The sequence below is a fragment of the Crotalus tigris genome, unplaced genomic scaffold (genome assembly GCF_016545835.1).
Source record: "Crotalus tigris isolate CLP2741 ecotype Arizona unplaced genomic scaffold, ASM1654583v1 scf7180000024298.760630, whole genome shotgun sequence".
NCBI lineage: Eukaryota > Metazoa > Chordata > Lepidosauria > Squamata > Viperidae > Crotalus > Crotalus tigris.
In genome coordinates, this window is record NW_024100471.1 from 226,798 (window position 1) to 294,372 (window position 67,575).

The following is a 67,575-nucleotide window of genomic DNA, read 5'->3' on the forward strand; positions in this document are numbered from 1 at the left end:
CGACTGGTTGGGGGTCGCGGCATTAAAAGGGTTGAGAACCACTGTTCTAGACAATGTACATAAATCTTTAAACAAAAATATATAAAAAAACCCTTAACATCAACCACTAAAGCCAACTAAAACAACAGCACTAAATAACATTAGGCCTAAAAGAGGTTTTTCAGCCCTGGGGAAGGCTGCCCTCCCTGACGCAAAGGCCGGGGAAGCAGCCCCGCCTAGACTGCCTCTCTAAAGGCCAGTGGCATCAGGGCCAGCCGCGACAAGGGGGGAGGCTGTTTCGAAGGGCAGGGGCCACCACCGGGACGGCAGCCTTCCAGGGTCCCGAAGGAGGAGGAGCCAGAGTAGCTGGGAAGAGGAGGAGACCGGAAGCCAACGCAGTTCCGGCATACGATTCTTTGGAGAGCTGAGTTCTGGCTGCGGAAAGCCTTTTTTACGCATTGCTTAAAGACGCTGAGAGCCTGGAAAGAGCGCAGAGAAGAGCAACAAAGATGATCAGGGGACTGGAGGCTAAAACATATAAGGAACGGTTGCTGGAATTGGGTATGTCTAGTTTAACGAAGAGAAGGACAAGGGGGGACAGGATAGCCGTGTTCCAATATCTCAGGGGCTGCCACAAAGAAGAAGGAGTCAAGCTATTCTCCAGAGCACCTGAAGGCAGGACAAGAAGCAACGGATGGAAACCAATCAAGGAGAGAAGCAACCTGGAACTAGGGAGAAATTTCATGACCTATTAAAACAATTAACCAGTGGAACAACCTGCCTCCAGAAGTTGTGGGTGCTTCATCATCGAGACTGGACAGCCCTTTTTCTGAAATGGTGTAGCGTTTTCTACCTGGGCAGGGGTTGGACTAGCCCAGTGGTTCTTAACCTTTTTGAACAATCGCCCCCTTGAGCCAATGAGGAAGTTGTCATCGCCCCCCTCCCACAACATCACCTCTCAATCACACCATAGGAAATAATTCTTCAATTTATGCAAACCCTTTTTTGGTTTTCTTTAAAATTGTCATCAGGACACATCGATGCAAATAGTTCATTTCCAGTCTTTTCCCCCTATCTCAACTGTCTGAGAAATTTTATTCCCAAACTTCGTGCTACATGCATTTCATGATGATCTTCTTTATTCAAGACCCTTCAATGTAATGACCTCTTTGAAAACAACATTCAATGGGAAGAAAGGGAAATGCCCGAAAAGAAAAACAGTAACATTTCATGATTGAACTACAAGTCAAATTTAAGACGCAAAAAAGAAATATAAAAAGGGTGTAAGAACAAACCGCAATGCAGGAGCTAAGAATGTCAAGACGCAAACTCTGAAACTCAATGAAGATTCGAGGAAAGTATATATAGTCACGCACACTGTGAAAAGGATTAAAAAGACACAAAGAAAATATAATATGGAACTGGAGTGCACGCTAAAAAAAAAATACAATACAAAATGTTTTACAGAGCCACTCAGCCTGCGATGTTTTGAAAGAAGCGCTCCCCCCTCTGTCAGATATACAGCGATTCACCGTACGAAAAAGTCTCAAAAGTGTCCCCAAAACCTCTCGCTCCATCGCCCCCATATCTCCCCCTTTTCGTTCCTTCGCCCCCCTGAAAAACAAAATCGCCCCTGGGGGGCGATATCGCCCAGGTTAAGAACCACTGGACTAGAAGACCTCCAAGGTCCCTTCCAACTCTGCTGTTCTGCTTTCCAGATTTCCAGGCTCTGGAGCACTTCTCCTCTGCCCCTTCCTCTTGTGCCGGGGGGGGGGGGCTTCAGGTGGCCTCCGCCGGGCTTACCGGTGCTCCCCACATCCCAATGGAGTCGGGCGCAGCCTTCCTAACTCAAGAGAGGGAATTAAAAGGCAGCAGCTTTGATTCACCTCCCTGCCTTGGAACAGGTGCCTCCAGACGCTGGTTCAGGGATCTCGTAGACAGCGGTCTCCCAAACTTGACAATTTTAAGGCATGTGGACTTCAACTCCCAGAATTCCACAGCCAGCAATGCTGGCTGTGGAATTCTGGGAGTTGAAGTCCACATGCCTTAAAATTGTCAAGTTTGGGAAACACTGTCGTAGACAGGGGTTTCCCAAATTGACTTCAATTCCCAGAATCCCCCATGGGGAAGTCCAAATCTCTTAAAGAGGCTAAGTTAAACCGAGGATCGGGGCCCAGGTGCCTCATCCCAGCTGCCCATCCATCATCCGTGATGTCCGAGGGGCCCAAATCTTGGGTCCTGCCTGGGTTCCTCCAGAGCTGTCCAGCCAGGCTAGATTCTGCTTCAAGGGTCCATGTTGTGTCCTTAGCAACACAATACAACAGAAGTGAGGGGGCTGTCTGGCTTCTGAGCTTGGGCTCCATCCTTGGGATTACCTGGTGGTGCCCCACCCGGCCTTCCATTTTTCTAAGGGCGGGTGGATTTTCCTTGCCCAGACGGTGGCTCTGACCAAAGGCAACACACCTGGGGGGCCCCCTGGAGGGCAGGGGCAGGTTTGGGGTTCAGGTGACTTTCCAGGCGCCGCCTCTGAGCCCCAGCAAGAGGCCAGGCCCTCCTTCTGCCCCAGATCCATGTTCCCCAGCCGTTTTCCAGGCTCCAGGGGGTCCCCTGCGGGCGGCCAAGGGGGTCTTCCCCAGCCAGGCTGCCTGTCCCTTCTTACAACCCTTTCCCCAGACTCTTCCAGTCCTAGCCTTCTATGGACTTCGGCTCCCAGAATTCCCCAGCCAACAAGAATGCTGGGAGTTGAAGTCCAGGCATCTCCCAGGGGCTGCCTGAGCCACAAGATTCAGGATTCCTGTGGGTGTCCCAGGCACCAGGTCACACACACACAAACACACACACACACACAAACACACACCTCTTTCGCCTTTTCTTTTCCTTTATGTCTAATCTCTGCTTGGAGATAGCCTGCTCCTGGACCTGGAGGCATCATTAATATTTATTATTGTTGTTGTTGTTGTTTCCTTTATGGTGTTTTATATCTGTGTAAGCCGCCTTGAGTCGCCATGTGCAAGCAGGCGGCAATGTCAATGTTCTAAAATAAATGGAAAATAACAAACAAACAAACAAATAAGGCCAGCATTAGAAGAGTTGGAAAAAACCTCATATAAGCTGAATAATAAGGACTCGTTGAGAAATGCACATTCTTAACACAGATGCAGAAGAATTTTTTTTTTTTTTTTAAAGACTTCATTTGAAAGGGGTCCTTCCTGGGAATGTGCCCTGGGAATGTGCCCTCCCCAGGGGGAGGAGGACTTTGGTTGGGAACTCGGCAAGGGCCAGGCTTCACAGCACATCCAGCTCCCCACCTCTGCTCTCCTCTTCCCCCCCCCCCAGCTCCATCCATTATCTACTGCAACTGCCCCCTCCCCTTATTCCTTTTTCCACCGCTGTCAGCAAGATCAAAGGTGAAGGCCAGAGGTTTGATAAATATTCCTCCTGGGCAACAGAGCCCTGGCCCCACGGAGAGGGGCAGTCTTGAACACCTGACCGCTGGGTCCCCATCAACCCAGAAGGTGGGAGTACTTGTGGGGTCTCTGCACCCCCTCGCTGGGCTCCCAAGTTTTTTGGGTTGTTGTTTTTTTTTTTTTGCAAAAGTTTTATTAGTTTCTAACATACGATGCAATGAAAATACAAAAGTAAATAGTGGAAAAGATAGGGAAGGAAAAAGGGAGTAGGCAGGGGTTCTCAACCTTGGCAACTTTAAGACTCGTGGACTTCAACTCCCAGAATTCCTCAGCCAGCTTTGCTGGCTAAGGAATTCTGGGAGTTGAAGTCCACAAGTCTTAAAGTTGCCAAGGTTGAGAACCCCTGTGTAAGGGAGGGGAAAAAAAAAAGGCATTGACTTCCAATTTCCTTTGGTGCAGTAAAAGAATATCAACACCAAACCTCAACTTTTTTACTTTTACAAAATAATATCAACTAGCCATTTCGATAACATCAAGTCTTATCTAATTGGTAAAACCCAAAATCAAAATTTCATTTTTTTTCCCACCTCCAGCACAAAATCCAGAAGCAGTTTCTACATAACAATAAAAGTAGTTGTGTCCTTTTTTTTTAATCAGTACGGTTCAACCAACTGGGCTCCCAAGTTGATTGATTTTTGCCTTAATGAAAGCAGCCCATCTGCACTCTAACCCCCCCCCCAAATGGAGGCTGCCTACCCTAGTCCAGGGGGCTGGCAGAGAAAGGGGGCTTTGCAGAGGACAGAAAGCTGCAAGGAGATTCAGCAAGAGGCAGGCCTAGAAAGGGGTTGCCTTGTTTTCCGAAATAAAATCATCCCGACAACTCAGTTGCATCACAACTCTGAAACTCGGCTTTTGCAACCTCTGTCTGTTGAGAAAGGCACGCAGTCTGTCCTCACTGGTGCCGGCTGCCGTTTATTTATTTATTTCTTAAAAAGAAAAATTAATGGAGGGCAGGTATGTACCTGGAGACTGAAGGAAGATGTTGCAAGACAAGGTTGCCGAGACTGGAAATAAAATGGTTTAAAGGGCCAGAGACACAACCTCTGTTGCATCAGACTAGACAAGTTGCCATCCAGCTGAAAATTACGATAGGCTCACCAATGATGGGGGTCCTTTTCATCTCCTGATCTGCACCTGAAAAGCTCAAGGCCGCCCCCCCTTCCTAGAATTAAAAATTAACAGAACAATAGGAAGGGACCTTGGTGGTCTTCTAGTCCAACCCCCTGCTCAGGCAGGAAATAGTCCATTTCAGAAGAATGGCTGTCCAATCTCTTCTTGAAAATCTCCAGTGTTGGAGCGCCCACAACTTCTGAAGGCAAAGTAGTTCCACTGGTTAATTGTCCTCACTGCTAGGAAGTTCCTCCTTAGTTCCAGGTTGCTTCTCTCCTTGATTGGTTTCCATCGGTTGCTTCTTGTCCTGCCCTCTGGGCCTTTGGAGAATAGCTTGACCCCCTCCTCTTTTTTGTAGCAGCCCCTCAAATGCTGGAAGGCTGCTTTCATGTCCCCCCTCATCCTTCTCTTCATTAAACTAGACTTAACGCAATTCCAGCAACCATTTTTAAACACGTTTTAGCCTCCGGATTCCTGATCCTCTTTGTTGCTCTTCTCTGTACTCTTTCCAGACTCTCGACATCTTTTTTGCATCGTGGCGACCAAAACTGGACGCTGTGTTCTAAGAGTGGCCTCACCAAGGCCTTGTAAAGCAGTATTAACACTTCACGGGATATCTTGATTCTCTGTTAACGCAGACTAGCCCCAGACTAGAAAAAGTGTTGGCTTTTTCTTACCTGGGTTTTTAAATGTCATCATCATCATCATCATAAAGTTGGAAGGGACCTTGGAGGTCATCTAGTCCAACCCCCTGCTCAGGCAGGAAACCCTACACCATTTCGGACAAATGGCTGTCCAGTCTATTCTTAAAAACTTCCAGTGTTGGAGCATTTACTGCTTCTGGAGGCAGGCTGTTCCACTGATTAATTGTTCTCACTGTCAGGAAGTTTCTCCTTAGTTCTAGGTTGCTTCTCTCCTTGATTAGTTTCCACCCGTTGCTTCTTGTCCTGCCTTCAGGCGCTTTGGAGAATAGCTTGACTCCCTCTTCTTTGGGGCAGCCCCTGAGATACTGGAACACTGCTATCCTGACCCCCCTCGTCCTTCTCTTGGTTAAACTAGACCTACCCAATTCTAGCAACCGTTCCTTGTATGTCTTAATCTCCCCTTGGGACGAGCTTTCTTCTTATGCCCTCGACAATACAATTTTATTATGTATTTTATTTCTATCCCGCCTTGGTTAAGTTTTATAAACAACTCGAGGCGCCAAACATTCCTAATGTGCCTTCCTCCTCCTATTTTTCCCACAACCACCCTGTGAGGTGGGTTGGGCTGAGAGAAAGGGACTGGCCCAAAGCCAGCCAGCCGGCTTTCCTGCCTAAGGTGGGACTAGAACTCCCAGTCTCCTGGTGATTGGCCCAAAGTCATCCAGACGGTTTTTGTGCCTAAGGCGGGACTAGAACTCCCAGTCTCCTGGTGATTGGCCCAAAGTCATCCAGACGGTTTTTGTGCCTAAGGCGGGACTAGAACTCCCAGTCTCCTGGTGATTGGCCCAAAGTCATCCAGACGGTTTTTCTGCCTAAGGCGGGACTAGAACTCCCAGTCTCCTGGTGATTGGCCCAAAGTCACCAAGCCAGCTTTCCTGTCTAAGGCAGGACTAGGACTCACTGTCTCCTGGTTTGTGGCTGGGTGCCATAAATAAACAAACAAACACTCCCTTTTGACCAGGCGCTGTAAAATGTGCTTCCCTTGTGGCTGGCAGCCCATAGAGGTGGGGTGGAGCCCCCCCCCCCGCCAGCCTCAGGACCAGGCCCGCCGGTGCTTGTGGCGAGGCTCATGGGCTGAGCAAGGGATCCTGGCTGGTCCCCACACAGGATCGCCTCTGGATGGCATCCAGGAAGGGGGAGTCCCTCTGCTTTCCTCCGGCCCTGGGTTCAAAAGGAGAACAGCCAGCCAGGACTACAAAGCCCTCCATTCCATGGCCAGGAAGATGTCAAGCCCCCAGGAAGGCTCGACCTGCCCCCTCCGCCCCCAAGCAGCACCCCACTTTTAAGAGAGCACCCCTATCCGAAATCTCCAGGGCTCCCTCAATGGCATCATTTTTATACCCCGTCTTTGCCTCCGTCCAGCAAATACGAAGCCGGGATCTGTGTTTTAATGGGCTCCTCTTAAGTCCTTGGAGGTCAGTAAGACAAAGCTGAGTCTAATAATTAGAGCGCTTTAATAGTAATTGGAGTAATTAGAATATTACCCACATAATTATTTCTCAAAAACAGCCTTAACAGGCCATGCTGGAGGGAGGTTTTGCTAACCAGGCCTGGTAAGATGCGTTTGGAATTGTACGTATTAAAGGAGCCCTGAAGAAGCATCTTGGCTGTGGCCAAATCTCACGAATAAAATGGGAAGCTTCAAAAAACGTCTCCCCAGGAGTAAAATTTAGGTTGTGGTTTAAAATTTAGGTTGTGCTGACGGATAGTCACTTTCTGGGAAGTGAATGTGACTGACTGAATTTCTCGGTGGAATGTGCTTATTCTGCGGGTATATTTTTGCTTTTTAAATATTATGTTTTTTTAAAAAAAATCATCAGCCTTCCAAACAACGGAAAACGCAGAACAGGGATGTGTGTGAAGGGCAAGCAGAGGAAACTGACCTGAGAGCTGACTCACACAAACACAGCCAAACAACAGCAGGAAAATAGGGGGTCCTTCCTATACATGTGCAAGCTCACACACACACTGCCAGGGACAGCCCTCTTTCACAAGGGTGCCTTTTCTGCTCCAGCTATAGAAACCAGCCTTCCTTCCTTCCGACAGCAACTGACCCACAACAAGAGGCTGTTAATTTTCCTCCCCCCCCCCACAAACACACTTTGAAGCCTTTCACGGTCAGCCAGCCCAGCCCTGGGTGTCAAAGGGCAACTGACCCAGCGCTTTCAGATGCAAATGTGGGCAAGGAAGCGTGCGCGCTGGGCAGGGCATGTGTGGAGGCATACAGAGACACATACCTGCTTGTGTGCAAGCTCTGCGCTCTCTCCCCCCACCCCGGGGACTAAAATCTTCTTGTCCACAAAGAAGAGACTCTTTGCAGGGTCTGCAGGAGAGGAGGGGGGAAAGGGAGCCTCCCCCCCACATTGCTTTGTCTTGCCATGCCTGGAGGGAGGGATGGAGGGAGGGGCACCAGGGAGCCAGAGACCCCCACCCCCAAGGACTTGTTTCACCATTTCAAATGGCTGTCCAGTCTCTTCTTTAAAACTTCCAGTGTTGGAGCATTCACCACTTCTGGAGGCAGGTTGTTCCACTGGTTAATTGTCCTCACTGTCAGGAAGTTTCTCCTTACTTCCAGGTTGCTTCTCTCCTTGGTTAGTTTCCATCCATTGCTTCTTCTCCTGCCTTCAGGGGCTTTGGAAAATAGCTTGACACCCTCTTCTTTGGGGCAGCCCCTGAGATACTGGAAGGCTGCTATCATGTCCCCCCTCGTCCTTCTCTTCATTAAACTAGATATCCCCAATTCCTGCAACCTTCATTGTACATTTTATCCTCCAGACCTCTAAATCACATATGTTGCTCTTCTGTGGACTCTTTCCAGAGTTGGAATGTCTTTTTTTTTTTTTTTTGTATCTTTTGGGGGCACCCTGGATATTTGACAGATTGAGCGTGCCGTGTATTCCAGGGCAGCCCCCTGTAAAGCACTAGTCCAGCTACACGGTAAGCAAAGCACGAGGTCTTCACAAACCCTCCTGATCCAGGAAAGGCTGCAGTTGGCACCCCAGACAAGGGAGTGGGGGCTCCAGGAAGACCCCCAACTGTGAGCCAGGCCCATCCAGAAGGGACCCCCCTCCCCTCTTTGAACCCAGAGCCAGTTAACACACTACTATGGGTTCCACCTTGAAGATGGAGGGCAAAGTCCCCCCCCCCAGGCTTAAGACCCTGCCAAATAGCTGGTGGAATTGAGACCTGCAGGGAGGGCCCCTTCCCCAATCTGCCCCCCCCCAGCACATCTGTATGGAGTCACACACACCCCATGCACAGCTTGCACTCTGCATCCAGCTGTGGAGCTCTGGTTTGGTACTGCCTTTTGGCCGGCCCACCTCGCAGGGTGGCTGTGCGACTAAGAGGAAGGGAGAGAAGGCAGGAGCAGGGCCGGGTGAGGACGAACCCCCCCCCTGAAGATGGAGACCCTGCCAGGGGCCCCCTGCTAATATCTGAGGCTTCTTTGTGGTTCCCCCCAGCTTTGCCTCCACCCCCCCTCCTTCCCAGACAGCTCATTTGCATAAATCTGGAGGGGGGCTTTTTGCTCTGCAAACACACCAGCCAGGCTTCCCCCCCCAGGTTTCCCAGGGGAAGGGGCCTCCCCCCTCCCCCCCCAGTGGCAGCCCGGCTAGAAGAGTTGACCCCCAGGTTGAAGGTCAGGGCCTCTGCCCCCTCCCCCTTTCAGATGCAAATGGGGGGCAGGGCTCTTTGTGCCAAGAGGTCAAGCTTGGGGGGAGAGGGGGAGGGGGCTGCCTCTCTTTCAGAGCCAGGCCAGGGAGGAGGGGGTCCCCCAGGGGGGGAACCAGGGAAAAAAAGAGCCCCCTCTTGGCGTGGTGCTTTCCCCCCCCAAGACCCCCCACCCAAATAGCTAGCTAGCGATTGGTTTTTGGTGTGGGTTTGTGTGTCTGTGTGTGCACACCCACACAGGCACACAAAATAATTCCTCTGGGCTGAAACTAGTTAAGAAGATTTGACTTATATCTCCCATTATTAATTGATTGATTGACTGACTGACTGAAGGTCAGTTAGCCAGGTTCAATAGCACACACACACACACACACACACACACCCCCAGAAGGCCCTGGCTGGATTCCCACAGGACTCTGTGCCTCATCCTTCCTGCTTTAGGGTCTTCTTTTGTTATTCCGTTTCCAACCCAGACTGCCTCAGCAAAAAGGAGGGGTAGACTGCCTCCAGAAAGGGAGGCTCCATCAGCCATCCGTCTCCTGGCTTACAGGTAGTCCCCGTCTTATGACCACAGTTGAGCCCAAAGTTTCTGTTGCTAAGTGAGACATTTTGTTAGGTGAGTTTTGCCCCATTTTGCAATCTTTTTTTTGCCACGCTTGTTAAACGAATCATTCTAGTGATTAGTTAGTGGCACGGTTGTTAAGTGGACCCAGCTTCCCCATTGACTTTGCATGTCAGATGAAGGGGATCACCTGACCCCGGAACATTTAATCGTCGTAAATATGAGTCAGTAGTCAAGTGTCCGAATTTTGATCACGTGACCCTGGGGAGGCTGCAGAAAAATCAGCTTTTTCAGGGCCATTGTAACTTTGAACAGTCACTAAACAATGGTTGTAAGTTGAGGATGGCTTCTATTTATTATTACTGGTAGTTATAGGTCACTTTAACAGAATAACAGAGCAGGAAGGCCCCTTAGAGGTCTTCTAGTCCAGGCGTAGGCCGCCTTGGCTCTTTTATGACTGGTGGACTTCAACTCCCAGAATTCCTGAGCCAGCCATGCTGAGGGGAAAGGGAGAGGTTTCCAACCTGAGCCATGCTGACTCAGGAATTCTGGGAGTTGAAGTCCACGAGTCATGAGGGGGCCGTAGTTCCCCCATGCTGGCTCAGGAATTCTGGGAGTTGAAGTCCACGAGTCATGAAAGGGACCATAGTTCCCCCATGCTGGCTCAGGAATTCTGGGAGTTGAAGTCCACGAGTCATGAAAGGGACCATAGTTCCCCCATGCTGGCTCAGGAATTCTAGGAGTTGAAGTCCACGAGTCATGAAGGGACCATAGTTCCCCCATGCTGGCTCAGGAATTCTAGGAGTTGAAGTCCACGAGTCATGAAGGGACCATAGTTCCCCCATGCTGGCTCAGGAATTCTGGGAGTTGAAGTCCACGAGTCATAAAAGAGCCAAGGTTGCCTACCCCTGCCCTATGCCATTTTAGACAAATGGTTGACCAGCCCCTTCTTAAAAGCCTTCATCACTGTTCACTGCCATTGTAACCTCGAACAGTGGCTCAATCTGCAGTTGTGAGTCGAGGACTTATAGTAGCACCACACTGGGCCTGGGTGATGAGTGTGGGGGTGAGCACTGACTAAAAGGCTTAGCACCGTTTCATCACACAAGCTGATTTCGCTGCCCTCCTGTTTGCAGCTACCCAGGAGAGAGTCATCCTTAAAGGCAGGGAAACTGAGGCAGGAGCACAGCAGACGTGGCTTCCAGCAGCCCCGTTCCCATGAGGGGGGGGGTCATTATGCAAAGCAAGCACATAAAAACGTCCTGGAAAACCTGAATGAGTTGTTTGCTCATCGATCTGCCTGGCTGATGATGGGCAACCCCTCCAGAGGATTGCAGAGACTGGCGTCCATTAGTCCAGAAGGGGGTGGGGGGGCTGGCAGTGGGGCAGGAGGGTGTTAAGGAGAAACTTCCTATCAGGGAGGACAGTTAACCCGTGGAGCAGAAGTCGTTGTGGGGGCTCCCATCACTGGAGGTTTATAAGAAGAGACTGGACGGTCACTGGTCTGAAATGGGTATAGGCTAGGGCAGGGGTCTTCCAACTTGGCCCTTTAATGACTTGTGGACTTCAGCTCCCAGAATTCCTCAGCCAGGCACGCCTGCCTGGCTGAGGAATTCTGGGAGTTGAAGTCCACAAGTCATCAAAGGGCCGAGTTTGAAGACCCCTGGAATAGGGTCTCCTTCTTCAGCAGTGGGTTGGACTAGATGACCTCCACGGACACTTCCAGCTCTATTCTGATTGATTAATTTGAATCCAAGGATCAGTTCCCAAGTGGCAGTCAGGTATTCACGCCCAGGCTTCCTCTACCTGGTGTCCAGTCTCTCCTGCAGCCCAAGCTAACATGGCCACGGAGGGCAGCGTCCAGAGGGAGGGGCCTGGCCCAGCACAGCCTCAGGGGGTCAACAGGAACTGGCAGATGCCCACCTCACTTCGGAGATCATTTGTAGCAGAGAAAGGGGCAGAATTCTCTCTAGAAACTGGAGCAAGCAGCTAAAGTGGTCTCCGTGGGGAGGGATGGGGGGCTTGAAAAGAGAGCCAGAGGGCTTTAAGAAAAGCCCCTGCACCATTTCATGCTAGGGTGAGCCCTCTGACCCCCCCCATCTCCTTCTTCCTCCCAGGAGGGGTCCAGCCCCCCTGCCCCTTACATTCAGCCTGTTTCTTGCATTGGGGGTCTTTGAAGAATTAGACAGAAGAGGGAGTGGATTAAGGCTTGTGAACACAGCCATCCCCCAGCCCTTCTGTCTAAATTTCCTCCCAGGCACATTTTAAAGAACGGTAAGGTTAAAGGGGCCTCTGAGGTCATCCAGTCTAGCCTGCCCTCTCCAAATTTAGCTGGGAGTCCCTGAGGGGTGGGGTTCTGCCTCTTTTGGGTGAAGGGTCTCCTCCGAGAAAACGTGTCCCATGTTCTCCTGGGTGGGGCAGTTTTGTCAGCCGATTTTCAGTCTGGCCGTGTTTCCTATAATAAACCGCTAAATCAATTTATCAAGTTTTATGCTTACTATTTCTTTGACTGGCCTGGAAGATAAAATACATAATTAGATCAGGGGGGAAAGGGGGGGGGGAAGGCTGTATTTTAACCAGTGACGGGATTGTTTTAAATGTTACCATGAAAATTTAAAAATTTCCTATCCGTCTCCTGGAGCAGCCCAGCTAAATTTCTCCTCTGTCCAATTGTTTGTCTTTTCCATGATTTAATTTCTAATCTGCTCTTCGCCTGCTCTTTAATACTTCTGAATTATTCAGAATTTTATCTGTATTGACGTCCTACTGCTAACTTTCCCAGTCTCCGCCAAGCCTATTGCTCTCCTTTTTACTAATACTGTGGCTCTCATCTTGGTCCTATCTAAGTCTGGGGCTCTTATTTGGAGACACCCAGACACACCCAGACACACACACACACACACCCAAGACAAATCTCTTCTGATGCTCTCCAGAAGGTTAGATCACAGATCCCATCTTCTCCAGCTGGTGGATGATGGTACAAATGGCAATTCAGAACATCTGAAGGCCTCAGAAAGGCTGACCGGGATTCTCCACTTTATTTTCCACTTGCCTTGGAAAAGTCTCTGCTAGCTGCAGTTAGATCGACAAAGCAAGTTATTGCCCCGTTTATTTATTAATATTATGAATATTTGATACTGCCTACCAACAGATCCACCAAGCTGATATACAGCAGTTGCACTGACAAAAACATAACCATCAATAAAAGCCTCCTGGAAGATTTAGAAGAAGAATAAACTCAAGTCAAAACCGTTTTCAAAGGCCAAGTTGTTATTTATTTATTTGTGTTTAAAATGGCCTTTATTTCTAAAAACAAATTGAAGCGTTTTGTTCTTTGATGGCGGGTGGTTACGTGACATCCTGAATCCTTCTGTGTGATGTTGGTTTCTCCTTCCTGCCAACGTCTGCTCTGACAATGGTGGCTGGGGAGAAGGTGTGGCCCTTGGCCCTCCCAGGGCCCCACAGGAGTCTTACCTGTGGATCTGGTCTCAGGTGGGGGGGTATTTTTCTCAGGGACTTTCAGAAAGGCTCTTGGGAGGAGGATGGTCAGCAGTTGACACGGTCAGCTGTGGAGAATGGGTCTCCCATAGCCTCCTTCCTGATGCAGTGGAAAAATGTGGTGTGGATGGTCCCACCACCAGATGGACTCACAGTAGCCAATACGTGGCCCTTAGTGGGTTCTGTCCACCTGGCATGTAGTGAGGTGAAGCACCTGCAGGACAGGAGGCAACGGATGGAAACTCATCAAGGAGAGAAGCAACCTGGAATTAAGGAGAAATAATAATAATAATAACAATAATAATAATAATAAAAATAAAAGTTGGAAGGGACCTTGGAGGTCATCAAGTCCAATCCCCTGCTCAGGCAGGAACCCTACACCATTTTGGACAGATGGCTGTCCAGTCTCTTCTTAAAAACTTCCAGTGTTGGAGCATTCACTGCTTCTGGAGGCAAGTTGTTCCACTGCTAATTGTTCTAACTGTCAGGAAGTTTCTCCTTAGTTCCAGGTTGCTTCTCTCCTTGATTAGTTTCCATCCATTGCTACTTTGCCCTCAGGGGCTTTGGAGAATAGCTTGACTCCCTCTTCTTTGGGGCAGCCCCTGAGATACTGGAAGACTGCTATCATGTCCCCCCTCGTCCTTCTCTTCCTTAAACTAGACCAGAGGTAGGCCACCTTGGCTCTTTTATGACTCGTGGACTTCAACTCCCAGAATTCCTGAGCCAGCATGGCTGGTTCATGAATTCTGGGAGTTGAAGTCCACGAGTCATAAAAGAGCCAAGGTTCCTACCCCTGAACTAGACCTACCCAATTCCAGCAGCCGTTCCTTATATGTTTTAGCCTCCAGTCCCCTAATCATCTTTGTTGCTCTTCTCTGTTCTCTTTCTAGAGTCTCAGCACCTTTTTTACATGGTGGTGACCAAATGGCCCAGACATTTCCCTAATCTGCAGATGTCGTGGAAAAACCCACTGAAAAAAAAAACGAAACAAGAGACAGGAACACAAAACAATACTTCTTACTTTAAGATTCAGAGGTTTATTTCAGCAATGTGGCTAGCACAATCCGACTGGCAAGATTCTGTTATTAGAGTAGAAAGAGTTTCGCTCTTCCTGTGGAGTTGATTCCCGGTTTGGCCTGCCTGGTAGGGCTGATGTTGACTCAACAGTCTGACTCCTTGTCAGAAGGATCTGGGTGTCCATGGGGGGGGGGGAGGAGGGCAGAAAGTCGGTGGGAACCAGCAACGGCTGCCATAAGAAGCCCCTGCAGTGTTGGGCTGCGTCAACAGAGTTTAACACTAAGGACACAAAAAGTAAGGATGCCACTCAAGCCAGCCCTGGACAACCGGAAAACATGCAGGGGGGTGAAGGGGCTCCTGCAGGCAGGCTCCCCGGAGGAGAAATTAAAGGAGGCATAATGAAGACTTCCAAAGGTAGTCAGAGTAGCTGGGAGGGACTTCGGAGGTCTTCTAGTCCAGCTCAAGCAGGAGACTCCTCCACCATCTCAGACAAGTGACCGCCCAGTCTCTGCTCCCATGATTAGCACCCACAACGTCTGAAGGCCACCAGCCGTTCCATTTTGGGCATGGCCCAGTCAGCCTCCTGCCGTCCACGGGCTCCATCTCTGGAGGTGCTCAGGCCATGGCTGGGCAGCCTTTGGTCTGGGATGGCCAGAGGATCCTGGCCTTGGTGGGGGGGAGAGAGGGTGGCCAGAGGGTCTGCAAGACCCCTTCCAAGTCACGGGGGGGGGGGTCTGTTCTATCTTTCCTGCCAGCAGTGGGCACGCCCCCCTTTTCAGGTTTTAAGGCTGGAGCCCAGGAGATTGGGTGCCCAGGGCAGGGCCTCCTCTGACGGGGGGGGGGGCAGGGTAGGGGGCTGCAGGCGGGGCTCCTTTCCAGCCAAGGCAGGTCCCAAGGGTCACACACACACACACACACCCGTGACACCCACACCTGCCCTTCCTCGGCCTCCTGCGATGCCTTTCTGCAACCTTATTTTTCTAACCCCGCCCCCCCGGGCCCCAGCCGCCCCCCCCTCTGCCCTCCCCCCCCAGACGCCCCCTCTTCGGGACGAGGACTCCGGGCCAGAGGCAAGTCCGGGCAGCCGCTTCCGCCTCCTCCCCCCCCCAGGGCGGGCGAAGGAATGCGCGCAGCTCGCGGGCGGAGGGGGGGGCAGGGAGGGGGGGAGGGGGCGGCTTCTCCCGCTCGGCCCCCTTTTGTGTCCCCGACCAGCCGAGCGTCTCCGGAGCGGCCCCGCACTTCAAACGCGCCGCGCCAGCTGGACGGGGCTCTGCAAAGCGCGGCGGGCCGGGCCGGGCCGGGCCGGGGTCGGCGGCGGATCCGATTTCGCCCTTTGTGTCCCGCGTCCTGCAGGGGGGGGAAGCCGAGGCGGGGGCTGCGGGGGGGGGCAGAGGGCAGGTTTGGGCCGCCCGGGAGCCCCCGCTGAGCCCCCCCGGGCAGAACGTTCCAGAAAGGCTGCCCCCCCCCCGGCCAAAGGGGCCTCCCCCTCCCCTTGGGGAAGGGCAGGGCGGCCTCGGAGCTCAGGGGCAGCCTCGCTTGGCCGGAGCCCCGTCCCGCCTGGCCTTTGCCCCGGAGCGGCCCCTCCTGGCCGGCCCTTTCCGGTCAGCTGGGCCGCTGCCCTCCTGGGACGGCCAGGCCGGAGGCTGCGGCGGCGGCGGCTTTCAGCTGCAGCAGCCCGGAAGCCCCGCAAATAAAAGGATGCCTAGTTGAATTAACTCTCGCAAACTTTCTGCTCGGGATGAGCTCGACTAGGTTTGCCCAGTGGGGGGGGGTTGGGGGGCAGCCCCATGTAAGACTTGACTCTGCTTTGGAGGAAAGATCCGGTGTCTCCAGCTGGCTTTTATTTTGGGCAGGGATCTGCCCAGTGTTGGTTATGAGTGCCGAATCAGCTGTTTTAGGTAGAAAGACAGAAAGATGACAGATACAGATAGCTAGGTAGGTGGGTAGATGATGGATAGAGATATAAATAGACAAAAGATAGATATGAGAGAGAGAGATCATAATATAAAAAGACGTTGAGATTTTGGGAAAAGGGCAGAGAAGAGCAACAAAGGTGATTAAACGCCTGGAGCAGTGGTTCTCAACCTTTCTAATGCCACGACCCCATAATACAGTTCCCCATGTTGTGGTGACCCCCAACCACTTAGACATCACCGGGTGCCAGGAGCGTGGCCAAAGAAAAGGGGGAAAAAATGGCGGACAGTCTTGTTTGGCGACCCCCGTGAAATGGTCGTTTGACCCCAAATGGGGTCCCGACCCACAGGTTGAGAACCACTGGCCTGGAGGCTAAAGCACGTGAAGGAGATGGGTCTGGCCAGTCTAGAGAAAAGAAGGACCAGGGGGGACATGACAGCAGTCTTCCAGGATCTGGGGGGCTGCCACAGAGAAGAAGGGGGTCAATTTATTTTCCAAAGCACCTGAAGGCAGGACAAGAAGCAACGGATGGAAACTGACGAAAGAGAGGAGCAACCTGGAACTAAGGAGGAACTTCCTAACAGTGAGAACAATTAACCAGTGGAACTCCTTGCCACCAGAAGTTGTGGGTGCTCCATCACTGGAGGCATTATAAAAGAGCCAAGGTTGCCTACTCCTGGACTAGACAGTCACTTGTCTGAAATTGTATAGGGCAGGGGTAGGCAACCTTGATTCTTTTATGACTCGTGGACTTCAACTCCCAGAATTCCTGAGCCAGCATAGTCTCCCTTTCCTCTCAGTATAGCTAGCTCAGGAATTCTGGGAGTTGAAGTCCATGAGTCATAAAAGAGCCAAGGTGGCCTACTCTTGCTATAGGGCCTAACTGCCTTCCAGTTCTGTCAAGGTGGACACATGAGAGGTGATATAGAGAGGTAGGCAGGTAGATGTAGATAGGCAGGTAGGTGATACGTAGAGATATAAATAGACAAAAGATAGATGACAGATGATGGACAGACATAGATGACCGATACAACAGAGGGTGGAGAGAGATGGACAGAGAAGACAAATAGGTGGACCCTTTTTTCTGGCAAAAAAAAAAAAAATCCAACAGAGTCTTTTTCTGAGTCCCACCCTGAATTTAAACTGGGCTGCAGTTCCCTTCTTTGGAGGCCGGAGGTGGCTGGACTGAGGCAGGATTTAACTTGGGGGGCAGGGGGGGAAGGGGGAGGACAAGTTGCCTGTGGGTTACATATATAACCTGCCTGTGCACCAGCAGCCCCCTCCCCTCCCTCCCCTTCCCCTCACCCCAATTTCAGTCCTTTCTCAGCCCAGCTGGGCATCTGGGGAAAAGATCTGAAGCTTTTAATAATATTTATGAGTCATTAAAGATACCTCCAAATCTTTGGCTACCACAGTCAGTCCTTGACTTACGACCACAATGGAGCCCAAATTTTCTATTGCTAAGCGAGACGGCTGCTAAGTGAGCTTTGGTCCATTTCACGATCTTTCTTGCCGCAGTTGTTAAAGTGAATCGGCTTCCCCGTTGGCTTTGCTCGTCAGGTCACCAGAGGGGGTCCCGTGATCCCCCTGGAAGCTGCGACCATCGTAAATATGAACCAGGTGCCAGGCGTCTGGACTCTGATCACGTGACCCCAGGGAGGCTGCAGCGGTCCTAAGTGTGAAAAACGATCCTGAGTCTCTTTTTTCCAACACTGTTGTAATTCTGAACAGTCAAGTCAATGAACTGTGGTTGAGGATTGCCTGTAGTAGTAACTCCTCTCTCTTCCTACAACACTGTTTCCAACCTTGGTGGCTTTAAAATGGGTGGATTTCAATTCCCAGAATTCCCCCGTCTGCCTTGCAGGGAAGGGAGGGAGGGAGGGAGGGAGGAAGGAAGGAAGGAAGGAAGGAAGGAAGGAAGGAAGGAAGGAAGGAAGGAAAAAGTGATGGGTGAGGAGGCAAGGGAAAAGAAGAGAGGAGGGAAGGAGAGGGAAGAAAGGAAAGAAAGAAAGAGGAAGGAAGGAAGGAAGGAAGGAAGGAAGGAAGGAAGGAAGGAAGGAAGGAAGGAAGGAAGGAAGGAAGGAAGGAAGGAAGGAAGAGAAAGGAAGGAAGGAAGGAAGGAAAGGAAGGAAGGAAGGAAGGAAGGAAGGAAAAAGTGATGGGTGAGGAGGCAAGGGAAAAGAAGAGAGGAGGGAAGGGGAAGGAAGGAAGGAAAGAAAAAGAAAGAAAGGGGAAGGAAGGAAGGAAGGAAGGAAGGAAGGAAGGAAGGAAGGACTGACTTCTGGCTGTGGGTCACTGCCTTACAACCTGGCGTAAGGCCAGAGAGGGCAGTAGGAGCTGAGGGTCCGAGCCCCTTCCCAGCTGGGTCTGGTGCACCTTCTTAGGTGGACTCAAATGTGTGAACAGGCCCAAGACAAAATCAGCAGAAGTTCCCAGAAATGGGTGGGTTTGGGGGATGAGCCTGTGGCTCAGTCCCATAGCGGCAGTGGTGGGATTCAAATAGGTGAACAACCGGTTCTCTGTGTGGATGCCGCTTCCGAACGTCTGTTCTGGGCCCGGGCAACAAGAAATTAGCTACCGGTTTTGCCAAAGTGGTACGAACGGGCTGAATCCCACCACTGCATAGCAGTAAATCTTGTTTCTGTGGCTACATTCAGACAACCCACCAGCCCCTCTTCCTGTTGCAACAGCTGTACTCCCATGACGTGGGGGGGGGGCCAACAAGGCCCCTGTGGTCAACTTCTGGCCCAGCCTGCTTGGCCCAGAGCTGGGGATCCCCAGTGCTCCCCCCCCCCAAGCTGCAGCAGGCCCTGGCTGGGGACCAGTCACAAGTGGGGCTGCCCCAGGCAGACATGAGGGTGGCTCAAGGGAGCCTGGGGGCCTGGGAGGGGGGAGGGGGCCTCCCCTTGGCCGGACTGTCTGAAGTACTGGGGGGAGGGGGGGTGTCGATTCCAGGCCCTGGGCTCTGACCGGAAAGGGCCAGAGACCCTTTGGCTGGACCCCTCCCTTTCCTCCCCCTGGACTCTGCCCTCCAGAGACCTCCTGGGTGGACTATGCAAGGAGTGATGTCTCTGGACGAGGCCACGGGTTCAGGTTTACCTCCCCCAGATGCGCTGGGCTTTCCCCTTTTCCCAGATGGGCCTCTTTCCCACAGGAATTATGGCTCCCCCAGAAAAGCAGTCCATAGAGCTGGTCCAGAAACACTATGTGAGCTGCAGTTCAGGCCCAGCAGGCACTAACCTTAAGATAGACCTTGCTGGATTGTGGAAGCTCCACTGAGTGTAATGATGGCTCCTGCAACGGCCCATCTGTGAACGGGCTTCCTCTCTTGCGAGCCAAGCAGGTGGGTGGCCCATGTCACACAGTCGGCCAGAAACGGGCCCCGGATTGGGGGAAGGATCTGGGGCAAAGCTTCCCCACCCACCCAGGCGGCTTCTCCAGAGCTTTTCTCCTCCAGACCCCCAGGAATTGGATCCTGCAAAACCGGGACAGGCAAAACACGGGGCGGTTGTGGGGATGGAGGGCTCTTAGCCTTGATGGGCTTCCTCGGGAAGCTGGGGGACCAAGGAGAAGGCAGGCTGGCGGGCAAGGTGGTCCAGGGCTCCCCCCCCCCAGAGCCTGGCCTCTGCCCCAGAGCTGCTTTTCCAAAAGGCAGCTGGACTTTTTGTTGTTCCTTGAAGACGTTTCACTTCTCATCCAAGAAGCTTCTTCAGTTCTAGACAAATGAAAAGAGGTGAGCAGAACTGAAGAAGCTTCTTGGATGAGAAGTGAAACGTCTTCAACAACAAAAAAAAGTCCAGGTGTGTTTGGAAAAGTCACTTTGGGGACCACCCTGACCCTGATGACTCTTCTTGTCTTCCTCCCAAACAGCCTTGCAAAGGTTTTCAATGCCCAGAAGCTGAAGGGGGTGTCAGGGTACTTCTCAAAGGGGGGGGGGAATATTCCCCGAAAGGCCAGAGGCCATATTCCCCTATGACCCACTCAGCGTCGGTTTCACACAGCCAGCTCCCAGGGCTGAGCCTGGAAAGATCCCACAATCCCCTTGCCCGGCTCTAGTGGTCGTCTCCAAGTGGGGGGGGGGGAAACTGTCCTGGCTTCCTCCTGCCCCGGAGCAACGGGGAAGGGCAGACAAGCTCCGGGGCTTTGACACAGCTTCCCTCGGGCACCGGCCGGGCCCCCCAGCCTCCTTCGGCTGCAGGACCCCCGCGAAGGGGAAGCCGCCACGGTGTGAAAAATCAGCGCGCACCTTCCTCCCCCCGCGGAATTCCTGCGGCGGGGCCTCCGGGGTCCCTCGCGCGCCGGGGGGGGGCAAGAGCCGAGGGGGCTTCGGGGGCAGATCGGAGGGCGGCGGCGGGGCGGCCGGGGAAGGGTCTCCGCTCGCCAAGCACTTCCCCGGGCGGCAGCGGGGGAGGGCGCGGGAGGGTCCCCGCGGAGCCTCTCGGCTCAGAAGGGGGCGGAGGGGCTCCGCAGCCCCGTTCCCCACGCAGCCCCCTTCCGGGGCTCCATCGTCCCCAGCCGGGGGGGGCCGCCGCGAGTGCCTGGAGCGGCGCGCCAGGGGGAGGGGGGAGGCGGGCGGCGGCGGGCGCTCTGCACGCGCTCAGAGGCCGCCTCCGGCCAGGGCAGCGGCGCCGGGCGCAGGCAGGAAGCGGCGGCCGGAGCGGGAGGCGGCCTCGGCGAGCGGGCTGGCGGGCAGGCGGAAGGGGAGGGCCGGCGAGGGAGGAGCGAGCGAGCAGCCAGGCAAGCAGGCAGGCGAGGACTGGTGCGCGGCGGGGCTGCAGCCGGAGCCCGCGCGGCCCTGAACTTTGCGCCGCCGCCGCGATGCGCTGAGAGCGGCCGGCCGGGACCCCGATCGCCGCCCGTCCCGCCATGGCCGCCCGGGACCAGCCGCCGCCGCCTCCCCGCCCGGCGCCCCCGGAGCCGCCGCGCTGCTGCTAGGAGGCGCCCCGCTCGGCCGGCCGTCGGCGGGGGAAGCGGCGGGGGCGGCGCCGGGGCTCGCCCGCCGCCCGGCCGACCCCAGGAGGGGCCTCGCCCGCCCGCCCGCCGCCCCGAGCCAGCCCGGCGGAACTTTGGCTCGCCGCCCCGGCCGGGGCCCCCTCGCCCTCGCCCGCGGGAGCCCGCCCGGCGCCGGAGGAGGGCCAGGCCGGCCGGGGGGTCCCGCGCCCCCGCCCGGCCCCGCTCCGCCGGCCCCGCCCGCGCCCCGGCCGCTATGGCCATGGTGACCGGCGGCTGGGGCGAGGCGGCGGGCGGCGGCGGCGGCGGGGAGAGCAACGGCCTGGCCAAGGGCTACGCGCGGCCCTCCGAGGACGGCTCGGCCTCCCCGCCCGGCGACCCGGAGCGCGGCGGCGGGGGCGGCGAGGAGGAGAAGGCGGGGGCGGCGCCCGTGGACTGCGTGGTCTGCGGGGACAAGTCCAGCGGGAAGCACTACGGCGTGGCCACCTGCGAGGGCTGCAAGAGCTTCTTCAAGCGCAGCATCCGCCGCAACCTCAGCTACACCTGCAGGTGCGCGGGGGGGGAGGAGGGGGCGGGGGGCGGGGTCCCCGGCCTTCCCCCCCCCGCCCGCCCGCCCCCCTCGGTCAGGCCGCCGGGCGGACGCGGGAGGGCGGCCTCTGCCACGGCCGCGGGGCCAGGAAAAGCCCCCCTCCCCGCCCGGGCGGTCTGGCGAGGGGCGGCGGAGGGCCGGGCCCGGGGCCCGGGGGGGGGCGTGGAGGGAGGGACGGCCGCTCCGTTTGCTGGGCTGCTGCGGGAGTTGCGCCGTGGGGGCAGCCCCTCCCTCCCCGGGGGGCGGCGGGGGGGCCTCCGAGGGACGCCCGGGGCTCAACGGAGGATGCCCGGAGGGCTTCGCGGACGGCTGCGGCAATTGCTCCGGCGCAAACGGGCCCCACGATGCCCCCTCCGCCCCCCTGGCGCTGGGTCGGCTCTGCCCGGAGCTGCAGGTGCTTCGTCCGCCCGCCCGCACCTGCCGCCCGGCTGGGCCACGTGGAGGTGCGGGGGCCGGGGGGCTGCTGGTGCCGCAGGCTGCACGGGGGGGGGCTGCCTCCCTCCCGGCCTCGGGGGCCGTGCCCACCTGGTGCCCCGCGCGGCTGGACGCGCGTGTGGATGGGGCTGGCTTGCCCACGGCGGGGGCTCCCCTGGTCTCGGTGCCTTCTGTGGGGGGAGCAAAGGGATGAGCGCCCGGCTGTGGGGCAGGCGAGCCCAGAGGCGCAGGGCACCAGCCCAGCTGTGGGGCTTTGACTGGGGCAGGGCCTCTGGCTGGCAAACAGGACCTGCGGTTTTGGGGAGCAGCCAGTGGGGCAATTCAGGAGCTTCTGCCTTAGATGGTCAAAATTGGGCCACGTTGGTCTCCCAGCCCCCTCCCCAAGTATTCCTGGGGAGGTGGGAGGATTCTCAGTTGGGATCTCCCCCCCCCTCATCTACTCCTGACCCCCCCCCCGGAAAATGTTTTGTCTCAGAGGCAAGATGGAGAGACAAGTGGGGTTCCCTTCTGATGCTGGGGTTCTGCATTTATGGGGCCAGGTAGAGACATAACCCCCCCCCCACGCGCCTGGCTTGCTCTCCTGCCCAGGATCACCGAAAAGAGACCCCTTCCCCAAAGCCGTGGTCCTTAGAGGTTTCTGAGACCCTTTCCCACGGTGTAATTGCGGCTCAAACTCTTCTGGTGAAGCTAAGGCGCTAGTTCTCATTATGCAAGGGGACCTGTTTTCTTCTTTTCTTCCCCAATGGCTTTTCCATGCTCCCTAACTAAGGAGGTGGGGGGAGTTGGCATGGCCAAGACCAGGTAGATTTCTGGGAGCCGATTGCCACTGGATTGGCAATGACTATCTCCTAGCAAGTTTCCAGACCTCATGGTGTGAGTCTCAAGGGAGAAGCAGCCTCAAAAGTAGTTGTATAAAAACTCTGCACCAAGAAGGATGGGACTTTCCCTACTTGGAGATGGTGGGGGCCAAACTCGGATGCCCCAGTGGTCAGCAGGGAGCCCCCCCCCACACACACTTCTGCCCAGGCCTGTGATATGTTGGACCTTTGTGTGAACCAGCAGGAGACCCATCCCTGGAAGGGCCCCTCTCGGCGTCAGGGCCAGGGGGCCCGGCCTGCCCTCCCCTCTCTGCCTCGGCTGTTACATCTTGCCACAGGGAGGGGCCCCTGACCCACCTGGTCAAATTAGTGTCCCCCCTTGAGTGGGTTATGTGACAGTGAGTTCGGAATTTGGTCTGCCCTCCCGTGCCTCCACCTTGCCCCTCCCCCTCGAGAGCCCCTCTTGCCTCCTAAGATGCTAGTCCTCATGAGGTGGGGATCAGCCTGAATGGTTGGTCTGTCTGCCTGGACTTCCTAAGGGTGCTGCTGCTTTGCCCTGCTCTTGGCTGCCCCCCCTACTTTCTGGCCACTGGAGGGTCCTCTGCTGAGGCCCAGTCAGTCTCCTGGGTGCTGGAGGGGGGGCAGATCAGGGCCCCAGGAAGGAGGGGGAACAAGAATGGCCTTGGGGTCAAGGTTCCCCAGAGGCCTCTCAGTTTGGCAGCTTTGCTCATGGACGCTTATGTCCCCCCCCCAACAGAAGGCCATTGGCACATTTCTCCACCCGGGCTGTTTTTAGTGCAGGGACGGCCCTGGCCTGCTAGGGACCCCCACCTCTCTCTCACACCTGCTTGGTCAGAGGGACAGGCTTGGCCCACCCAAAATCTGCCAGCCGTCTCTGCCTCCTTCTGCCCAGTCTGGGGGGGGGGGGTCACCAGCGGGCAACATCCAGGCCGATTCCCGGGCTGCCATCCCAAAAAGCAAAGCGTCCCTCTGGCCGAAGCCGTGCCTGGGGAAGGCAGGGCGCGTTTGAAGAAAAAGGGATGCAGAAGAACAGCTTCCCTCCCCCATACGCTTTTGGGGGGGCATTGCAGAAGGACGAGACTTCCAAGAACTGGGGGGGGGGCATCTCTGTACTTATCTGGTATCCTATCTGAGCGCCATCCTGGCTGAGCTTCCCAAGCAAGCCAGCATCTTGTGCATCTCATTTTCAGGAAAAAAAAATCACCCCTCCAGCTGGAAATGGGGAGGGGGGATGCTTAGGTGGGAAAGGGGGGTCCTGGGGGGCGGGCTTCGGGCTTCTTCCCTACCCAAAGGTTGTAAATGAGAATCAGCCAAAGTCCCAAACGTTGGGTTCGTTTTCTTTTGCCAGATCCATCCAGGCCTGGGTCTTTTGGGGGGGGGGGCTTTCTCCATCCCTTTGGAGATTCTTGCAGCCAAGTGGGGCTTTTAGCCATCCTCCCAACCTGCCGAGGAATCACAAGGTGTGTATGTGTGAAGTTACATGGTGTGTTGTTAGTTTCTTAAAATAGAGGTGTTTCCGGTTCCCACTTTGCGAATGACTGATGTATCTTAGTGGGGTGTTTGGGCGTCTCGGCCTGGTTTGGGCATTTTGCCCAGTCAGGAAAGGGGGCAGGGGGGGGTCCCTAACCATATGGTCAATAGAAGCTCAGCCAGAGGTGCCCTTTGGAGACCCCCTCCCACTCCCCAGTAGTCACTTTTCCCGTGAATGTAGGTTTAGGGCAGGGGTAGGCAACCTTGGCCCTTTTATGACTCGTGGACTTCAACTCCCAGAATTCCTGAGCCAGCAAAGCTGGCTCAGGAATTCTGGGAGTTGAAGTCCACGACTCATAAAAGGGCCAAGGTTGCCTACCCCTGGTTTAGGGGAGGGTTTTTTTTTTTTTACTGGACAAAGAAGATTTAATGGGTTTGATTTGCTATTCAAATCTTTTCTGGGGAGGAAAGAAGAATACAGGCCGTCCTCAACTTACGACCACAATTTCTGTCGTTAAGGGAGCAATTTGTCAAGTGACTCTTGCCCCATTTTACCACGACTTTTCAGGCCACCCTTGATAAGCGAATCGCTGCAGTTGTAAAATGAGTCACACGGTTGTTAAGTGAGTCTGCCTTCCCCCACGGACTTTGCTTATATGAGGGGATTCCACGACCCCAGGATGCTGCGACCGTCGTAAATACGAGTCAGTTGCCAAGCGTCTGGATTTTGATCACGTGAGGCTGCAACGGTCGTTAAGTGTGAATTACGGTCGCAAGTCTCTTTTTTTCAGTGCCGTTGTAACTTTGAACGATCACTGAGTGAAGAGTTGTAAGCTGTGTACATGCGACGTGGGTTATACTTGGGGATGTTCGTTCCGTTGAATAAGACACGCCTGGGAACATACGTGATCTCGGAGGAAGCGTGCCTGGCTCAGAAAAATGAGCTGTCCATTAAACAGGCTGGACTCGGTCCTGAGGGCCGCCCGCAAAGGATGGCGGTGGGTTGAGGGGTCTGGAGACGGTGCCAGCCTGGCTTTGCTGCTCCTGAGAGGGCACGGAAGCCAATCTGGGTCAGGGTCACAGCGCCCCCCCCTCCTGTCCTTCCTGCCAGGATGGGCTCTGCATATCCAGCCCCCCTGTGAGTCAAGGGGAGGGCAGCCCTGTCTGGAGGAGCCTCTGAGCGTTCCTGGGCCAGGTTGGCACTTGGGTGCCAGCACAGAGAAGGGCTTGCAGGGCACCAATGAGTGCCACCCCCTGGGGTTTTCTCTTTTGGGGAGGGGGTCTCTGGGCAGTGCAGGGATCTGCTGAGTTCAGGAGTGGGCAGGGGAGATGATACTGTGTCACTTTGTCCCTCCACCCGGCCACTGAAACGAGACGTTTTAGCACCCAGGGGATTAGCTTGCCCTGCCCTCCGTGATGGGCACGGTCCCCAAATCAGGCAGCCGTTGGCCCAAAGCCCCGTGGGAGAGTCCCCAGTTTAAGGGCACGAGGCAGGCAGGCCTGGCCGGAGAGCAGGAAGGGCTGCAATGGCTCCAAAACGCCATTTTTCCTGCTGGACCCAAAGTTGCTTCTCTCCTCTCTATCCTTAATTTAGCAAAAGCATCTCTCTCTCTCTCTCTCTCTCTCTCTTTCTCTCTCTCTCTCTCTCTCCCTCCCTCCCTCCCTCCCTCTCCCCCTCCTCCCCCTCCCTCTTTCCCTCCCTCTCCCCCTCTCCCTCCCTCCCTCTCCCTTTTTCCCTCTCCTTCTGTCTCCCTCTCGCCCTCTCCCTTTGTCCTTCCCTCCCTCTCCCGCTCTCTCCCTCTCTCCCTCTCCCTCTGTCTTCCTCTCTCTGTCTCTCTCTCTCCCTCTCTTTCCCTCTCCCTCCCTCTCCCTTTTTCCCTCTCCTTCTGTCTCCCTCCCTTTGTCTCTCCCTCCTTTCTCCCTCTCTCTCTCCCTCTCTCCCTCACTGTCTTTCTCTCTCTTTCTCTGTCTCCCTTTCTCTCTCTCTCTCTCCCCCTCCCTCTCCCTTTCTCCCTCCCATTCTCTCTCTCTCCCTCTCCCTTCCTTTTTCTCTCCCTCTCTCTCTCCGTCTCCCTCCTTGCTTTAAATTTTATGACTTTCACACATGCTTAACCAGCAAAGCCGGTCACCCCCACCAACTGCGGGCCGCCTTCCTTCTTCTCCTTTGCCCGCATGCGCCTCCCTTTGCCGGGTGGCTCATTCCAAGCAAAGCGGCCCTCGCCCTCCCTCCGTGCCCCCAGCCCACCCACCCCCCAAAAAGAAAACCGGGGGGGGGGGAGGGACCTTGTTACCTTTTCCAGCCCAAGGAGGCGTAGAAGCTTTTCTCCTGCACAGCGGGAGCCCGCCTGGCGTGGAGGGTCTGGGCTGGGCTGCTTTGCCTATTTAAAAGCCGTTTTGGCTGGCCGGTTGGGCCTTTAATTGGCTGCCCTAATGAGCTCATTAGCCCCACGCGGAGGAAGGAGGGGCACTGGGGAGCTCCCCCCTCCCCAGCAGCCCCCCTCTCGGGCCTGCTCAGCTCATTGGCACCCCAGTCCGGTTCTCTGAGCCTCCTTTATTTTGCCTTCCACAGAGGGGAACCTGCAGGGGGGGTCTTTGAAGGGGACAGACCCCCACGTGGTTTGGCCAAGGCCCACCCCCCCCCCGCACCCGATTCCCAACGGAGGGAACTGGGTGGCGAGGCCTGGGAAGACAGGAAGTCCTCCGCTTACAGCCACAGCTGAGCCCCAGACTTATGTGAGTTTTGCCCCATTTTTGCTCCCGTTATTAAGTGAATCACTGGTTAAGTTAGGAACATGGTGAATCTGGCTTTACCCAATGACTTTGCTCGCCGGAAAGTCTCAAAAGAGGGGATCATGTGATCCCAGGGTGCTGCGACGGGGCGTAAAGACGGGGCGTAAATGTGAATCGGTCAGTCTCTCTCTCTCTCTCTTTCTCTCTCCCTCCCTCCCTCTCTGGATTCAGTGACTACTCTTCCCTTGGACCCGGGTTCAAGGTTCTCCTTTTTAGAATGAGGATGTGAGAACTGAACGGGACGACCCCGGCTGGTTCTTGCCTTTGTCTGCTGCAAATCCCTCTTGGGGGGCTCACTGTGGAATTATCCCAGAGGCAGAGATGCCTGGGGGGGGGCTGGATCTCCCCACCCCCTCCTCTCTTGCAGCTGGACCCACACAGGTCCTCCCGCCCCGCTTTCCAAAGCTCCTGGAGTTATCCAGATGTGGGGGGAGGAGGGAGCCACGTGTAGGGTCAGCATCCTGAAACTCCAAAGCCCCTGGTGCTCTGCCCGCCCAGGCCTTGCCAGACCTTCCAGTGTGCAAGGAGGGGCAGGAAAGGTGCCTTCTGGGGGGGGGGGCAGTTGTGATACATAAATGCCAGGCAGGGGATTAGCTGTAAGGGGGGGCTGGGGGTCTCCTTCTTTGCTTGCCAGAGTTGGCTGCAGGCTGGGGAGTGGGTGCTAAGGGCTCAGATGGGGCTGGAGCCGGCCATGTGATGTGCAGCCTCACCCCCCCACACACACACTGGGCTTTCTTTTAGGGACCCCCTCCCCTGCCTTTTGGTCTTGGGCCTCCCTTGGGGGTGGGGGGGTTTCTTCTGGTGCCGGTCTTGCCCCCCAGCTAGCACCTCCCCTGGGGGTCAGCATTACAGCCCCCACCAGGAGACCCTCCCTCACTGCCATGAGTGACAGAGGGAGGGGTGGGTTCCTGGGGTCCCTCAGGGGAAGGGAAGGGAGGGGGCAAAGGCCCGCTTTGCATGGGGGGGTCCTGATGAGGGGCGGCTGAAGGGAATATGGGGAGAAGGCCTTGGTGGGGATCGAACCGGTGTCTCTCCCTGCCTGCCAGCCCAGACTTTGCACAGAGGGGAAGGATGCCTGTCCTCGGTTGCCCCTCTTGAGGGGGGGGCAGGGGGGTCTGCCTGCGGTCAGCAGGGGCAGCAATCGCACAGCCTGGTCCTCAAACAAAGTTTGCATGTGGAGGGGGAGGTGTGGAGTAGAGGCCGAGTCTAGCCTGGCTGCAGAGCCCTCCCCGCCCAGGATGGACACACACACACACACACACACACACACAAACAGTGGCTGGAGGAGGCCCCTTCCCCGCCCAGCTCCTCCTGCCCCACAGCCCTTCCCCCACTGCTCCTGCCGGGTCAAAGGGAGGAAATTGCTGGAATTCCTCTTTGCTCATGCGGGCCTTGGGGGGGGGGGCTTTGCTCCTGGCCTGGAGCAGGGGGGTCACCGGTTGGGGAGGGGCATCTCAGGGCAGATCCCAACCCCCCTGGCATCCCCCTTCCCTCCCCCCCCAGCAGTCACGGCCTCCTCTTGATTGCAAACAGGAGGGACTGCCCGGCTTTGTTCATCTTGGGCCGCCCTTCGCACTTTGGCCCCCTCTGCCTGCCCCCCAAGCAGAGGGGTCAGCTGGCCAGGCCCCTTCCCACCCCTGGGAGCCGGGCAGAGGAGGGGTGGAGCCCCTGGCTGCTCTCCCTTCCCCGTGCCCACTCCAGACAGGCTTCCTTAGATGGGAGCATGCCTTTCCCTCCCTCCCTCCCAGCGATGGGCCTTGTAGTCCTTCAGCTGACCACCAAGCATCACCAGCACTGGCATTGGAGGGGAGCGCCGGGCTGGAGCTGCTCCCGGCCTTTCCCGGCATTGACTTGCCGAAGGTCCATCCAGCTGGATGCTCTCTAGGTGTCCCCTACGGCCTGGGTCAGTGGCCTGGCCTGCTCCCAGCCAGCCCTTTGGGGTCCCCGGCAGGAGATCGGGGGTCTTTCGGCAAAAAGGCCCCTTTTGAGGACTTTGGGGGAGAAGCAGGATTGACAGGTCCAGCTGCCCTTCCCCCCCAGGCCTGGCCAGCAGGGGGAGAAAGGGGGGGCAGAGGAAGCCAGATGCTGACTGGGGAATTCTGGGAGTTGAAGTCCACAAGTCTTAAAGTTGCCACAGTTGGACAGCTCTGGTCTAAGCAGCTCCCGGGAGGAAATGTGAGTGTTTAGGGGGGGGGCTCCGTCCCTTCCTCCTCCCTCCCTTCCTTCCCCTCCCCTCCCCTCCCTCCCTTTCTTTCTTCCTCCCTCCCTTCTTTCCTTCCTTTCTTCCTTCCTCCCTCCCATCCTTCCATTCCTGCCCTCCCTACGCTCAAAGATTCTGCTGTGTTTGGGTATTAACAGAATTACAGAGCTGGAAGGGGCCTTGGAGGTCCTCTAGTCCAGCCCCCTGCTCAAGCAGGAGACCTTACACCATTTCAGACAGGCGGCTGTCCAGTCTCTCCTTAAAAGCCTCCAGTGATGGAGCGCCCACAACTTCTGGTGGCAGGCTGTTCCCCTGGTTGATTGCCCTCACTGACACTCAACTCCCCGAGTCCCCGGGGGCTCCTCCTCCTTGGGGGGCTCCCACCATGATTTCTGGGGGACCTTCGCTCCTTATCCGGGTGTGCTGAAGCCGCTTTCCTTCTGTCCCCCCCCCTCCCAGGTCCAACCGGGACTGCCAGATCGACCAGCATCACCGCAACCAATGCCAGTACTGCCGGTTGAAGAAGTGCTTCCGTGTTGGCATGAGGAAGGAAGGTGAGGCCAGTCAGTGGGGGGGGGGCTCTGAGGGACTCAGAGGCAGGCATAGGGGGGGGGACTGGCTGCTCCCGAGACAACCCAAGCCCCAGAGGGCGGATCCTGGAGGGGGATGGGGGCCAAAGGCCGTCTGGGGCCAGGCAGAGCCATGCTGGGTGCTGGAGAGCCCCCCCTCTGCTCTGTCCCCTCCCCCGCGAGGACTCCCAATTGAAATAACCCCCCCCAGGAGGGGTTCTCTGGTGAGGCTGAAGTTCCAGTCTCTGCCTCTGGCGGGAGCTCCCCTGGGTCTCTGCGGAGTTGCCCTAAAGCGGGGAGGGGGTCCCGGGCACTGATTGGGCTTCCAACCATGCCCAGGGAGGAATCTGTCTGTGTGTGTGTGTGTGTGTGTGTGTGTGTGTGTGTGTGTGTGTGTAGAGGTCCATCCTTGGCTCCCTGCCCAGCTGAACACCCCCCCCCATAACATCCCCCCACCCCAATATCGTATAGGAGCACCTGGCCGCGGAGTGGGCGCCAACTGGGCAGGGCCCTCCGGCCTTCGCTCCCGGGACAAGCCGGGGCAGGCCTCCCTCCCTCCCTCTCTCAGCTGCCCCTCCCGCCCCCCTCCCCAGGAATGAAGTCAGACTGGCTGAGAGGTTCCCAGCCAGCCTCTCCTGGGGGGTGGAGTAGAGGAGCCTCCCCCCTTGCTGGAAGGGAACAGTTGCCGGGCCAGCTGTCCCACGCCAAGGGTGCGCTGGGGCCTGGTCCTCAAACAAAGTTTGCATGTGCCCCCCTCCCTGGGCCCTCCCCCACTCTCCCCTGGCACCACACCCAAATTGCAGGGCCCTCCACGCCAGGTCTTGAGGGGCAGGAGGGGGGGCAGCTGCCCTCTGCCTGAAATTTGGCATTCCCCCCCCCCCAGTTTTGGACTGGAGGATGCAGGAAAAGACATCCTGCACTGGGCTTTGGTGTGTATCCAAACGAAAAACAAAAGCCCCCCCCCACATGAGATGCCAGGCTTTAGCCTCCCCCCCCCAGTATATGGCTATATAAATGATCTAAAATAAATACATTTGCAAAGCTGTGGAAGCGCCATGCTGCTCCCCATGGTGGTGATGGCAAAAAGGGGGGGGGGAGATGTGTACAGGCTGACCCCTCCCCTCCCACCACTGCTAGGGAGGGACCCCTTCATGAGTGATTGGATGGGGCTCAGGATGGGGGGGCCGTAGGAAAGTGTGCCCCCCTCAAGAGATGCTTTGGGGCCCTGGATTTGGCCCCCAGCATGGAATTGAACTAGGAGGTGCAAGTGGTGGAAGCCCAATGGGTGCCTGGGTCGGACCGTCCGTTGCTTCCTCGGAGTTTGCCCCCAGCCCTCCCACCCTGGGGGCGCCCAGTTGCAGAAGGCCAGACAGGAAGGGGAGTTTCTCCCCCCTCGTAGAGCCCCCTTGCTCAGGAGCACTTTACCTGGGAGGACCAGCTGCTAAGGAGACGCTGAGGGACGGGAGGGGGGTAGCGTGGCACCCGGGGCCTGGTTGAGAGGGAGGCTCTGCCAGGGACCAGGGACCGGTTGAGCAGGCCTGCCGTGAGGGCCCGGCCCCTGCAGGGCTGGGGCGGGGCTCACGTGACCCAGCTGGGCCAGAGGTCACAGCTGGGAAACAAGGCCAGAGGTGGGGAAGAGTGCCAACTGGCGCCTTGCCTGGGCAGGCGGGCACAGGCCCTCTGCACGGCGGGCCAAATTGGGGCCAAAAGGCACGTTCCCAGCCTGCCAAGGGGTGTGTGTGTAGGGGTGTGTGTGTGTGTAGGGGTGTGTGTGTGTAGGGGTGTGTGTGTGTAGGGGGTGTGTGTGTGTAGGGGGTGTGTGGTGGTGGGGGTGTGTGTGTAGGGGCTGTGTGTGTAGGGCTGTGTGTGTGTAGGGGTGTGTGTATGTAGGGGGTGTGTGTGTGGGTAGGCGTGTGTGTAGGGGGTGTGTGTAGGGGGTGTGTGTGTGTAAGGGGTGTGTGTGTAGGGGTGTGTGTGTGTAGGGGTGTGTGTGTGTAGGGATGCGTGTGTGTAGGGGTGTGTGTGTAGGATTGTGTGTGTGTATAGGGGTGTGTGTGTGTATAGGGGTGTGTGTGTGTAAGGGTGTGTGTGTAGGGGTGTGTGTGTAGGGGTGTGTGTGTAGGGGTGTGTGTGTGTGTAGGGGGTGTGTGTGTAGGGGGTGTGTGTGTAGGGGGTGTGTGTGGTGTGTGTGTGTAGGGGGTGTGTGTAGGGGGTGTGTGTGTGTAGGGGGTGTGTGTAGCGGTGTGTGTGTGTGTGTAGGGTGTGTGTGTGTAGGGGTGTGTGTGTAGGGGTGTGTGTGTGTGTAGGGGTGTGTGTGTGTAGGGGTGTGTGTGTTTCTGTGCTGCTGCCCCTCCGATGCTGACCTGCCCCCCCCCCCGCCTGTCCAGCTGTCCAGAGGGGCCGGATCCCGCCCAGCCACGCCAGCGCCAGCCCCAACGCGGCGCAGAGCGGCGACTACTACAACGGACAGCCGGTCTCGGAGCTGATCTCGCAGCTGCTGCGGGCCGAGCCCTACCCCAGCGCCCGCCTCAGCTCCCAGTACGCCCAGCAGCAGGGCAGCGTGATGGGCATCGACAACATCTGCGAGCTGGCCGCCCGGCTGCTCTTCAGCACGGTGGAGTGGGCGCGCAACATCCCCTTCTTCCCGGAGCTGCCCGTCTCCGACCAGGTGGCCCTGCTGCGTCTCAGCTGGAGCGAGCTCTTCGTGCTCAACGCCGCCCAATCCGCCCTGCCCCTCCACATGGCGCCCCTGCTGGCCGCCGCCGGCTTCCACGCCGCCCCCATGTCGGCCGAGCGGGTGGTCTCCTTCATGGACCAGATCCGCGTCTTCCAGGACCAGGTGGAGAAGCTCAGCCGGCTGCAGGTGGACTCGGCGGAGTTCAGCTGCCTCAAGGCCATCGCCCTCTTCAGCCCAGGTCGGTCGGGACCCCCCCCCCCGTGCCCCCTCCCGTGGGCGTCCGGGTGGGAGGGGCGGGGGGGTGCCTCTCTGGGGGTGGGTGAGGAAAGAGGGGTTCCCCCTCCTGGCCAGGCTCCCCGCTCTCCAGGCACCGTCTACCTCTTAACGACCGCTGTCCACCCCAAAATTTCCGAGGCTAAGCGGGACGGTTGTTAAGCGGGTTTTGCCCCGTTTTGTGACCGTTCTTGAATCCGGCTTCTCCCCTGGGCTTTGCTGGTCAGAGAGTCGCAAAAGGGGATCACAGGAGCCCCCCCCCCAGGACGCTACAGCCGTCATAAATACGAGCCGTTTGCCAAGTATCTGGATTCTGGTCACTCGTGACCGTGGGGATGCTGCAACGGTCGTACGTGTGAACAACATAAGTCACTTTTTTCAGTGCCATTGTAACTTTGAACGGTCACTAAACGAAACGTTGTAAATTGAGGACTATCTGCAAGGTAGTTTGACCCGGAAGCCAGATGCCCCTGCATGGATTTAGCATGTGATGAATCAATTGCTCCCCCCCCCACTTTGGGGCAGGTCAGCACCCATAGTCCTCAACTTACGACAAAGCCTGCATTTTGGTTCAGCTGAAGCTTGGCTGGAAATAGGGACAGGCCCTCTGAGCTGGGGGGGGGGGTCTTCATTGGGGCTTTCCCCCCCCCATGGGAATCTTGCTGTCTATGTGAAATGGCCATGCAACATCGACCCCTGGTGGCCAAATGGAGGTGGTGCGCTGGAAGTTTCTGCACAGCTTGTTGATCACCAAGAGGGTTGCAAAAGTTTTTTTTTGGGGGGGGAGGGGGGTCCTTGCTCTGGTTTTCAGGTTTGGGACAACAAAATGTCTTTTCTAGCCCCCCCCCCAACAGGGGCAGCCCTGGGGAGGATTCCTGGCGTTGTCCTGGCACCTTCCTGCCAATTCTGGTTCTCTCGCCAGACCCTTGCCAGCGCGGTGCAGTGTAGGGGGGGAGGGGGAGCCTGAAGCCCTGGGGGGGAGCCCAGCCTTGGCTGCCTGCGCCCCCCCCTCGATTGCCCCTTCCTAAAAGCTCTTTTCCTGCTGCCTCAGAGGCCTTGGGGGGACGGGGGCAGCGTTGCCTGGGCAGCCAGAGGGCTGGCACGGAGCAGGCAGTGACCGGCTGTCCTCAAGTCGCTCTGCTGGGCACCTCCTGGGCAGAGGCAGCTGCCCTTTGTGACTGGCACCGGCACACCCCCCATTCCCCCCCCCCCCGCCCTGCTCTTCTCCGCCCTGGGGGGCCAGGGCCTTGGGCTGCCATTGCAAAGGCCCAGCTGCTTTGCTTGCCCTTCTCCTCTGGCGGGAAATTGGGTGGGTGATTCCCAGGCGTGCCCGTGTGGAAGGCAGCCCTGATCCAGCTCGGCCCCCTGGGAGGATCTGGGGGCAAGTGGGGGCCCAGGTCTAATCAGAAGCCCCTGGCTGGATTCAGAAGTTTGATCGAGGCTGATCTCTCGGTTGAGTATTCAAGCCACAAAGGAGAATCTTTAAAGCTCAGGGTCTCTGGTGCTGCCTAAGCTGGGCGGTTTCCTTGCAGACGTTTCGTGACCCAACTAGGGAACACCATCAGCGCTGGTCAGGAGTGGGATTACATAAACAAAACTCTACTACTCCTTACTAGAACTGATGATGTTACCTAGTTGGGTCATGAAACATCTGCAAGAAAACCACCAAGTTCAAGCACCCAGGACCTTATAGTCCTCCTCCTACCCCCCCTTCCTCCTCCTCCTCCTCCTCCTCCCCCTCCTCCTCCTCCTCCAACCCCACTCCTTTCCAGCAATGATGATGTTCTCTAGTTGTGTTACCTAGTTGGGTCATGAGACGTCTGCAAGAAAACAACTCAGACAGCACCAAGGACACCATAGTAGTCCTCCTCCTCCTCCTCCTCTTCAAAGCCCCCTCCCTTCCAGCACTGATGAGGTTCCCTAGTTGGGTCATGAGACGTCTGCAAAAAAACAACTCATCTTAGACAGCACCAAGGACCCCACAATAGTCGTCGTCGTCATCCTCCTCCTCCTCCTCCCCTTCAAAGCCCCCTCCCAGCACTGATGAGGTTCCCTAGTTGGGTCATGAGACGTCTGCAGGGAAGCCACCCAGCTCAGAGAGCACCAGGGACCCCTGAGTATTCACCCTTCTGTAAAAGGACCACGAGGACTAGAACGTTTCACAGGCTGAACACGGCTGCAGAGGGAGCCACTGGGGCTGGCGGCCTGTGGGGACCCCCGCAGCTGCTGGCTGACTTCTCCCTCTTCCCTCCAGACGCCTGCGGCCTCTCGGACTCGGCGCACGTGGAGAGCCTCCAGGAGAAGGCGCAGGTGGCCCTGACGGAGTACGTCCGCTCGCAGTACCCCTCCCAGCCCCAGCGCTTCGGCCGGCTGCTCCTGCGCCTCCCTGCGCTGCGGGCCGTCCCGGCCTCGCTCATCTCGCAGCTCTTCTTCATGCGCCTGGTGGGCAAGACGCCCATTGAGACCCTCATCCGGGACATGTTGCTGTCCGGCAGCAGCTTCAACTGGCCCTACGGGACGGGGCAGTGAGCCCGGACAGCTGGACAGATGGACGGACGCCAGGCCTCGCCGCCCCCCCCCCCGACAGCCTGGATGTCCATTTGCAGCCCCCTCCTGCCCGGACGAGACTTTGGAGGGGGGGCCGCTTGGCTTTCGTGGGACCCCTTTGGGAGGGGCCAGGCTGGAGAGCCCCCCCCCACAGCTGAGGATGAAGCCCACCCCTCAATGCCAAGAGGAACCCAAGGTGGGCCCGCTTGAGTTGGAAGTTCTTCTGAACACTCGTCACGCCAGCCGTCTGTGTGCCACATGTAGCCGGAGAAGGAGGAGGCCTGGGTGGTCCGGGGGGGGGGCTCTGGGCCCCCCCCTCCTGGGTGGTTTTTCCCCAGCATGTGCATGAGCACCTTGAAGGGGGGGATGAAGAAGGCCCCCCTCCCCCGGCTGTCTGGGCAGCCCTCCAGAGGCCTGGAGAGGATCCGCCATGTTAGCACCCCCCTCTTGTTTCTGCCCTGGGAGGGGGCAACTAGGAGGGTCCCCAAAGAGGTGAGCACGTTGAGAGTGCTTGAAAGACCCCCCCTTGGTGGGGGGGAGGGGGCAGCCGGCTTGCAGCTGCAAAGGGCCCTTTAAAGGAGGAGCCCCATCCTGCCAGGTTTTGACTGGCAAACTGGTCCTGCCCCCCCCCAGCATGGTTTCCTCATGCAGCTACTCCCCCCCCCCAGGACCCCCGTGCCACCCCCTCAAAGATTGCCCTCCCGTCCTTGGAGAGGAAGCACCAAAGAGAACAGGCGACGTCTGAATGCTCCCCGGGCAAATGCGGGGGGGGGGGCTCCCTGCCCTTCTGGGTCCGGCCTGGCATTCATCTCTTTTGGCAGCCCTGGGGGGGGGCATCGGCTGAGTTGTGGCCCCCACACTGCAGGATTTGGGGCCCCTGTGAGCAAGGGCCAGTCCAAGGGACGCCCCGGGCAAGCGGGCTGCAGTGAGAGGCGGGGTCTTCTCCAGAAGGCCCCTCCCTCTCCTGGGTGCCAACGGGCCCTCACCCGCTGGGCAAATTGAATCCCCCCCCCGAAGAAAACCTGGTGGGAAGTTGGTCCTGACGGTTACAGGCTTGCTTCTTCACCTTCTTCACCTCCCACCCCCCACATTTTAATTTCTGCCTCCCTCTTTCCAAAACCTGCCATGGAAATTCCCCCCCACCCCCCCAAAATCCGGGCTGTGCCAGCCCCCCCCCACGTTTGTGACGATGCTATGCAAATGTTGGCCTGCATGCCCTTGCCGTCCACATGTGGCTGCCCTCCTCGCCCGCCCCAGTGTTCCGGTGACCTTCGCTGGATGTCAGTTCGGCTAAAATCTGTTTGATCACTTTGTGGCCTTCCCCCCCCCTTTCTTTTCTCATCTGCTTTTCCCCCCTCCGTGTGTATATGACGGTCTCTTCAAGGAGCGTGTGATGGAAATTTGCCATTAAACCCGTTTTACAGACAGAGGAAACTGAGGCCACGAGGGCCGGCTTTTCTTAAAAGTCGCTGAGAGTGGTGGGACTTGAACTCAGGTCTCGGAAGTCTAAAGTACCGATTGTAATCTATGCAAACTTTTCTTGTCTCTCTCTCTCTCTCTCCAAATTCCAGATCAAGGATGCGTCAGTTCTGTGCTTGGAATAAAAATATTTGGGTATCGGATGTGATTTATTTCACCTGCTTGGGCAGGGACCCCAAACCCCCCCTTCGAGGTCCACCTGCTGTGGGACTCGAGTGCCCATTAGCTCCCTGGAGGATGGGTATTCTGCTCCCCCCTTTAGCCGGTGGGCAATGGGGCCGGTTGCCAAACTGGGTCTGTTGGGTCCTTGATTAAGGGGGGGGCACAGCTTTGTCCCTCAAGCTGAGTTCTGGGGGTCCCCAGCTGCACCAAGAGATGGAGGGGGTCTTTTCTGCTCCGGTTGGGACGAAGGACGCCCATCTCTGGAGCCAGGCAAAGGCTCTGGGGTCCAGGACGGGCATCCCTGGGTGAGGGAGGGGCACCTTTCCCCCCCCCCCAGACTGCCCTGGCAGCTGCAGCTGTGTGTGGCCACTTTCCCTTCTGGGCTGATGGCACCAATTACAAAAACCAAACAATATTCTATACATTTTTATCTGGGGGTGGGTGGAGGGCACCACGAAGCCAATCACCAGACCGGTCCTGCAGCCACAGGCTGGGTTTTGGGCTTGCCACACACATACACACCCACACCTGGGCTCTGCCAGGTGCCAGCGAGGCTTCCTTCCCTGGGGCATGCCAACCTTGCAAGCTCCAATCCTGCGCCCTCTCGGTGCCCCTAGCTGGCTTTGCTCTTCAAGAAGGGCACGGGACCGCCTGGCACAGCAGGAAGGCCGTTTACTGTGCAGACCTTGAAAGGCTGCCAGGCTTTCTCGCCCCCTTGTGCCCAGGGATGTTCTTCCTTGCCTCGGTTTCTCCCTTGGGAATCCCCTTGCTCCAATCAGCCGGGGGCTCCCCCGGGGTGCTGCTCTGGAGGGTCTCGGTGGCCCAACCCCACCAGCAGCAGCCGAGGGAGCCGGGCCAGAGGCTGGCACCCAGGCCTTAAAAACGCCGGAGGTTTGGGGGAACCTTGTCTGAAAGGATAGAGGTTCTCCTGGTCGAGCAGGGGGGTGGACTAGACGACCTCCACGGTCCCTTCCAACTGCTATTCCTTGCTCTGTTCTGCCAACTAAGTCCAGAGGCAGAAGTGCCTGGGCATTTTCAAGGGCCCTGGCAAAGATCTCAGAGATTGGGGGGGGCATTTCACACCCTAGAGCAGGGGTGTCAAACTCAATTTCATTGAGGGCCACATCAGCATTGCGGTCGCCCTCATGGGGCTGGGTGGGTGTTGCCTGCTGGGTGGGTGTGGCCAGCTCTACATCGTTCGATTCAAGGGTGCCTGTGGGGGCCTGGGCAGGAGTGGGACAGATCTGAGGGTCTCTGGCAGAAGGGGGTGGGACCGGGGCAAACGCCAAGGCATGGTCCACTGTTCTTCTCAGGCCATGCGGGGGGAGGGCTATGCAGCTAAGACTGAATGTATTTCAGCATAAATGGCTACTACAAAATAGTACATTGGCTCCTGGGCAGCTTGGGCCAGGGCCAAGGCAGCAGGGGTTGTTCCCTCACTGTTTCCAGGATGGCTTCGTGGGCCACATGAAACCACTTCGCGGGCTGCATCCGGCCCCCGGGCCTTGGGTTTGACCTGTCTGGCTTAGAAGTTGCCAACAGACACAGGAACCAAGGGAAGTTTTCCCACGTTTATTAAAGGAATAGTTTTACTATTAAAAAATAGGCCTGCCCTCCCCATTGTCACAATATATACAGTTCCCCCCGCCCCCCATTGACAGATCCCGCTGGGCTGTGGCTGGGGGGGGGGCGGTCTTGGCTCTCGCTTGGCTCCAAAAGCAGAAATCCTGGGGGGGGGGGAAATGCAGATGTTTATGCTTGGGATTCCTCCCCCCCCCCCTTTCTCCCTCCCCGGGAGAACTCTCTGGATCCGCTGGCTGCTGGCAGGAACACCAACGGAGGGGCACTGCCAAGCTGGATCAAGTCTCCAACAGCAAAAGGCCCTTTGGGGGAGCAGAGTTTGCCACACAAACACAAGTTGGCACTGGAGGGGAGGAAGAGAAAGTAGGGGGAGGACAGGGAGGGAGGGAGGAGGAAGAGGAAGGAGAGGAAGGGCAGGTAACTGCCAATCCTGCTGGTCTCCCCCCCCCGAAAAACACCTGCTTTTTCACTTTGGGGGAGCAGCCAGGGGTACAATTCCCCCCCCATCCAACAATCAGGATTTGATCCCAAGACCTTCGGTGCCAAAGGCAGCCTCATCTTTAAGCTGCCTCAAGGGACCCTTCCCATTATTGGTCTGTTCCCCCTCCTCACTGCACACTATTGTGTCCCTGTGTGTGTGTGTGTGTGTGGAGGGGTGTTTCCCCAACGTGATTTGCCCCGAAGAGGAACCCCACAGCCATCAGGCCCTGGAGGCCCCCCCCCTCAAAAGAGCTCTGGGTCGATGCCCACCCTCCTCACTGCTGGCACAAGACCCGGAAACCAGCCTTTTGGCACGAAGCGGGAGAAAAATGCAAGAATAAGAAAATCCACAATACACACACACACACACACACAGACTGGCATCCTCGTCTCTTGCAGGGAGGGGGCACTAGCACACTGGCACCCCCAGAGTCTTGGCAGGGCTGGGCCAGGCGTCCCCGGGTCCAAACGAAAGGTGGGAAGGGGCTGCCCAGCTGGTCAGTGTCTGTCCTTCTGGGCCCAGGAAGGGAGCTGGGCCTGGGCGCCCCTCCCCTTCGGGGGTCCCGGGGGCCCCACTCCGGGCTCACCCCCGGTGCTGGTCGTAGTCGCTGACCATCCGCTTGATGTGGAACAGCTTCTTCCTCAGGGACTTGGTCTCCCTCTTCTGGCTCCGGTACTCCGGCGTCTGGCACGGGTTCAAAGGGGGAGAGGAGAGCTTGGGTGACTGGAGCAGGACTACAGCTCCCCTCATCCCCAGCCCTGATTTAGGAAGCCCCGGGCTGGCGGCCACCCCAGTTCAGAGCCATCCGGAGTGGGGACTCGGCACACGCTGGTGGGCACCAACCAGCAGCGATGCCCCTTCCGTGGGATGCAGGCAGCACGCAAAACCAGGACCCCCCACCCGCTCTGGTCTGGGGAAAAACCCCTCCCCATGGAACCGGTCTCTGGTATCCCAAAGGTTGGGGGGGGGGCTGCCCTAGTTAACTTTCCAGCCTTCAGTTTCCTAACTCTCTGTGTTTTTTTTTATTTTCAATTTGCAAATTTCAATCTCCTTTTTCGTTCTGTCTTCAACTGGGCTTTTAATCGTGGTTTTTGTCTTGTTTGATGACGTGCCCAGCGTCGCTAAGGAGAGACGGGCAGGGCAAACATCGGATGGATCAATAAAATGAATAAACGGGGCGGCTTTGGTAATGGAGTCAACGGTGCTTAAGCTCTGCGGGCTGCCCAGATGTTGGAGGGGCCGATTCTCCTGATGTGACACACAAACCGCCCAAAAAAAGCCCAGAATCTGAACACAGGTCTCTTCAGGCTTCCTTTGCCAAAATAATGGGGGAGGGCCTTGCCCTGCCATCCCCCCCCATCCCAGTTCTGGAGATGGGCTGCAGGGCTTCCCGTGGGTCTGATAAGGAGGGACGGGAGAGCAAATTCTTTTTCTGCCGCCGTTTGCATTTCTATTAAATGTAGACCCTCCCACCCCACCCCCACCCCACCCACCCACCATGGCATCCCTCCAGAGCCCAGAGGGCAACCTGCTTCCCTGGGCATTTCTCCCCTGGGTTTCCCATGGCCCCCAATCCAGGCCAGGGTGGCTGGGGCTGATGGGACCTGGGGATGGGGGGCAACTAGGCTGGGGGGGGGGACTCACCTGCTTCATCTCCTTCAGCCGGTTGTACTCCTCTGCCACGCCCTGCCGGAGAAACACCAGAGTTGGGAGGGGAACAGACCGGGGGTGGGGTGGGGGGTGGGATGTACACAAAATGGAGCTCCCCTGTTCAGGAGCAGCACAACTCAGAGCAAGGCAGGAAACTCGGTGGGCAGCTGTGGGCAAAAGCCCAAGGAGCTTTTGAAGTGGCCTCCAGCACCGGCTGGGAGGGAGGGTCTGCCCGGGGGGCTGGAGGAGAAGGTCAGAGTGTCCCAGGCACAGCTGACCCCTGGTGTGACCCCCCCTCAGCTTGCAGCTGGCATAAGAGCAGCCATGGGGCATCTGTGGGGTAAACCACAGATGCCCATGAAAAGGCCTGGCAGCTCCATTCCGCAGACAAGGAACCGGCCCTGGGCAGCGCCGGGGGGCCCCAGAGGGATGTCCTGGACGGGGCCCCTCCCAGTGGCTGCTCCCTTTTGCCACAGCAGGGCCGGCACCCCGGGGCTCCCTCCGGTTCGTGCCCACCTGGTACTGGAGGGTGCCCTCCGGCAACTGATCCAGCTGCCTGCTGAGCTGGTTGATCTGGTCGTTGATGCCATCCATGTGGGCACAGAGCTGCTTGTAGCGCTTGAGGTCACTGTCAAAATCCTGCTTGTATTCCTGGCGGGCATCGTCGGACGTGATCGGTGGGTAGTGACTGCGGGGAGGTGACAGGAGGGGCTCAGCCACGGACCAGGTGGCGTCCAGGCCCCCCCGAGCCCCCCTCCCTTTAGTCTACGCTGGCAAGGCTGGCAAGGCGGGGTGGTAAGCAGAGGGGAGGAAAGCCCCCCCCCTTCACACACTTTTAGGGGTTCAGAGCTCTGCTTTGAGGGGTCCGGGGGAGGGCTAAGCCGGAGGGGGCTCCCAGCAGGGCATGCTCTGCCAGCCCTGAGTCAGGGGACACCCCAGCAAGAACCCCAGTGGGGTTCCTTTGACATGGTGAATTAACAGGAACCCCAAAATTTGGATCGCCCACAACCTGTGAGCTGGTTCCTTGCCTTCTTTCAGTGCTGGCCTCTCGCCCAGCACCAGCTGCCCTCCTGAATTCCTCCCCCAGCCTGCCCTGCTCCCCCCCCCCAGCCCAGCCCTTCCTGCCTTCCTGTTTCCTGGTCCCCAAAGCCCCTTCCCGGGGTCTCTGACCAGCTCTGTGGGTTTGGGGGACCCCTCCCCAGGCTGCTCATCTCTTGCAAGGAGAGAGGTTCCTTAAATTGGGGTCTGACAGTGGGTCTATGGCCCCCAGAGGGTGGGCTGGCTTGGTGCAGCTGCTCAGTCCAGAGACCCCAGGGAGGGGGTCTCCCATTGAAAGCCCCCCTAATTTCTGGCCCCTGAGTGTTTGATCGGAGGGCCTGGGCTCCACTTAATTAATAAAAAGATGATTAGGGGACTGGAGGTTAAAAAATATTAGGAACGGTTGCTGGAATTGGGGATGTCTAGTTTAACAAAGAGAAGGACAAGGGGGGACAGGATAGCAATCTTCCAATATCTCAGGGGTTGCCCCAAAGAAGAGGGAGTCAAGCTATTCTCCAAAGCGCCTGAAGGCAGGACAAGAAGCAACGGATGGAAACTAACCAAGGAGAGAAACAACCTAGAACTAAGGAGAAACTTCCTGACAGTGAGAACAATTAATCAGTGGAACCACCTGCCTCCAGAAGCAGTAAATGCTCCAACACTGGAAGTTTTTAAGAAGAGACTGGACAGCCATTTGTCCAAAATGGTGTAGGGTTTCCTGCCTGAGCAGGGGGTTGGACTAGATGACCTCCAAGGTCCCTTCCAACTTTACTACTATTATTATTATTATATTATTATTATTATTATAATAAAAAAGGCAAACCCATTGCGGTTACACGCCTATTGTTGCGTCTTGCCAGCACCCACAGGGATGTTGCGATGGTCGTTAAGTGTGCAAAATGGGTACGAGCCCATGTTTTTCAGGGCATTGTGATCTCAAACGGTCACTAAGCAAATGGCCGTAAGCCGGGGACTGTTGAGTTGACGTGTCTTGCATTGTGCCAATTGCGTCCATCGAGAGTGCTTGGGGAGGGGCCCTGGGCTCCAGGGTCCGGTTTCCCTGGGTGCCCCCCCCATTCCAGCCCGCAGGGCCCCTCACCTGCCCCACTCGTCTGGGTCCTGCTCGTCGCTGGACTCCATGGCCGTGGTGGGATCTGTCTCATACTGGGATTCCTCCAGTTCAGGGCTCCTCTTGCGCGACCTTCGGCCCCTGCGGGCGGGGGGCTTCCTGGGGGGCTCCTGGGTTTTCTCCTCCCAGGTGCTAGAGCTCAGCGTCCGAGCAAGCTTCTCCACAGGGGGCTGGAAGGGAGAGCTGGGGGGGGGCAAAGACAGGCCAGGAAATCAGCCCCATCAAAGGGCTCTTGACTGGGGGGGGGGTGTTATGCGGAAGACCTTGCAAATCTGACTGCGCTGGACCCCCCCCCTCGTCATGCCCCCCAGGGAATTGGGGAGGGGTCTGCCTGATCTGATTCCAGGCGTTATCTGGCTTCCCAGGACTTCAGGAAAGTTTCAGCCCCCTTGGCCCAGGGCAGGCAGTCCTCCAGTTACGACCATAAGGGAGCCCGCCCATTACGGCCGTAAGGCAGGACGGTCGTAAAGCAGGTGGCGTGACTGAGCCAACTTTACTACCTTTTCTGCCGCTGCTGAAGGTCATTAAGCAGACCTTGTGGTCATTAAATGAGCCCATGGTGGGCTGTGGGCCGGTGGTGTCAAAACAAACCAGAAGCAAAACCTGGTTTTTAGTGAAACCGCCGTAAATTGCGGTCATGTGATCGAGGGACGCTGCAAATGGCGGTCAAGGCTGGCTGGCTGCCAAGCACCGGAAGTGTGAAACAGACGCAGAGTGACCCGTTGTAAATGGAGGACTATTCGCAATGGCTCTTCTGTCAGGGTCCTCCGTTTGTGACTCACTGGAGACCCTCGCCTGACCCGAAGGTGCAGGAATGGGCTGGCCAGGAGGGACGCGGGCCGAGGAGGACCCTCCCTCAACAGCCACCAGCCGGCACAGCTCAACGGAGCCCCCTACCCAGGAGCAGTCTACCCCCCTTAACGTGAGAACAACATGAGACCAACGAGACGGCCAGCTGGCGGCTGTGCTTTTCCACTGCTGATGGGCTTGAGGGCTCCTCGTTGGTCCATCAACCCCAGTCCTGGCAGCCTGTAATGGCCGGCTGCCTTGGAAGAGTCCAGGGGGCCCATTCAGTGGAACCTCCACAGGCAGCTGCAGTCTCCCTCTAGCACTAAAGGGGTGGCATTGCCAGGAGGGGTGCTGTCAATGTTCCCCTCCCGGCCAAGCCCTGCCGCCCCCCCCCCCCCGGTCCTCCGGGGGTCTCCTTGGGCCGGGTGTTGGGAAACCTCCCCCCGCCTGCTCACCTGCTCCGGACATCCACCTTGGAGTAGTAGTCCTTCTCTGTGTAGTTGGGGGGGCTGGCGGGAGCGTTGATGGGGCCGGTGGGCTTCTCCGAGTAGGCCAGGGTGGCCGTGTCGGTGGGGCTGGCCCGGCCATCCACGTTCTTCACCTGCAGAGGGGCAACGGGCTCTCCTCAGCACCCCAGAGGTCCCGGGGGTCAGGGGTCCGGAGTGTGACCTTCTGACCTCAGCCTCTCCCAATCTCTCAGGGTGAAATCCCCCAAAGGATTCCCCACCATTAAGAGGGCAGCATGGCCTGCCCAGCCCCAGAGAAAATGCAGCAACAGCTGGAAAACGGGGGGGGGGGCTGGGATGGAGGCAAAAGCTCACCGCAGCAACATCTGGCACACCAGACTCTCCCCCCTGCCCGGGCTTTCCAGATGCCCACTGCACAAGCCCTCCCCTGGGCCCGGCTGCCCCCACAGCTGGCTGAGATTTGACTGGTGCCGTCCTGACCAGGCTGGCCTTTCCCTCCCGGTCACCCCCTGTCCTGACCCTCCCCATGTCCAGGGGGTCTCCAGCCCCCGGGTCCCGTGCCCAGCATTCCCACCCCTGGGGAGACGGGGAGGCCGTGTGCCAGCTGGGGGTTGTGCCCCCCCTTCCTCTCCTCCTGCTTGGAGACAGTGTGGGAAGCAACAAGGAGACACCCTTTGTGGGTCAGCTCTTCCCTGCCCACTTGAGCAGGGGGCTGGACTAGAAGACCTCCAAGGTCCCTTCCGACTCTCCCCCCCTTCCCCTCCCCACCCCTGGCTGACCCTTTGCCAGAGGGAGAAATGGCAGGGCTTGCTGTGGACCAGATCCAGCTTGGAGCCTTGGGGAACAGCTCCCCACTTCAACGCCCCCCCAGAACCAAGTGGGGTGGGGGTGGGGCATTCTTGCCCTCCAGCTCCCCCCCTCTGATCCTCCCCCCCCCCGCTTTCCCAAAGGCCAGCAGGAGACCAACGTTCCCAGCCTCTTCCCCCCCCTCAGAACTTCAGCAATGGGACAGAGGCAGCTCCTGAAATTGGGGGGGGGGAAGAAATGTCCACAGGGTGGAAGGCTCTCTTCTGGGGAGGGGGACACCAGGGCCCAGCCCCCACACCCTGGGTCCGGCCGGGCCATCTGCCTCTGCAGTCACAGCAACGGCTCCTGTGGGCTCAGCGGTTAATCATTGATGGACCGAAACCAGAGAAGCTATAAACAACCAGGGGCACTCTCGGTTACACACACACACACACACACACACTCCTTTCCAGTGCAGGTGGCAAGGCTTGTGAACCTGTGGCTGTTCTTGCAGATCAGAAATGGGGGGGGGGAGAATTATGGAGGAAGGAAAATGGCCGAAATCAACACAGACGGACGGCCATTTTCTCCCGCGCTCAGGCAGGCAGACCAGGAGCAACTGAGGGAGGGTCCCCCGGGGTCTCTTCCTAGCCAGGGGGCTGCCAAAAGGGGCAAGTGGGCACTGCAGTTTCACGAAATGTGGCAAAAAGGGCTCAGCTTTGAGACGCTCCTGTGGCAACAGAATGTAGCAGAGGGAAGGGGCCTTGGAGGTCCTCTAGTCCAACCCCCTGCCCAGGCAGCCTCCAGTGTGTGATGCAGCACTCACAACCTCTGGGGGCAACTTCTCTTCCGCTGGTTGATGGGTCAGGACATTCATCCTTAGTTCTGGGCTGCTTCTTTCCTTAGTCACGCAGGGGTGGGCAACCTCGGCTCTTTTATGACTCGTGGACTTCAACTCCCAGAATTCCTGAGCCAGCCACGCTGAGGGGAAAGGGAGAGGTTTCCAAGCTGAGCCAGGCTGGCTCAGGAATTCTGGGAGTTGAAGTCCACGAGTCATGAGGGGGCCATAGTTCCCCCATGCTGGCTCAGGAATTCTGGGAGTTGAAGTCCACGAGTTATGAAGGGCCATAGTTCACCCATTCTGGCTCAGGAATTCTGGGAGTTGAAGTCCACGAGTCATAAAAGAGCCGAGGTTGCCTACCCCTGCATTTTGCAATGCAGGTTTTCCTCCCGCCGTTCATGGGTCGCAGAGGAAGCCGCCCCCTCCCCAAAATGATTGCATTGTTTGTGGGGGGGGAGGCCTGCACCCCAAATGGCCCTTTGCTCCCTTCCGAGCCTGGCCCGGCCCAACTTCCCAGCCCGGCTGACGGTCAGCATTACCAAAGGAACCAGGGGGTCAAGGGCAGCTGCCTTCCCCAGGGCCTTTTGGGGTGGGGAGGGGTTTCCACGGCTCCACTCACCCATTCCTCCACGTTGGGACCCTCCTCCATCGCCGGCGGGCGGTCCCAGTAAATATTATGCTTCCCAAACTGCCAGATCTTCTGGCGGGTCTTGTGGGCGAAAAAGCAGATGACGCAAAGCAGGATCACCAGGAGGAATCCGCAGACGATGGCGACGGCCTGGGGGGGGCGAGGAACAGAGGGGGGGCAGTTAAACCCCTTCCAGATCTCCCTCCCCTCCCCCAAATTCCCGAGAGCAAAACGTGGCTCCCTCCCCCCATGGGAAGGGACGCTGGGCTGGGGTTCAGGGTCTCCATGGTGAGGGGGGGGTCTCTTTCTCCACTGAAGGAGATGTCCACAGAGCAAGGAGAGCCCCCCCCCCAGAAGACCTCACAGCAAGCCACAAGGAGGTTGTGTGCCTCCACAGAGGAGCAATTAGGCAGTCCACGGCACGGTGGCACGTGTGAGATCCGTGGCCTTCCGGGGCCTCCTTGCAAGGTGTCCCCCACGGCTGTGCCACCTGCCCCGCAGCCCTCAGGATGCCAGCCTTTAATCTGGAGACAGTGAGGACACCCATTTGGGGGGTCGGCACAACTCCCTGTGCATCACACACATACACAAAGCCTTGGGATTTCAGGACACAAAAGGACACTAAGCTAGGTTAAAGCCCTCCAGGCTGTGCTTGCTGTGGAAACGTGAGAATTTGGGGAGGGGGGTCAGGGCATTGGACCCCGAGAATTCAGAATGGAATAGAATAGAGCTGGAAGGGACCTTGGAGGTCTTCTAGTCCAGCCCCCTGCTCAGGCAGGAGAACCTATACCACCTCAGACAAGTGACAATTCCCCAAGGGGATTGTCAAAGTGGAGACGAAAAGGCAGGAATGGGGGAGGGGAGTGACACTCCCCTCCCCAAAAGCAAAGCTTCCTTGCCTAAACTTGAAGAGAAGGTTTCCGCCCTGCCTGGAGCATCGGGACGACCACCTGGCACCCTCAATGGCTGGGCATAACCACCCACCCCAGCCTCCTCCCAAATTTTTTTCCCTCCCATGCCCAGGGCCTCACGTCTGAGCTGGTCAGTCCTGGGACGGGACACCACCAGGAAACCCAAGACGTTTAAATTAAGCTAGGAGTCAATGAGGAAGCCAGCAGTAAAGATGTCTCACTTAATGACCACACGGCTGGTCCCAGTTGCTTTGCTATTAAGCGAAGACTACCTGTTGCGCTCCAAAAGTTGGCAGATATGTTTCCTCCCCCCCCCCCAAAAAAATCCGGGGGTCTTGAGGAAGGGTCTGGAGCAGGGCGGGGCAAGTAGGGCAACTCCCAAAGTCCCTGAGCTGGCCAAGCGGGCAGGTCGTAAAGTTGCCACCGTTGCCCACCCCCCACTCCCACCCCACTCCGGTCCTGAGGAAGGAGCAGCAGCCTTACGCACGCCCTCCCAGGTGATTCACGAGCCCATCAGCCCCGTCCCCAGGCTGGGCAGAGAAGAACACCTGGGCTTATCTTGTTTGCTCAACTGGGCAGTTCCGAGGGTGCCACTGCCGTGCCCGGCCCGTTGATAAGGCTCCCGGATTGCTCTCGGCCATGCCCGAAACCGATTTCCCGATAAGCCCTTTCGCTCGCTGGGAACAAAAGTCCTTCCTGTGTGCTTTCATCACACACACACACACACACACACACACACACACACACACACACACACCCTGTGGTGACTTCCGAGGTTGGTTTTTCGGGCCAAGCAGGTGATAAAAAGAGAAGCGGTGAAAAGTCGTGTCAGGCAGGCAGAGGGGCTGCCCCAGCTTTACCCCCCAACCGGTGCCCGTCCCTGAGAAAGGTCAGCCTCACCCACAAGTGGCACAGTCCTGCCCAAGGTTCCAGGGCTCCTGTCCCCTGGCACGAAAGTCCGGTGGCTGGGCCGGCTCAGCCGGGGACAGGGAGGGAAGGTGAGGGGTGGGCCCTGCTGGTGGCAGCCATTTGTTTGGGATGGCCTGCCTGAGCAAGGGGCTGGACTAGAAGACCTCCAAGGTCCCTTACAGCTCTATTCTATCCTATCCTATCCTCCTTCTATTCTATTCTATTCTATTCTATTCTATTCTATTCTATTCTATTCCATTCCATTATTATTTTATTCTATTCTATTCTATTCTATTCTATTCCATATTTTCTATTCTATTCTATTCCATTCCATTATTATTTTATTCTATTCTATTCTATTCTATTCTATTCCATATTTTCTATTCTATTCTATTCTATTCTATTCTATTCCATATTTTCTATTCTATTCTATTCTATTCTATTCTATTCTATTCCATTCCATATTTTCTATTCTATTCTATTCTATTCTATTCTATTCTATTCCATTCCATATTTTCTATTCTATTCTATTCTATTCTATTCTATTCTATTCCATATTTTCTATTCTATTCTATTCTATTCTATTGTATTCTATTCTATTCCATTCCATATTTTCTATTCTATTCTATTCTATATTCTACATTCTATTCCAGTGATGACGAACCTTTTAGAGACTGAGTGCCCCAACTGCAACCCAAAACCCACTTATGTATCGTCAGATGCCCGGTGGACGTGGCCCATTGGGTGGGTGTGGCTGCGGTGGAAATGGCAGACTGAGTGGGACTAAAAAGTTCAATCTATCAATTCCAACTTTGCGAGATCTTTTTTTTCGTGCAAGAAGTTGAAATTGATTGATTGAACTTTTTTTTTTTGCACACGGCGGCCTAAAGCGAAAAGGTTTTGTACAACCCAGCTGAAGGCCTAGGACTGGGGCGATGGCACGTGTGCCCACAGAGAGGGCTCTGAGTGCCGCCTCTGGCACCCGTGCCATAGGTTCGCCACCATGGCTCTATTCTATTCTCTATTCTGCATCCTATTCTGTTCTCTTCTTATTCTATCCTACCTTTCCCTTTCTTATTCTTAGCCTGGGCCACAGCTGCTTCCGCACCCACCAGCCGTGTCCCCACAGAAAGCAGGTGCACAAGGAGCAGGCATGGCCCCCTCTTCTCGCACCCTCCCATCCCCCCATCCAGGCCCTCACCTCCTGGGGGTCCACGATGCAGTAGTGGTAGAGATACTGGTTGTAGTAGGCTCCCCCGGCGTAGATCTGGTTGCACATGGCCAGCATGGGGTTGTAGCTGCCGGACATCTGGGCCTGGGGGTTGACCCCCATGATGTAGACGATGGAGGCGATCAGCATGAGGAAGGCCATCAGGGGGCAGACCACCAGGACCACCAGGTAGAAGCGCCTGGACCGGGCCCCGCCGGACTTGGTGAGGCTGGTGATGGCCAGGGCCAGCAGGGCGATGAAGCACAGCACCGACATGGAGATCATGAAGCCGTTGGCCGCGCGGGGGTTGGTCATGCCCCCGTAGTAGCCCCCCATGCCGTAGCCGCCATAGTAGCCACCACCCAGGCCTCCGCCGTAGTAGCCGCCCCCCAGGCCCCCGCCGTAGCCCCCGCCGTAGCCTCCCATGGTGCCGCCGTAGATCCCCCCATAGCCGTAGTCCCACATGAGGGTGGAGGCCACGCAGGCGAAGATGGCCACGCAAAGGAGGATGCCCAGCCCCTCCAGGATCCGCACCACCCTGGGGGGGGAGGTCCACTTGTAGAAGTGCTGAGGCTGGTCCTCCACGTAGTAGGAGCCCGGGGGGGGCGACTGGATGGGGTACCCGTAGTCCTCCCCAGGGGGGCCGTAGCCGGCAGGGGGGCTGTCGTAGGGCTTCTTCGGGCTGAACATCCTTGGTGCAGAATGGCGGTCAGGAGCCTCAGAGGAGTCCCAGGTGCTGCGGATGGGGGGGGCCCCAGAGCCCCGTCAAGATTCACGGAGCAGTCAAAAGGCTCCTGGGCCAAGTCCGGCTGGCTCTGCCAAAGACAGGAGGAAGAGAAAGTCAGCATCCCTTCTGGTGTCCTTGGGCACTTCTGGCACCCACCCAGTGTCGGTCAGATGTGAACTGGACTGGAACAAATATCTGAGGGGGGGCAAGAAATTCAGCACAGATCTCTTCCCCCAAATATTAAGGATAGCCGAGGATCTGCCTGGACACTGCATGTTGGGACCTTAAAAAAAAAAATCTATTCCCTCTACACTGTTGGTAAGCACAGCAATTTTCTCTACATCAGTGGTTCTCAACTTTTTAATGCCGCGACCCCAACCGGTCGTAAGTCGAGGACTACTCAACTGGTGCAGCCCCGTTTGCAGAATGGGGCTTTTGGCGGGCTCAGCAGGGCAGAGACAGCCTGGACAATTCCTATTGGCTTTGGAAAGCCAATAGAATTAGACTCTATTCAAGAGAGTCTCTTCTATTGGCTTTCAAAAGCCAACAGAATAAAAGGGAGTAGCACAGCTAAGGAAAAGGGGGGGAAAAATGGCGGACTGCGTTGTTTGACGACCCCCGTGAAATGGTCGTTCGACCCCAAATGGGGTCCCGACCCACAGGTTGAGAACCAGTGCTATACATTGTCCTGCCTGAGCAGGGGGTTGGACTAGAAGACCTCCAAGACCCCTTCCAGTTCTGTATTCTAGGTTCTATGTTGTTGGTTGTGAAAAAAGAGCCACAATGGGTGGGAGACACCCATCCCTGGGCGACTGGGTGTTATTCCCTTTCCAGTGTCCCGGAGGAGGGGCCAGAGGTGCCCCTCCCACCGTTATGCTGCCAAATAAGGCAGGCCAAAATCCTTGCTCCGGTGACTTCAGCGATGTGTTCTCGGCCACGGGGCGTGGGCGTTCCCGGCCTCTCAGGGTGGGTTTGTGGCACTTCCTGGGCTCCCAGCCAACCTTTAAGGGTGAGAGCAGGTAAGGAGAATCCCCAGTAAGTAGCCCTGAGGACGGGAGACAGGGACGTCGAAGTATCACAAAGCCCATCAGAGGGCAGCTGGGGCCCAGGGGCTCCTCCTGCTGCTTCTGTCTAATGCTACCAGAGGTTTTTCAAAATTCAGCAGCTCAGGGTAACATTACAAATTGATCTTTATTTTTATCACCATCTTTTCGATCTAGAGCAGTGGTTTTCAACCTTTTTAATGCCGCAACCCCCAACTGGTCGTAAGTCGAGGACTACTCAACCGGTCGTAAGTCGAGGACTACTCAACCGGTGCAGCACCGTTTGCAGAATGGGACTTTTGGCGGGCTCAGCAGAGCAGAGACAGCCTGGACAATTCCTATTGGCTTTTGAAAGCCAATAAGACTCTATTCGAGAGCGTCTATTCTATTGGCTTTCAAAAGCCAATAGAATAAAAGGGAGTAGCACAGCTAAGGAAAAGGGGGGGAAAAATGGCGGACTGCGTTGTTTGGCGACCCCCGTGAAATGGTCGTTCGACCCCAAATGGGGTCCCCACCCACAGGTTGAGAATCACTGCTCTAGAGTAACCGCCTCTCATCTGCTGCTTGCCTGGTTTTTATAAAGCCTGCAGGATCCCTCTTAATTGCAAACGGTATAGCCGTAGCCGTAACCTATTTCTCACACTGCTGTCAAAGGTCGATTTGTAATGTTCTCCTCCGATGCTGTCACTGGAGGGCTGAACATGGCCTGCCCTGCCCCAGACTTTGGGGTCTTCGGCTTTTGTCTTCCTGAACCGGAGAATGGGCAGATTGATTAAATTTGCAGATGGCACAAACTGGGGCTGCCAGTTCTTTAGATCGGCGCTTCCTGGCAACTTTAAGAGGCCTGGACTTCCAACTCCCACAATTCCCCAGTGAACAACCCCAGATCCTGGTTGGCCACAGGTCAGCATGATAAAAAGAATAAATATAAAAACAGTTAAAATTAGAAAAAAATTAAAGAGAGACGAAAAACCCAGAGGACCAGTGGCAGAGGGGCAGGGTTCTTTCTCTGACCCCATCAACCATCTCCCACAGTGCCACTCTGGGAAAAATGGTGGCAGCAAAGCGTCGCCCTCAGTGGGGGCACCCGATCTTCCCCGCAGCGTGCCTGCTGCGGCCGCAGGGTAGGTGCCAAGAGGGTGCAGAACAGCCTCTGCCCTTCTTAGTGAAGGCTGCCTTGACCTTCAGCTGCTGCTGGCGATGGTCAGACGTGGCTGAATGCCCGGCAAGCACAGCCCGAGCCATGGCTCTCTCGGCTGCCCATTCCCGCCCTGGCACTGGGGGAGAGGCCCCCTTGCAAAGCCCAGCTGGATCTCTCCAGTCAAGGCTGGCGCGTCCACCGGACAGTCCTAACTGCAGTGGGGAAACTCAAAGACTTCTCCTGGCGGAGGGGGATTCCAAAAATCTTGGGCGCTCCATCACTAGAAGTTTTTTAAGAAGAGGCTGGACAGTCACTTGTCTGAGATGAGATAAGTCCTCCTGCTTGAGCAGGAGCTGGACTAGAAGACCTCCAAGGTCCCTTCCAGATTCTATTCTATTCTAAGAAACTTGCCAATGGTGAGAACTAATAAGCAGTGGAACAGCTTGCCACCAGAAATTGTGGGTGCTTCCTCACTGGAGGTCTTTATGAAATAGAATAGGGTCTCCTGCTTGAGCAGGGGGTTGGACTAGAACAGGGGTCCCCAACCCCCGGTCCGTGGACCAGGCCGTGGCATGCCAGCAACTGGTCTGCACAAACAAGCAAAGTCCCATCCACAGGATGCAGGCAGCACACAAAACCACACACCCTCCGGTCCACAGAAAAAAACTCTCTCCACGGAACAAGTCCCTGGTGCCCATATTTAAGTGATTGTCCACCAGGACTCCGAGATCCCTCTCACAGTTACTACTATTGAGCAAAGTACCCCCTATACCAGGGGTAGGCAACCTTGGCTCTTTTATGACTTGTGGACTTCAACTCCCAGAATTCCTGAGCCAACATGGCTCAGCTTGGAAACCTCTCCCTTTCCCCTCAGCTTGGCTGGCTCAGGAATTCTGGGAGTTGAAGTCCACAAGTCATAAAAGAGCCAAGGTTGCCTACCCCTGGCCTATACTATATCTGTACATTTGGTTTTTCTTTCCTAAATGTAGAACATGCCTTTTTTCACCACTGAATTTCATTTTGTTAGTTAGTGCCCAGTGTTCAAGTCTGTCCAGATCCTCCTGTATCCTAAGCCTGTCTTCTGGAGGGTTGGCTATTCCTGCCAGCTTGGTGTCGTCTGCAAATTTGATGAGTTCCCCAACTATCCCTTCGTCCAAATCGTTGATGAAGATGTTGAAGAGCATTGGGCCCAGAACAGAGCCCTGGGGCACCCCACTACATACTTCTCTCCATGTAGATGCGGTTCCATTGAGGACCACTCGCTGAGTACGGCTGGTCAGCCAGCTACAGATCCATCTGGTGGTGGTTCTGTCTACCCCACATTTTTCTATCTTATCAAGTAGTAGGTTGTGATCTACTTTATCAAATGCCTTACTGAAGTCCAAGTAAATTATGTCAGCAGCATTCCTCTGATCCACTAATTTTGTCTGAAAGAAAGAAAGAAAGAAAGAAAGAAAGAAAGAAAGAAAGAAAGAAAGAAAGAAAGAAAGAAAGAAAGAAAGAAAGAGAAAAATTTGGCCAAAAGGGTGGGCGAGGAGGTGAAGGGGGGTCTGTGGACTGCTGCTCCTAATCCTGATGCCCTGATTGGAAAAGAGGCAGAGGTTCACCCTGCATAGTGCCATTCCCCCCCCCCCCCATGGAACAGTCCCATGAGCAGGACACATCTCCCCCCAAAAAATCCCTGGGACCAGGAAGCAGCCCCGCCCTCCTTTCTCCAGGAGCTGCGCTGGCTGTTCCCGAATGCTCTGGACACACTTTGCTCCCATCCCAGGGCTGCTTACCCCACGTGCCCTCCTCCACCTCCACTTCCTTGCCAACCGGCGGTTCCCTTGGGACCCAGCTGCTCCGTGCCAGAACGGGTTCTGTCGGCCTGCCTGCCTGCCAAATCCCCGCGGGTTGCTTTGCAACTCTGTCTCCAGATTTCAAGGTTGTTCCTGGAAGCCACAAAGGGAAAACAAAAGTCTGGCTGTGCCTGGCCTCTCCCTGGCTCAACCCGGGAGGCCCTCAGCGCTTCCTTCTCTGCCACCAGCAGGCACGCTGGGGGGGGGGCTTCTTCTGCCCCCACCCCCTGCGAAACCACAGAGCTTCCCCCACTTCTGTGGGTTGAATTTTAACACAAGAGGCAAGTCTCTAGGAGGGCACAGTTATCCTGTGGTAAGATGGGCAGCCGATGATAGAGGATGACAAACAGACAGACAGACAGATGATGGATGGAGAGAAAGAGAGAGAGAGAGAGAGAGAGAGAGAGAGAGATATGATATAGATATAGATAGATGATAGATAGATAGATAGATAGATAGATAGATAGATAGATAGATAGATAGATAGATAGATAGATAGATAGATAGTTGTTTTTTGAGGTTTTTGCGGGTGTTTGTATGTAGGTCTTTGGTTATTCGGGTTTTCTCCCACATAAAATTGGAAGTGTCTTGGCGACGTTTCAATGACGTTTCGGCTTCGTGCTTCTAGGAGCAATGAGCTCCTAGAAGCACGAAGCGGAAAGCACCAGCCTGAAGATGACGAATGAGACTTCGTCGAAACATCGCCAAGACACTTCCAATTTTACGCCCAAATAACCAAAGACCTACATACATAGATAGATATAGATATATAGATGATGGATGGATGGATGGATGGATGGATGGATGGATAGATAGATATGATATAGATATAGATGATAGATAGATATAGATATAGATAGATGATGGATGGATAGATAGATAGATAGATAGATAGATAGATAGATAGATGATAGGCAGATTATAGTTAGATAGATCAATAGATCAATCAATCCATTTAGAGCAAGCCACATCCCCAGCCGTGGGCCCTTCCAGGAGGACCTGTTGGCTCCACTGAGCCCTGAAGGAAGGGAATAATAATAATAATAATAATAATAATAATAATAATAATAATAATAATAATAATAGTAAAGTTGGAAGGGACCTTGGAGGTCATCTAGTCCAACCCCCTGCTCGGGCAGGAAACCCTACACCATTTCGGACAAATGGCTGTCCAGTCTCTTCTTAAAAACTTCCAGTGTTGGAGCATTTACTGCTTCTGGAGGCAATCTGTTCCACTGATTAATTGTTCTAACTGTCAGGAAGTTTCTCCTTAGTTCTAGGTTGCTTCTCTCCTTGATTAGTTTCCACCCGTTGCTTCTTGTCCTGCCTTCAGGTGCTTTGGAGAATAGCTTAATTCCCTCTTCTTTATGGCAGCCCCTGAGATATTGGAACACTGCTATCATGTCCCCCCTTGTCCTTCTCTTCGTTAAACTAGACCTACCCAATTCTAGCAACCGTTCCTTATATGTTTTAGCCTCCAGTCCCCTAATCAGCTTTGTTGCTCTTCTCTGTACTCTTTCTAGAGTCTCAACATCTTTTTTACATCGTGGTGACCAAAACTGGATGCAGTATTCCAAGTGTGGCCTTACCAAGGCATTAAAGAGTGGTATTAATACTTCACGTGATCTTGATTCTATCCCTCTGTTAATGCAGCCTAGCACTGTGTTGGCCTTTTTGGCAGCTGCAGCACATTGCTGGCTCATATTTAAGTGATTGTCTACTAGGAAGGCCTGAGGGATGGGAATCCAGGGCTTTGCTAATTCCACCAGGGGTCACAGGACCCCTTTGGGGCTTTGTGGGGCCCAGCCCAGCCTTGAGATTTCCACTGAGGCTTCCTGGCTGAGCCCCCAATCTTTTCTTCCTGCCAGGGCCCCAATCCTGGGCAGTTTCTCAAGCATAAAGAGCTTACTTAAGCTGTGTGGGTCTCTGCCCCCCTCCCCCCAGACACCGAGGCCAGGCAACCACCCTCATCCAAGTGAGGGAGCGTTTATTGCTTCCACTTATCAGCCCTTCACAGCAGTAGTTCTCAACCCTTTTAATGCCGCGACCCCCAACCAGTTGTAAGTCGAGGACTACTCAACCGGTCGTAAGTCGAGGACTACTCAACTGGTGCAGCACCGTTTGCAGAATGGGACTTTTGGTGGGCTTAGCAGGGCAGAGACAGCCTGGACAATTCCTATTGGCTCTTGAAAGCCAATAGGATTAGACTCTATTCAAGAGAGTCTATTCTATTGGCTTTCAAAAGCCAATAGAATAAAAGGGAGTAGCACAGCTAAGGAAAAGGGGGGAAAAATGGCGGACTGCGTTGTTTGGCGACCCCCGTGAAATGGTGGTTCGACCCCAAATGGGGTCCCGACCCACAGGTGGAGAACCACTGATTCAGTTTCTTCCCCAGCATCTCCCGCTCCGGGTGCCTCTTGCAGGGACTCAAGGAAGCACCGTGGTTACAAGCAAGTAATCAGATTGCTCTTTAACCCATAAATTTGGACCCCTTTGCTTCTGAGCAATCAATCAATTAATCAGAATAGAGCTGGAAGGGCCCTTGGAGGTCTTCTAGTCCAACCCCCTGCTCAGGCAGGAGACCTATACAATTTGAGGCAGATGGCTGCCCAGTGTCTTCTTAAAAACCTCCAGTGATGGAGCCCCCACGATTTCTGAAGGCAACTTTTGTTCCATTGGTTAATTGTCCTCACTGTTAGGAAATTTTTCCTTAATTCCAGATTGCTTCTCTCCTTGATTAGTTTCCATCCGTTGCTTCTTGTCCTGCCTTCTGGTGCTTTGGAAAACAAGTCTACCCCCTCCTCATCTTTGTGGCAGCCCCCCAAATACTGGAATACTCCTATCATGTCCCCCCCTGGTCCTTCTTTTCTCTGGACTGGCCATTCCCAAGTCCTGCAACTGCTCTTCCTATGTTTTAGTCTCCAGGCTTTTAATCATCTGAGTTGCTCTTCTCTGCACTTTTTCCAAAGCCTCATCATCTTTTTTGTAATGTGGTGACCAAAACTGGATGCAGGTATGGTTTGACTAAGGCTTTATAAAGCAGCACTAATACTTCACGTGATCTTGATTCTATGCCTCTGTTTCTACAGCCCAGGATTGTTAATACTATACAATCAAGGACCAGTCCAGCGTTTCTTTTTCTGCATGTGCATAAAAGAAGGGTTAACCCAGAGGGGGGTACCTGGGAAACAGGCCCCAACGGAGGGCAGGAGGAAAAGGCCCCATCCCAACTCTGTGGGGCGCCCCAGACTGGCCAGAGTGCAGGGGCTGCGGGCAGGGCTGGAGGAGGAGGAAGAGAAGGAGGAGGAAACCCAGTGAGACCTGGGATGGATAAAGGGCCCATTCAGAGGAGACAGGTGAGCAGAAGCCAGCCCCAGGGGTGGGGGAGGGGGGGCATCTACAAAAATGATCTTTCAGGATGAGGAAAAGTCAGCCTACATTTTGTTCTCCCTATCTTAGCTATAAAACTGAATGTTGTTTTCATTTACTACAGGGAGCAGAGATTTATTATTTGATGGATTTTACAGCCGCATTTGTGTTTATGATCTTAACTGGTGCAGCCTTTTGGGTGGGGCACACGATAAAAACCGGAAAGCCCCCCCCCCCGCCCGCCCAGAAAAGCTGCAGAGCCACCAAGAAGCTGCATCCCAAAACTGGCCTGGGGGAGCTTAAATAGCCTTGCAAGGCAGCCAGTTTCCCTCCCCCCCCATCTCAGAGGCCAAGGCCAGCCCTCCCCTCCCCTCCCCACCGCCGTGGAAAAGAGAGAAACTTTACCCACGTGGCCCCCCCTCCCTCCCCCCCACTTCTGGCTGAGCCTCCAGACTGCAACCTGCTGGGATCACACAGCCGTCTCCCCCCCCCCCCCAACCCGGAGGCTCCGGCGGGCAGATCTGTGAAGCTCGCTCGATTGATGCCCGGCCAAATTCCGGAGAGTCTCCCCCCCCCCCATAGCGGTGCGGACGTGCGCGGACGTGTGTCTTCGAAGGGCCCCCGCGGCTCCGGGGTACAAAGCAGCGCGGAGCCGGGCTGGGCCGGTCGGCGGGCAGAGGGCGAAAGAATTCGGGGCGGGAAGGCAGCCCCGCCGCCCGCAGAGGGGAGACGGGCGGACCCTCCCCGCCGCGGAGCCCCCGCCGCCCCTTCGCCGCTCCAGCCGCTAAGGAGGAGACGACCCGCCGCTCTGCGCGCGGCCCTCGGCCCGGGAGCTGAGGACCGTCATCCACAGCCACCTGGGAGGGATGGGAAGCGGAGTCCCTGGGCTCTGCTTTGCTTTGCTTCGCCCGGCGCCCCTCGCACCCCGCCGGCCTTTGCTCGTCCCGCCGTCCCGCTCCAGGAAGTGAGGCGGCGCGCTGGTTTCCCGTCTAACGGAAAGGCTGGGAATCAGGTTGAGCGGGTCTCGCTCCCGGCGGGGAGTTTGCCCGGGAAGGAAGGAAGGAGGGAGGGAGGGAGGAAAAGAGGGAAAGGGAAGAAAGGAAAAGAGAGAGAGAAAGGAAGGAAGGAAGGAAGGAAGGAAGGAAGGAAGGAAGGAAGGAAGGAAGGAAGGAAGGAAAAGAGAGAAAGAGAAGGAAGGAAGGAAGGAAGGAAAAGAGAGAAAGAGAAAGAAGGAAGGAAGGGATGGAACAAAGGAGGGAGAAAGAAAGAAAGAGAAAGAAAGAAAGAAAGAAAGAAAGAAAGAAAGAAAGAAAGAAAGAAAGAAAGAAAGAAAGAAAGAAAGGAGGGAGGGAGGGCAGACAGAAGATGGAAGGAGAGGAAGAGAAGGAATAAAAGAACAGGGAGGGTGGAATAACGGAGGAAAGAAGAAAAGAAAGGATAGGAAGAAAAAAGGGTGGAAGAACAGAAGGAAAGAGAAAGGCAAGAAGGAGATAGGAAGAAAGGAAGGAGAAAGGAAGGAAGAAGGGAAGAATTTAAAGAATGAAGGAGGAAGAAAGACACACAGAGAGAGAAGGGAAGAAACGGGGGGGGGGTCCCTGGAGCGGAATCAGCAGCTCCCGGGCGCGATGAGGGAAGGGCAGCCCGCCCCGGGAGGCCAGGGTGCGCGTTCAGCGCCGGCCTTCCTGCTCCCGGCCTTCGCCGCGCCTCCCCCACCACCGGGCGCCAGCAAGCGGGGCAGAGGCGGGGAGCGGAGGAGCTGAGGCGCTCCGGTCCCCGCCAGCCCATCCAGAGCCCCTCCGGAGCTGCCGATCGGCGAGGAGCGCCGCTGCCCCCCCCCCAGCCCGCCCTGCCCGGTGCCCGGGCTCCCCGCAGCGCCGCCTCGCCCGGGGCCGCCTGGGCGCCCGAGGGCCCCGCCGGGCACAGGCAGCCCGAGGGAGGCGGCCAAGCGGGGGGAGCGAACCGGGCCTCCTAGCGCCCCTCTCCCGCGCCCCCCCCCCCGCTCAAGGGGCTCCGAGCGCCGCCCGCCCCGCACCTGCCGCGATCCCGGCCTCACCTGGCTGCGCGCGCGGCCTGGCCGGACACCGGGCGCAGGACTGGCGGCCTCCGGAGGCCTCGGCGCCGGCGGCGGACTGAGCCAGCAGGGGCGGCTGCGCGGCCCTCCCCCTCCCCGGAGGCCACACACGCCCCCGCCCCGCCCCTCCTTCCACCTGGCCGGCGCCCCGCCCCTCCGCGGGGCCCATCCCGGCTGGCGGGGGAGGGAAGGGCGGCGGGACCCCCGCCCGAGCGCCCCACGGCCGCCTCCCAGGCCCCCTAACCCCCCCCCCAGAAGCGCTCCCGGAGGCTTCGGGACTCTGCGGCCCAGGAGCGGCGGGGGACGCCGGCAGCCCTTCGCTTCCGCCCCAAAAGCCCGGGTGGCCGCCTGGGCGCGATGGGAACTGTAGTCCCGGAGCCCCGGGCTGGGAGCGGCTGCTGGGTAGAGGCGGCGCGGGAAGCCGGCCCAGATCGGCCGGGCTGAACGCGGAGAGTTTCCGATCTTCGTGGCGTTTCCCGGGGCTGCGCTGGCTCAGCGGCCGCGCGTGGAAGCGGGGCAAGGCGGGCGAGGGCGGCGTCCTTGGCGCTCTCGGGGGCTCGCAGAGCTTTGGTTGACCGAGCGGCTAACCGGTTAACGAGGCTGGCAGAGGAGGTTAACGTGTTCCCCGGTTGGGTCATGAAACGTCTGGAAGGAAACGGCCACGATTCAGAGATTCTCTGGAGCCAAGTTTGTGCCGAGCCGGAAGAGCCGGACACACACCGCACAACCAACTTATCTGAAGTGACTCCTGCCTGACACCCCACACACAAACACACACACACACCACACCTAAATTTCACCACCTTTGTTGATAAGGCTTGAAATCCTTTTTCCCGGCTCTGCTTCCTGCTCTGCCAGGAGGAAATCCAGGCTTTAATGCTCCCAGAAGGGGGGAGGGGGGAGAGAGAGCGAGAGAGAAAAAAAAGTGGAGACCCTCCCCCTGGCAAGCAAGACCCTCTGCTCAGTCTCCTGGTTGAAGCCCCTTTGACCTAACCGGGTCTCCTGCCTTCCCACAGAGTGGAATATTATATTTCAGCATGACTGGTCACTTTCCCCCAAGGCTCCAGCAATTTCAACTCCTTCTATCACTTCTTCCCTATTAGTAAGAATTAGGTCCAGTGTAGCTTTACTTATAGTTCTCTCCTCTAACTTTTGGGGGACAAAATTGTCAGCTAAGTTGGTTAAGAATCTGTTTGATCTTCCACTTGGTGCAGAGTTTGTCTCCCTGTTGATTTCAGGGTAGTATAATAATAATAATAATAATAATAATAATAATAATAATAATAGTAGTAGTAGTAGTAATAGTAATAGTGATGATGTTGATGATGATGATGATAAAATTGGAAGGAACCTTGGAGGTCATCTAGTCCAACCCCCTGCTCAGGCAGGAGACCCGATGCCAGTGATGTCGAACCTTTTAGAGACCAAGTGTCCAAACTGCAACCCAAAACCCACTTATGCATCATCGAGTGCTGGGTGGGTGTGGCCCTTTGGGTGGGCGTGGCTATGGTGGTAACGGCAGACCAGGTGGGACTAAAAAGTTCAATCAATCAATTCCAACTTTGCAAGATCTTTTTTTTCCCCACGAGAAGTTGAATTTGACTGATTGATTGAACCTTTTTTTTTTTTTTTGCACACGGCAGCGGAGGCCTAAAGCGAAAAGGTTTTATAAAACCCAGCTGAAGGCCCAGGACTGGGGCGACGGCGCCCGTGCCCACAGAGAGGGCTCTGAGTGCCGCCTCTGGCACCGGTGCCATAGGGTCGCCACCACTGCCCTATACCATTTCAGACAAATGGCTGTCCAGTCTCCTCTTAAAAACTTCCAGTGTTGGAGCGTTCACCGCTTCTGGAGGCAGGTGGTTCCACTGGTTAATTGTTCCGACTGTCAGGAAGTTTCTCCTTAGTTCCAAGTTGCTTCTCTCCTTGATTAGTTTCCATCTGTTGCTTCTTGTCCTGCCTTCAGGTGCTTTGGAGAATAGCTTGACTCCCTCTTTTTGGGGGAAGCCCTTGAGATATTGGAACGCTGCTATCATGTCCCCCCTCATCATTAAACTAGACATCCCCAATTCCAGCAACCATTCCTTATATGCTTAGTTGAATTCTCCCCTTACTACTGTGGTGTGCTTCCTACATACTGTTTGTTAACTGGTTGGCAAAGAGTCCATCTATTTTTTCTGACTGGTTGGGTGGCCTGTAGTATACCCCTATGGCAGGGGTAGGCAACCTTGGCCCTTTTATGACTCGTGGACTTCAACTACCCCTGCCTATGGCAATGTCACTTTTCCCCACTTTTATGTTGACCCATATAGATTCTGCAAGGGTTTTACCTTTGATTTCTGTAGATAGGTAGCGTTCTCTTACATAGAGTGCAACTTAGTTTCAACTGATTTGCGGATTTGATTTTAAAAAGAGGTCTCTAATTTTGGGGACCCGAGAGGTGCATGCAGAAGCCCAGAGCCCCCCCAAAAACCGCCCCACTGCCTAGAGTCCCTCCTTCCCTCTCTAGCCCTGCCACGCCAGCCAATCCTTTCTTCTGGGTTTCCCCACCAGAGCTGGGGGGGGGCTTTCCAGGGGCGGTTTTTCTTCAGGCAAAGACTGAATTGTGCAGAAAGTCACCCGAATCTCTTCTCTCCACTCTGTATTTCCCCAAAAGAGCTCCGAGGAGCTGCCCAAAGTGGAAAGATTGCCGGTTCTGTGCATCCTGTGGAAGGGCCCCCATCTGCCCTCCCCCCCTTTATTTATTTAGTTATTTATTAAAATTTATAGACCACCCCACTCCCGCAGGATTCCCGGCGGCTTACAATAAAAACACAACATAACAAAACAAACAATACAATAACATTCATCCAGGGGTCGAATTTTATAAACCCCAGGCCTGCCGGGAAAAGCCAGGTCTTAAGCAGCTTGCGGAAAACCAACAGGATGGGAGCGGTCCTAATCTCCAGGGGGAAGCTGGTTCCAAGACGTGGGCGCCATCACAGAGAAAGCCCTCCCCCGCGGCCCCGCCAAATGGCACTGCTTGGCCGACGGGACCTGAAGGAGGCCCAGCCTGTGGGATCTAACCGGATTGGGGTGGGCGAAGGGGGGGCATGAACTGCCCTGAGGCCGACCTGGGGAAGGAGCCTCAGGACGGACGGGGCACCCCCAGCTGCCCGGGAGGGATTGATCCCACGCCGTCAGGATGGCATCACCCCCCCCCCATAGAGAGATTCCCATAGAGAGTCCTCCAGGAGGGTGGAAGCTGGTCCTTCAGCACTCCCAACGGTCAGTCCCGCGGTCCCCCTTCGCCCTGACGGCCGGTCTTCGTCCTCTTCCTCTTTGCCAGCCTGAGGGGCTTTCCTGAAGGGCAGCTGGGTCTGCCGTCTGGCGTCCGAATCCCATTCTCCATGGCCAGGGCTGGGCTTCGGCCCCCTGGTCAAAGAATTGTGGAGGGCTCGCTCCGATCGGAGTCGAAGGTCTGGATCTGAGTCTTGAGATGGGAGAGCTTCTTCCTAAGGTAGTCACAGCGCTCCTGCTTCTCCAGGAAGGAGGGGTCCTGGGAGGGGCAGGGGGGCAAGCGGGGGCAGAGGAAGGAGGGTTGGTCTTGAGGCCGATGCTGCTACTGGTGCCAAAAGCATTCGGCCTCCCTAATTTTAACTTTTTTCCATTACAGGTAGTCCTCGTCTTATCACCCAAAAATTAGGTTGCTGAATGAGACAGCCATGCAGTGAGTTTTGCCCCCATTTTACGACCTTTCCTGCCTCAGTTGTTAAGTGGGTCACTGCAGTTGTTCAGTTACTAACACGGCTGTTAAAAGTGAATTTTGCTTCCCCTCCATTGACTTTCCTTGGTGGAAGTTCGCAAAATGGGGTCACATGACCTGGGGACAATGCGGCCGTCATAAATACGAGTCAGCTGTCAAAGGTCTGAATGTAAATCATGTGACCCTGGGGATGCAGCAACGGTCATAAGTGTGAAAATCGGTCACAAGTCATTTTTTCAGTGCTGTTGTAACTTTGGTCACTAAAGAAGAGACTGGACAGTCACTTGTCTGAGATGGTATAGGTTCTCCTGCTTCAGCAGGGGGCTGGACTAGAAGACCTCCAAAGTCCCCTCCAGCTTCTATTCTATTCTATTCTATTCTATTCTATTCTATTCTATTCTATTCTATTCTATTCTATCATTATTCTGTTTTATTCTATTCTATTCTACTCTGCATTCTGTTCTATTCTATTCTATTCTACATTCTATTCTCTATTCTATTCTCTATTCTCTATTCTCTATTCTATTCTGTTCTACTATTCTGCTTTCTATTCTATTCTATCATTATTCTGTTTTATTCTATTCTATTCTATTCTATTCTATTCTATTGTATTCTTTTCTATTCTATTCTGCGTTCTATTCTGCATTCTGTTCTGTTCTATTCTACATTCTATTCTCTATTCTATTCTCTATTCTTTATTCTCTATTCTATTCTACATTCTATTCTGTTCTGTTCTGTTCTATTCTATTCTGCTTTCTATTCTATTCTATCATTATTCTGTTCTGTTCTATTCTGTTCTGTCATTATTCTATTCTATTCTGCATTCTATTCTTTTCTATTTTGTTCTATAACTATTCTATTCTATTCTATTCTATTCCGTAATTCTATTCTATTCTATTCTATTTTATTCTATTTTATTCTATTCTATTCTATATACTAATCTGTATTCTATTCTCTTCTATTCTGTTCTGTTCTGTTCTGTTCTGTTCTATTCCAAACCATTGCAAGTTGAGAGGTACCCTTGTCCCAGATGCAAAAAACAGCCTTGTGTCTTCACACATTCAGGGTCTGCAGCCCCCAGACCCAAATAGTTCAGGAGCAACCGCATTGGGCATTGCCCAAACCTGCCAGGGGCCAAGAAGGGCTGCCCTTTGCCCCTGCAGGAGGAGATGAGGCCCCCTCAGTAGGGCAGGCAGCTCCCCCATCCTCCATGGGAGACCCCCGCCCCATGAAGCCCCGGCCATTGAGTAACTGGGAAAACAGCCCCCCCCTTACCTTCTTCTTGCCTCTGTACGTCCGCCAAACAGCCGAGAGGCGGCTTTGCTCCTGCAGAGGAGAAGAGAGGTTTGGCTCCTTTAGAGAAGCCCAGAGACCCTTCCCCACCATAGCAGGTTCAGGAAGGGAGCCAAGGGCCCACCCAGGAGAGCTCCCCCAGGCCCTTTGGGTCAGGGGTGACGCAAAGCCCGAGTGGGGCAGCCCCTTAGCAGAACCACCCAGGGGAAGAACTGGGGGGAATGAGGATGTCTGTGGGTCCAGCGCTGCCCTCCGAGCCTGGCCCACAGCCGCTGCTCAGAAGCACCCAGAGCCTCGCAGGCTCAGTGGGGAGCAAAGGGGGCTGGGAAGACTTTGGGGGGGAAGGCAGCTTTGCAACTATCCAGCAACCAAACAGGGCCCCCCCGTGAAGAAAAGAGCTGAATTTCCTGCCAGGAGGGGGGAGTGAATGTGTTGAATGCCATCACAAATCACAAGTACACAACTCCTTGTAGGTGCTCAGGCCCCGCCCCACAGAGGAACCCCCCCCTTCCTCAGGGCATGGCCAGGAATCCATCTTCCTCTCAGCTGTTGTTTTCTGAATTTAATCCTTTTGGGGGGGGTAATTTTATTTGGGCTCCTGACCCCCACACACCCCGTCTGGGAGAGTGCCTCAAGTTCAAAGCCTATTGACCCATTTTTTGACCCGCAAAAACCATTTGGGGGGAAAACCCCTGAAGTTAGCTGAGCAAGAATTGGTACATTCCTCTCTGACTCTCTGCCGAATTGATTTTGCCCCGAAGGATGAAGTGCCTTGGATGAGCAACGAAAGGTCTCCGTTTTGCAAAGTTTGGTCCAGTTGCTGTGATTCAAGTTTTGGACACCTTTAGCAGAAATGGCTAAAATTTCTGCTTATTTAAAGAATCATACTCAAGAAAGATATATTGTAGTATGGAGAAGATAGATAGATTATATTAAGATTAAATATGGAACTGAAAAGTTCCACTTATTTTATGATTAAATAAGTATTCTTAATAATATTTAAATTAATTTTTTCTTTTATTATATAATAATTGATTATAAATGGATTTGTTTATGATATGTTATTAAGGTTCAAAGGGAGTTAAGGTTTAAGTATGATTTTAATGATTGTATAAATTGTTAAACTTGTTTAGCCTATGATTAATATATTTGTTAATTTAATTAGATTATGTTTAATACGTTTGAAATACCCTGTAGTTGGCTCCGGGAAGTCGGGGGGTGGGGGTTGGGGGGAGGGTAAATGGGTTCATTTTATTTTGTAATTTCTAATAAAACTTTTTGAATAATAAAAAGTTTTGGATCCCTTTGGCCTGGAGAATTCACTGACCTATTCAGACCAGGCAAGGAGATTGGCTGCTTTTCAAGCGTGAATGGCTGCCGTAGGCATGGAGGGTGCTAAATTCTGCCCGTTAGAAGCTGCTCCTGGTCCGTATTTGGAAAAGCTCTTTGGAAAACATGGGATCTACTTTAGCATTTATGATTTACTCTCCCTTTTTTATAACTTGAATAAAGTTTGGTGTTCTTTACTCCACTGGACTAAGGCTCCTATGTCACTCTTCTTGGCAATCTTGGCAACTTTAAAACTCCCAGAATTCCTCAGCCAGCTTGGGGACCCCTGCTTCCCTGAATGGGGAGGGACCTTGGAAGTTTTCAACCATTTGCTCAAGCAGGAGACCCTACACTGTTCTGGACAAATGGCTGTCCAGTCTCCTCTTAAAAACCTCCAGTGTTGCAGCACTCATAACTTCTGGGGGCAGGCTGTTCCAGTGGTTAATTGTCCTCACTGTCAGGAAGTTTCTCCTTAGTTCTAGGTTGCTTCTCTCCTTGATTAGTTTCCATCTGATGCTTCTTGTCCTGCCTTCAGGTGCTTTGGAAAATAGCTTGACTCCCTCTTCTTTGGGGCAGCCCCTGAGATACTGGAAGGCTGTTATCATGTCCCCTCTCGTCCTTCTCTTCATGAAACTAAACATACCAATTCCAGCAATTGTTCCTTGTATGTTTTGGCCTCCAGTCCCCTAGTCATCTTTGCTGCTCTTCTCTGCACTATTTCTAGAATCTCAACATATTTTTTTTTACATCGTGGTGACCAAAACTGGCCCATATTTCGAGCAGCTCAGCATATACAGACTTGCATTTTAGGAAGGCCTTTATTTGCCCTATCCTAAAGCACCAGGAAATTGGTCCTAATGTCCTATAACAGTGGTTCTCAACCTGTGGGTCGGGACCCCATTTGGGGTCAAACGACCATTTCACGGGGGTCGCCAAACAACGCAGTCCGTCATTTTTTCCCCCTTTTGCTTAGCTGTGCTACTCCCTTTTATTCTATTGGCTTTTGAAAGCCAATAGAAGAGACTCTCTTGAATAGAGACTAATTCTATTGGCTTTCAAAAGCTAATAGGAATTGTCCAGGCTGTCTCTGCCCTGCTGAGCCTGCCAAAAGTCCCATTCTGCAAACGGTGCTGCACCAGTTGAGTAGTCCTCGACTTACGACCGGTTGAGTAGTCCTCGACTTACGACTGGTTGGGGGTCGCGGCATTAAAAAGGTTGAGAACCACTGTCCTATAATTATTTAGAGGAGAGTCCTAGCTGCCTTGGGGATACGTGCAAAGGCTGACCTCTCTGTTCTGCAGCTGGGCTGGCAACCTGGACATCAGGGCTTCCAGCTCTTTAAATCTCTGCCTCGTGGCCTGAATTTCACGGAAGAGCGACTGGTACTCCAGGTATTGGTCTTTGAAGATGGCCTTGTACTTCTCGCGCTCGGCCGGACTCCCAATGGCCGGGTACCTCCTGTGCGGAGGAGAGAAAGGAAAGGGTCAACGTGAAAGCAGACTCTGCTTTTGGGGAGACTGATTCCATTTGTGCAGTTAATCCCATCTGAATCTCAGAGAGTTCCAGGGCTGGGAGGGGGCATCTGAGACCCCCCCCCGGAGAGCTTGACTCTGCAGTTCCCTGGAGGGGGGCTGATTGCAGGCAGAGGTAGTGAGCTGTAGGAAAGGCTGGAATTGGGCAGAGAGTGCAGCCTGGCTGG

At 55.6% G+C, this 67,575-nt stretch overlaps 3 protein-coding genes and 1 long non-coding RNA gene across 6 annotated transcripts in view; 1 reads left to right on the top strand and 3 right to left on the bottom strand.

Annotated features, from left to right (window-relative positions):
- Positions 1 to 12,857: 12,857 nt before the first annotated feature.
- Positions 12,858 to 19,586, bottom strand: LOC120299516. Its single transcript, XR_005554429.1, has 3 exons — positions 19,161 to 19,586; positions 17,313 to 17,592; positions 12,858 to 13,203 (listed from the first exon to the last, which is right to left on the bottom strand). It is a non-coding gene; the product is annotated as an uncharacterized LOC120299516 (long non-coding RNA).
- Positions 19,587 to 21,063: 1,477 nt separating this feature from the next.
- On the top strand, positions 21,064 to 36,876 carry NR2F6 (nuclear receptor subfamily 2 group F member 6). The gene is made up of 4 exons (XM_039324399.1): positions 21,064 to 21,419; positions 29,653 to 29,747; positions 32,150 to 32,677; positions 34,967 to 36,876. The coding sequence occupies exons 1-4, from the start codon at positions 21,127 to 21,129 to the stop codon at positions 35,239 to 35,241; spliced, it is 1,191 nt and encodes a 396-aa protein (XP_039180333.1). The 5' UTR covers positions 21,064 to 21,126; the 3' UTR covers positions 35,242 to 36,876.
- Positions 36,877 to 38,458: 1,582 nt separating this feature from the next.
- On the bottom strand, positions 38,459 to 60,185 carry LOC120299511 (occludin-like). Of its 3 annotated transcripts, none has more exons than XM_039324393.1 (8): positions 60,101 to 60,185; positions 49,312 to 50,135; positions 46,282 to 46,440; positions 44,024 to 44,169; positions 42,750 to 42,962; positions 41,129 to 41,300; positions 40,607 to 40,648; positions 38,459 to 39,646 (listed from the first exon to the last, which is right to left on the bottom strand). In XM_039324393.1, the coding sequence occupies exons 2-8, from the start codon at positions 50,008 to 50,010 to the stop codon at positions 39,545 to 39,547; spliced, it is 1,533 nt and encodes a 510-aa protein (XP_039180327.1). In that variant the 5' UTR covers positions 50,011 to 50,135; positions 60,101 to 60,185; the 3' UTR covers positions 38,459 to 39,544. The 3 variants fall into 3 exon arrangements, with proteins under 3 accessions (XP_039180327.1, XP_039180324.1, XP_039180326.1); XM_039324390.1 differs by lacking the exon at positions 60,101 to 60,185 and adding an exon at positions 59,495 to 59,603; XM_039324392.1 differs by lacking the exon at positions 60,101 to 60,185 and adding an exon at positions 54,013 to 54,165.
- Positions 60,186 to 62,452: 2,267 nt separating this feature from the next.
- Positions 62,453 to 67,575, bottom strand: part of OCEL1 (occludin/ELL domain containing 1) — a 10,865-nt gene continuing 5,742 nt past the window's right edge. The window contains exons 4-6 of the mRNA XM_039324349.1: positions 67,163 to 67,334; positions 64,530 to 64,580; positions 62,453 to 63,047 (exon numbers count right to left, since the gene is read on the bottom strand). Of these exons, the coding sequence (XP_039180283.1) occupies positions 62,928 to 63,047; positions 64,530 to 64,580; positions 67,163 to 67,334 (343 nt within the window). The 3' untranslated portion in view covers positions 62,453 to 62,927. The remainder of the gene's footprint in view (positions 63,048 to 64,529; positions 64,581 to 67,162; positions 67,335 to 67,575) is intronic.

What these genes read in the sequence shown, in the direction of transcription:
- NR2F6 (XM_039324399.1), top strand. Translation starts at nt 21,127, where the DNA reads ATGGCCATGGTGACCGGCGGCTGGGGCGAGGCGGCGGGCGGCGGCGGC. An exon ending in TGTTGGCATGAGGAAGGAAG is followed by an intron (nt 29,748 to 32,149) that starts GTGAGGCCAGTC and finishes CCGCCTGTCCAG; the next exon opens with CTGTCCAGAGGGGCCGGATC. An exon ending in CATCGCCCTCTTCAGCCCAG is followed by an intron (nt 32,678 to 34,966) that starts GTCGGTCGGGAC and finishes TCTTCCCTCCAG; the next exon opens with ACGCCTGCGGCCTCTCGGAC.
- LOC120299511 (XM_039324393.1), bottom strand. Translation starts at nt 50,010, where the DNA reads ATGTTCAGCCCGAAGAAGCCCTACGACAGCCCCCCTGCCGGCTACGGC. An exon ending in GCATCGTGGACCCCCAGGAG is followed by an intron (nt 46,441 to 49,311) that starts GTGAGGGCCTGG and finishes CGCCCCCCCCAG; the next exon opens with GCCGTCGCCATCGTCTGCGG. An exon ending in GACCCAGACGAGTGGGGCAG is followed by an intron (nt 41,301 to 42,749) that starts GTGAGGGGCCCT and finishes ACCTCCCCGCAG; the next exon opens with TCACTACCCACCGATCACGT.